This window comes from Eptesicus fuscus, chromosome 22, assembly GCF_027574615.1.
Source record: "Eptesicus fuscus isolate TK198812 chromosome 22, DD_ASM_mEF_20220401, whole genome shotgun sequence".
NCBI lineage: Eukaryota > Metazoa > Chordata > Mammalia > Chiroptera > Vespertilionidae > Eptesicus > Eptesicus fuscus.
The window spans coordinates 43,455,245-43,526,940 of NC_072494.1; the positions used below are offsets into that span (position 1 = coordinate 43,455,245).

The 71,696-nt window shown below is 45.0% G+C and overlaps 2 protein-coding genes and 2 long non-coding RNA genes across 5 annotated transcripts in view; all 4 read left to right on the forward strand.

The window, feature by feature from the left end:
- The first annotated feature begins 8,675 nt into the window (after positions 1-8,675).
- On the forward strand, positions 8,676-21,416 carry LOC103296558 (complement decay-accelerating factor). 2 transcript variants are annotated; one of them, XM_054711884.1, is made up of 6 exons: positions 8,676-8,832; positions 9,533-9,718; positions 11,313-11,504; positions 12,138-12,237; positions 13,640-13,725; positions 21,023-21,416. In XM_054711884.1, the coding sequence occupies exons 1-6, from the start codon at positions 8,724-8,726 to the stop codon at positions 21,076-21,078; spliced, it is 729 nt and encodes a 242-aa protein (XP_054567859.1). In that variant the 5' UTR covers positions 8,676-8,723; the 3' UTR covers positions 21,079-21,416. The 2 variants fall into 2 exon arrangements, with proteins under 2 accessions (XP_054567859.1, XP_054567860.1); XM_054711885.1 differs by lacking the exon at positions 21,023-21,416 and adding an exon at positions 17,630-17,827.
- A 2,080-nt stretch (positions 21,417-23,496) lies between these two features.
- LOC129147926 (uncharacterized) lies at positions 23,497-28,087 on the forward strand. The gene is made up of 3 exons (XR_008555147.1): positions 23,497-23,538; positions 24,286-24,351; positions 26,919-28,087. It is a non-coding gene; the product is annotated as an uncharacterized LOC129147926 (long non-coding RNA).
- Positions 28,088-34,424: 6,337 nt separating this feature from the next.
- LOC129147927 (uncharacterized) lies at positions 34,425-38,577 on the forward strand. Its single transcript, XR_008555148.1, has 3 exons — positions 34,425-34,486; positions 36,633-36,676; positions 37,537-38,577. It is a non-coding gene; the product is annotated as an uncharacterized LOC129147927 (long non-coding RNA).
- A 31,642-nt stretch (positions 38,578-70,219) lies between these two features.
- CCDC190 (coiled-coil domain containing 190) overlaps positions 70,220-71,696 on the forward strand; it is a 5,047-nt gene continuing 3,570 nt past the window's right edge. The window contains exon 1 of the mRNA XM_054712270.1: positions 70,220-70,406. Coding sequence (XP_054568245.1) covers positions 70,220-70,406 — 187 coding nt within the window. The remainder of the gene's footprint in view (positions 70,407-71,696) is intronic.

The window sequence follows — 71,696 nt, forward strand, 5'->3', positions numbered from 1 at the left end:
CGCAATTCTAATGAGCTCAGATTGTAAGTCTGCTTCTTCATTGGCAAGATCATAAATCAAGGCAAACAAAATGCAGATGGGATTACAGTGGAGCTAGGGGAAAAGGCCAAGGTTTAAAAATACTGAATCTTTATAAATGACCTAATTTTTGCCAAAAAACAAACAAAACAAAAAACCATACAACCAAATTCTAATGGGTGGGGAAAGAATACTGAATTACCTCAACACTATTAGCATCTCCTTTGGACACTTTGTATTTGTTTTATAGATTTTTTTCTGATTCCATGTCATGGCATGTCCTCTTTTATAGATGACATGAAAAGTAGGCAAGTCCTGGTATATGAACGATTCATTCATGTCAGTCATTACCATCAATTATTTCTAATACTAGAGGCGGGGGATGTGGGGGTGTTCCTCAGTCCGGCCTGCACCCTTTCCAATCTGGGACCCCTCGGGGGATGTCCAACTGACCAGCAGTCAGACATCCCTCTTGCAATCCAGGACCACTGGCTCCTAACCACTCACCTGCCTGCCTGCCTAATGCCCCCAACTGCCCTCCCTGACAGCCCGGTTGCCCCCAACAGCCCTCCCCTGCTGGCCTGATCTCACCCCCAACTGCCCTTCCCTTGCTGGCCTGGTTGCCCCCAACTGCCCTCCCCTGCCAGCCTGATCGCCTACAATGGCCCTCCCCTGCCAGCCTGATCTCACCCTTAACCCCCTGCCAGCCTGATCTTGCCCCTAACTGCTCTCCCCTGCCAACCTGATCTTGCCCCTAATTGTCTCAGCCCCCACCACCATGGCTTTGTCTGGAAGGAAGTCAGACATCCGGAAGATGGCTGGGTGACCTGGTCTAATTAGCTATTACCCTTATATTAGTATAGATTTTTTTAAACTAGAGGCCCAGTGCACAAAATTCATGCATGGGTGGGGTCCCTAGGCCTGGCCGGTGATCAGGCCTGATCAGGACCAGGCTGATCAGGACTGGGCTGGAAAGGATGGGATGGTTGCCAGGCTGGGTGCAGAAGGAACAGATGCCAGATGCTGACGGCACCATCATCAGTGCCCTGCCACCACAGGGTTCCCAACCTCCCGCCCTCTTCCTTCCCTTGCTGCTGAGCCGCCACTGCGGCAGGGCCTGCCATTGCGGGGGAGAGACAGGGCATGGAAGGTTGGCCACTGGCCCTGAGGAGGGAGCCAGCCCTCGGACCCCTTGGAAAGGGGCCACATCCGCTGCCACCCACCCCCGGTTCCCCGTTCCCCGTCCCAGCCCGGGGCCTGTCCCTGATTGGCTGATCAGGGCCTGCCGGCTGGGGGGAAGAACTGTGGGAAGTTGGCCGGCTAGTGGGGGAGGGACTACGGGAGGTTGGCTGGTGGGGGAAGGTTGGCTGTGGGAGCACACTGACCACCAGGGAACAGGTCCTGCATTGAGTGTCTGCCCCTGGTGGTCAGTGAGCATCATAGCGACCAGTCATTCTGGTCACTTAGGCTTTTATATATAGAGATATTTGCTGTGGGTCAAGCAACATACCAAATGCTTTACATGCATTATTTTATATATCCTTCACCAAACTCTGTGAGGTAGGTAATATGATCAGACTTGTTTTACCAGTGTAAATGTGAAATTAATGGCACAGAGCAGTTGACGATCAAGCTGCACAGAAAGGGAGCAATGGAAAAGCATGTGAACTTAAGTCAGTTTGACTTCCAAACCCTCCCACTGTCCCTGTGCTATGCTGTCACCCATCTCTCTCTCTTTCTCACTCTCTTTGTCTCTCTCACTCATACACACACACACACATACAGCACTCACGTACACAGACTCACACAGTCACACACTAATATACACATACATATACACACTCACATATACTCATACACAGTCACATACTCACACACACATATATTCATATATATAGCACTCACATACTAGTACACACTCAGTCACACACTAATATACACATACATATACACTCATATATTACATATACTCACACACACAGTCACACTCACACACACATATATTCATACATATACCACCCATATACAGCACTCACATACATACTCACACAATCACTCACTAATATACACATACATATACACACCCACATATACATATACTCACACACACAGTCACACACACACATATATATTCACACACACACACCACAACTTTCCTGGCCCCTGCCTCTACCTCTGCTTAGGTGAAAATGCACTGTCGTCTCAGAATATTCGGGTTTGGCAAAGAAATGCTCGTTCACTTGAGTCAAACATGAGACTTCCATGTGGCTGCTGAGCCTTGCCTTCCGAACACAGGGCAGCTACAGGCAGGGCAGGAGCCACCATGTCAGGTTCCACCGTCACGTGGTGCTAGGCCACGTTTACTAGGCACTGCTAACCGTTCATCTAGTGACAAAAAGAAAGACATACCATACTCGGTGTATGCCTTGATTAGTGAGCTCCTGGAGAATAAACTTCCTTTATATGAAATAGGAGATCGCTTTGCCAATCACATAAATGTCTAACCACTACGCTGTACAACTGAAACTAATATAATATAGGATGTCAACTGTAATTGAAAAGAGAAATAGGAGTCTGCTCATTTGTTTTCCTTTATTTTTAGAAAACAAGCCACTTATTCTGCAAAACACAATTGCTCTCCTTTGCAGCTGCATGAAAAATACCTCAATAAAACACTTTTGCTTTTCCTGGCCACTTAAAGGTTCCCTGAGAACGATGTTTGACTGAGTGATGATGGAAAATACGAACTAGACTGATTCCTTAGAGTCTAAGGCTTAGACTGAGGAACTGACAGGCACACACAGGCCTTGGTAAGCGTAGAGGAAGGTTCTGGGTCTGATGTGGGCGGAGGTGATGTCAGTGTAACAGAGGTTACGATCCAAGCCCCAGCTCACCCCTCAAAGCCATGTGGGGGGGGGCTGGGTGCACAGTTTTCCTAAACGCCAGTCCCCTCACCTTCACAGTTTTGTATCCACGGACTTACAGGAACTCACATTACCCTCTTCTCTTTCCACTGCCTTCTCCTTCCCTTTCATTGTACTCTAATTTGGGGGTCCCCAGGGCTCACCCCTTGGGCCTCTTGGAGTTTCTGTTTCACTCTCTCCCTTGGTTACCTCGCTTTCAGCCATGTCTCCTCCAACATTTCCACCTCATGCTGAGCATCTCCACACAGACACCCTGCTCAGCCACTTTAAACCAACAACCACCACGCAGCCACGTCTGTTATTTCTTCCCTACATTTCAAAATAGGGCCCCTAGTCTCACACACCCCAAAACTCTGAGTCATCTTTACCGCTGTTTTTCCTGTTCCTTATCTAATCAGTCACCAAATTCTGTAGGTTCCTCCATCCAAATGTCTTTGATAAGAACAGGCCTGGAAACCAAATGGCTATAACAGTTGTGTCTGACCAGGCTGTTTTCTTAATACAGATTTATTCATTTTAAAACTAAAATTAAAGGCATTTCTGGGTCTCTGCTTGCAGGGCCTCTCCCTATGCAGCGTCTTGCACTCAACTCCCCAAATAATCTCTTACTTTCTGCTAAAACCTTCATCAGCCCTCCAGTGCTTCTAAGTAATGGAAACTGCCTTGTGTGGCAGGCTCTGTCAGCCTCCCTGTCTGTCAGCCTCCCTGTCAGCCTCCCTGTCAGCCTCTCTGTCAGCCTCCCTGTCAGCCTCCCTCTCAGCCTCTCTCTCAGCCTCCCTCTCAGCCTCCCTGTCAGCCTCTCTGTCAGCCTCCCTGTCAGCCTCTCTCTCAGCCTCCCTGTCAGCCTCCCTGTCAGCCTCCCTGTCAGCCTCCCTGTCAGCCTCTCTGTCAGCCTCCCTGTCAGCCTCCCTCTCAGCCTCCCTCTCAGCCTCCCTGTCAGCCTCCCTGTCAGCCTCTCTGTCAGCCTCTCTCTCAGCCTCCCTGTCAGCCTCCCTGTCAGCCTCCCCGTCACCCTCCCCGTCAGCCTCTCTGTCAGCCTCCCTGTCAGCCTCCCTGTCAGCCTCCCTGTCAGCCTCTCTGTCAGCCTCCCTGTCAGCCTCCCTGTCAGCCTCTCTGTCAGCCTCCCTGTCAGCCTCCCTGTCAGCCTCTCTGTCAGTCTCCCTCTCAGCCTCCCTCTCAGCCTCCCTGTCAGCCTCCCTGTCAGCCTCCCTCTCAGCCTCCCTGTCAGCCTCCCTGTCAGCCTCTCTGTCAGCCTCCCTCTCAGCCTCCCTCTCAGCCTCCCTGTCAGCCTCCCCGTCAGCCTCCCCGTCAGCCTCCCTGTCAGCCTCCCTGTCAGCCTCCCTCTCAGCCTCTCTGTCAGCCTCCCTCTCAGCCTCTCTGTCAGCCTCCCTCTCAGCCTCTCTGTCAGCCTCCCTCTCAGCCTCTCTCTCAGCCTCCCTCTCAGCCTCCCTCTCAGCCTCCCTCTCAGCCTCCCTGTCAGCCTCTCTGTCAGCCTCCCTCTCAGCCTCCCTCTCAGCCTCCCTGTCAGCCTCTCTGTCAGCCTCCCTGTCAGCCTCCCTGTCAGCCTCTCTGTCAGCCTCCCTCTCAGCCTCTCTCTCAGCCTCCCTCTCAGCCTCCCTGTCAGCCTCTTCTTCCATCACTCCTGTGAAGTGCCCCATGCTCAGCCTAACGTAATCCCTTCCCTTTCTTGAAATCAACTGACATTTTCCTGACCCCAAACCTTTGCCATACCATTCTCATTTCTTTTCCTATTGTCCCTATTGCATTGACATATTTGTCATTATTTAGCCAAGCCACTAGACCATGAATTAGCCTCTTCCACGCTTATTGGCCAGGTTTCTTTCTCTCTTTTCTGAACACCCACACTACATTGGTGGAGGCATTTCCATAACATTTATCCCATTTATTCTACCTCCCTGGTAGAATTTATTAAAGTAAATTCCCTGACCCAATTTTTACATGGGGGCTTGGGGGGGAGGTGGTGTTACATCAACACCAATAAATAATTCTCAGCACTCTGACACTATTTACCCGATATAGCATGGTATCACACAGGTTAAGAATTTAGTCCTATAAGAACGCCTCCCCCCGCCCCCCCACATACTAACAATTTTGCACACCAGCAGGGTGTCCAAGAAGTCACTTCCATTCGGACACCATCTACCTAGAGACAAAGATAGCATCGAAATCCACCGGTTCAGGATTCAGTCCTACAAGACTGGCCTTCCCTCCAAACACACACACTTCAGATGACAGCAGCAAGCCCGGGCTTCTGTGCTTCCGACCAACTGGCTACAGATTGGAGGTTCCAGCAAACCCCTCCACTTGAGAATGCCACTTGCAGGTTGTTACCTGTGCTTCTAATCAACTGGCTGTAAGTCAGAGGTTCCCACAACTCCGTCTGTGGGTTCTATTCATTTGCTAGATCGGGTCACAGAACTCAGAGAAACCTGTTAGTTATTAGATCACTGGTTGATGGTAAGAGGATGTAACTCAGCAACAGCCAGAAGGCAGAGATGCATAAAGTATGGGGTAGAGGGGGCCGAGGGGGTAAGCTCCCAGGCCCTCTCCAGGTGCACGCTCTCCTGGCACCAACACGTGTTCACCAACCCTGAACCTTCCTGAACCCAATCTTGAGTTTCTATGTTGGCTTCGTTGCACTTCTGACTGATTAACTAATTGCCATTGGTAATTAATTTAACCTCTAACCTCTCTTTCCTGGAGGTCCAGGTGGGACTTAAAATTCTAACCCTCTATTGACATGGTTGGTTCCATTGCCAACCAGCCTCCATTCCTTTATGAAGTCCAACAGTCACTTCATTTAACATAACAAAAAACAACCTTTTCAGGCCTGGCTGGCATGGCTCAGTGGTTGAGTGTTGAACTATGAACCAGGAGGTCATGGTTTGATTCCCGGTCAGGGCACATGCCCGGGTGGTAAGCTCAATCCCCAGTGTGCAGTATGCAGGAAGCAGCTGATCCATGATCCTCTCTCATCATTGATGCTTCTCTCTCTTTCTCCCTCTCTGAAATAAATAAAAATATATTTAAAATATTTTTTTAAGAAAACAACTTTTTCAGTTTCAATGCTTAGAAAATTCCAAGCGTTCTTGAGAGCTGTGAACCAGGAATTGTGGACAAAAACCAAATATATCTAAGAAATATATTTAGATTGTCTGAATGACTCAATATACATTTCTTAAAAATCACAATTTCTTATATATCACAATTAGAGATTCCTGAATGCAAGTATTGGCCCCTTCCTTGCTATGCTTTTAAACACTAGATGATCTCCAATTTACTAAAAGCCTTTGATGTGGTCCCTGTATGGCTCCTGAGACAGGGGTGAAAGCTGTGTTAACTCTTTTCTGCCAAAAGCATAGACCTATTTTCTATTAACTTTTTTAACCTAAATTTATCATTTTGGAATTGGAAAGCTCTACAGAGATTATTTCAGTTCTAAATTCTTTCTTAACCAATGTGGAAATGAAATCCTGAGGGATAGGGTGACTGGGCTTAGAACGCAAGGTAGCTTTTGGTAGATTAAGTATGAAGACTCAGGTCTATATACTGTTGACACCAGAAGGAGCTTGCTTCCCAAATCAACCTCCCAAAATACCTAATTCCGTGTCCTCCGGGTGGAAGATACCTTTGCTGACTGACTGCAGTAAAAAGAATGCAGTGTGGTAGAGTTAAAGAGGTAAGTATAGGTTTGGAATCAAACAAATTGGATTTAGATTCTGGCCTGGTCACTTAATGAGCCGCTCAGATTTTGGTTAATTAACTTCTGAGCTTGTTTCCTCATCAATGAAATGTGAGCAATTATTCCCAGTTCATGAAGTTGTGTGGTGAAAAGGTAAAACGTATTATATGAAATGATTGAAACCACAGCAATTTGAGGTCATTATTTAAAATAATCCTTAGCAAGTTACACATTTGTATATTCAATGTTTCTTAATAATGCATACATTTTCATCCTAGAAGCTTTTCCTGAATTGAGTAAATGAATAGTGGATTTCTCTTTTTCCTTTTGCCCTCAGAATGTTGAAATTTTGGGAGTGGCCAGAAGTGTTACTAAGAGTCCACCCAGTTATTTCTCCTAAAAGTTCCTTTTTTTTTTTTTCAATGTATTATCAAGAACTATGTGTTTTGGAAAGTGAATGCTTAGAGCATTCAGTGTTGCTGGGTAACAGAGATAATTTTTTTGACACTTTGCACGAAAGTTAAGTCTTCTGACAGCTCCATGACTGATCTTGACCTTCAGCTCCTTGTCATGATGTTACCTTGCCTTTCACACCAATTCTATGAGCTCAAGCAGAAACAAAGACATAATGGCCTGGCAGAAGGGTGTGGTGGGCAGGGTCCTGGGGGGCTCTTAGGGAGAATAAAGGAAGCCCTGGTATCACTTCTAAAACACAGCTGGGCCCTGATAAACTTAGTGTTTTTATATCAAACTAGAGGCCCAGTGCACGAAATATGTGCACGGGTAGGGTCCCTAGTGGCTGCCGGATGCCAGCTGGGGTCTCCCTCACCGAGGTTGGCCGGCCAGCCCCACCCTCTGGTCGAATTCCTGGTCAAGGGGGCAATTTTCATATTAGGCTTTTATTATATAGTTTATGAAAGTAAAAGTACGGTGGTTTAATATGAAATGTGAGAGTCACACTAGATGATTTTAAAAGCCCAACTTCTTATACTCTAGCATGTTTTAATACGGACAGGTTTTTATGAACGATTACAGGAGTTCCTTTCCTGGAATCCCTAAAGGATAGTTCCAGCACCGGTGACCTGGGGTTCTGTTCAGTGTGAGTAAGCATGACTCACAGAAAAACGCTCCTGTTGGAAAGTGCTGTTCTCCTCTTTATAAGGCTCCCCCTAACCCACAAGGAACGATCAAGAAGCATCCCAGGAGGAGTATCATGACGGGATGCAACCATGAGCCCCACGGCTGGCCCAGGGACTAAGGCATAATTCCAAGCCTGGGACTTTCCTTCCCCGGGTAAGGGGTGTGAGCACCGACGGGGAAGCTAGGCTAGGCCTCGGCTAACCAGACTCCGGTAAGTTACAGGGAAACACGCCCTGAGGTCACTGCCAGGCCTGTGGGCACCTGGCCCGCCTCTGGTGTCCTTTAGTGCTTGGCCGGCCCAGTGCTGGGGGGGCTCTGCCTGGGCCAGTGCCGTCTATGTCTATCGGGGTCCTCCCCCCGGTGCCCGGCGGGTTACTTCCCAGAGGCCCTTTCACTAGTGCGGATGCCCGGCCTCCCGGTAGCCCAGCGGCGGTGGCGGGGCCTCTGGGTTTTAAGGGCTCTGCTCCTCAGCTCCGAGCCTCGGATCCACTGCTCTCCGCTCACTTACAACCCTCCTCCCCAATGTCCCCCAGTGTTTTTGTTTACTTTTCCAGACGGCTGCTCATCGCAGGCCCCACCCCGGCGAAGAGAAAAAATGTCCCAGCGCCCAGCTCCAGAGAGCAGGTCCCCGGTCCAGGACAGGGTCCCCGGGGCCGGTGAGCCCGCGCCCCGCCCTTACTCCGCCCAGAGCCTGGCGCGAGCACCCCGGCTCCAGCCGCTCCGGCCGCACCCTGGTGACTCCCCTAAACTGACTCGCAGGACAGCCACGCTCCGGGCCGCCGACAGCCGAGGCCGGGCCCGCGGGTCTTCCTGTGCGGGTCTTCCTGTGCGGGCTCCGGGCTCTGGGTCCGGGCCCGGGCGGGCGGGCTCCGGGCTCCGGGCTCCGGGCTCCGGGCTCCGGGCTCCGGGCTCTGGGCGCGGGGCCCCCTCGCCGCGCCATGCGCCCCGCCGGGAGGGGCGCCCCCGCGGCGCTGCGCCTCCCCGGCCGGCTGGCCCCTCCGCTGCTGCTGCTGCTGCGGGTGCTGTGGTGCCCGCACGCCGCGCGGGGTGAGTGGGGGCCGGACCCAGCCCGGCGGGGTGAACCCTCAGCCTGGGGGGCTCAGGGGCCGGGGGTTCGGTCGGTCTCCGTGACAGCCGAGAAGCTGGGGCCCGGGAAGGCGGGGATGCGGCTTCGGTGGTGGTTGGCGCGGTCCTCCGCCTTAAAGACCAGCGCTCCCCCGGCCTTGCCCGCGGGCAGGAAGGGGGCCCCGACCCGCTGCCCAGCTCCGAGGGGTCCGGCTGCGGGGGGGTGGGGGGCCCCGGCCTGGCTTCCGGAGGGAGGCGGCTGCTGAGACCGCGGAGCCGCCGGACCGGGGAAGCAGGAGGGCGGTGCTGGGCCGGGGGCCGGGGGCCGTCAGCCCCCAACACCGCTTCAGGGCGGGGCCCACAGCCCGCCCCGCTGGCCCTCCCGAGGCCGGGCGCCCGTCACGCACGTCCCGGCGCGGCTCCGGCGGGGCTCGTCCTCCCGGTGTGCGGAGCGGAGCGGCCGGGAGGGCGGAGGGAAGCGAAGCGGCTCCCACAGCAACGGGAGCGGCGTGCGCTCCGCGGGTTCAGCCCGGACGCACCCTCGGGGCGGCGGCCCGCTGTTGGCTGTCGGTGGATGGGACCGTGCATCCAAGGGCAGGGCGGCCGCCCTCTCGCTCGGACCGGACTGTTGCCCTCGATGGAAACCTGGTCTTTTCTTTGGTTTCATTTCTTGCATCTCCAGGTGACTGCGGCCTCCCCCCAGCCGTGCCGAACGCCACAGCGGATTTGGAAGGTCGCACCGCCTTCCCTGTGGGGTTCGCAGTAGGTTACTATTGCGATGTCGGCTTCGCCAAGATTAGCGGGAAGGTGAACGCGGCGCACTGTCTGCAGAACGGTGAATGGACACAGCCGCCCGTATTCTGTCAACGTGAGTTCTTCCCTTCTCTTTGGAAAGTGAGGGGCCCTGGCCGGTGGGCCCCATGGTTTGCGCCTCCTCCCAGGCACCAAGAGGTAGCCGGTTGGGTTCACGGTGGGGGCACATACCAGGGTTGCAGGCTCAATTCCAGTAGGGCATGCGCAGGAAGCAGCTCTCTCATTGGTGTCCCTCTCCCTTCTCCTCTCCCTAAAAATATTTTTAAAATCAATAAAAGCATATATTTTTTAAGTTATGGGAATGGAATGTGTCCTGTTAAAATGCATCCCTCTTCCCAGTGACTGGCAATTGGTACTTTTCTGGCATTGTCACACCCAGGACATACGTGTTAGCACGTCACACTCCAGCTAGGTGATGGCATTACTTCCAGGAATAAGTCCTGCTTCTCCATCAACAGCCCCCTCCCGCTCCCCACGCTGCATCTCCTGACCTGACTGACAGAAAATAACCGGTAGTTACTGTTGTCGTTTAGGGAATAAATCGAATATGAGCATGTTGGGTAGTTACATTGAGACACATGGCATGGCTGCTGTGATGGAAACTTGATTTCCTAAAGAAGGACTTACCAAGGACAACACTGGGGTGGCATTTTTAAAATGTCTCTTATCTGTACCTCAAAACCTATGCATGGCCCAATAGCAGTTTTGACATCTACAAGACGGTGTAAAGATGAGATTTGATTCCTGCTTTTGAACAAGTTTGGAGCATCGGAAGCCACAGCATACATAGAAACTGCCACCACACGTTTTGTGGGGGTTTTTTAAAATGGGCTTTAACTTTTTTTTTAAACTTATCTGTGATAGAAGGCAGTAGGTTGAAGTACATAAGCCTTTGCCCATGTATCCTGTTACAGAGTTTATAACTCTACCACCTATATTACTTTCTTTAATCCTCCAGACAATTCCATCATTTTACAGTTGAGAAAACAGATCCTGAAAAATTAACTCCCTTGCGATCCGCAGCTCTTACGCAGAGCAGCCCAGGTTCAAACTGGAGTGTTCTGACAATAAATCCAACTGTCCCGTGCCTCCATGAATTCATGTTTGCCCAGATGGCTCAAGTTGGTAAATACGTGAATGTACACATTGGCTCCTCGGAGCCTTGCCCCAGTAGGTTGCGGTGGGATTGAATGAGTTCGCTTGCAGAAAACGTTTAGAAACATCCTATAAATATTAGCTATTATTGTTACTATAGTTGTCATTGTCCCCGACATTAGCCCAGGGGTGTGGGAATATCTACCGCTGTGCGACATGGGGCAGGCAGGGCAAGGGAACCTGCATGTATTGAGTCAGTGCCAGAACGCGCCAGGCAACTTAAACGGGTTATTTTCTTCGAATTGTGGGCCTAGTGACACCTATGTACCCAATCTACTTCACAGGCCTCTAGTCATTAGGAAACAAAAGCACATATTTGAGTATGCTTGATACCCTATAAATGCCCTATTGATATTCATAGAGCTAAGTGCCAAATATGTACAAAGAAGTACGCAAAGGAGGGGATGTGAAGACAGATGGTTCCAATAATTAAATGTAGATGATGAAATAAAGTGTTTTGCTCTTGGTTGTTGTTGGTTTGGTGCTACGTTTAGGTAGCTGTGGGAGTACACCCAGGTTACGTTACGGACATAAGCAAGATATTTATATCCCAGTGAGTTACCACCCAGCGGGTTTCACTGTGGAATATGAGTGTAATCTGGGCTTCGCACGGAACCATTCCGTATCAGCAAACATAACTTGCCTTCAGAATTATACGTGGAGCAAACCAGAAGTATTTTGCTACAGTGAGTATAATTTTAAAGAATATTCTTAAATGTATGGTATTTGGGGAAATAGTATTTAATCCTTTATTCATACTGGAAGTCTGTGTGTACATATTATTACTTGGAATGATTTTTTTAAAAAGAATGATTAGAGTTGTCTATATATATAAAAGGCTAATACGCAAAGTGTCCCCACGGGAGTTTGACTGGGAGTTCACTCGCTCGCTATAACATGCACTGACCACCAGGGGGTGGCACAGAATGAAGGAAGGCCCCAACCAGCAGCCGGAAAGCCCTGATCACCAGCCAGGCCTAGGGACCCTACTCGTGCACTATCTTCGTGCACCTGGCCTCTAGTTTTATTATCATTAGGCAAACTAAATACTTGAGAGAGATAGGAATAGTAATTGATGCACAGATTTCACATTTAATTAGTTTAAGATTACTTTAAATGAAATGAAAGAAGTATATATTCCTAAATACGCTGCTTCTTTGAAACTTATAAAATGACTGTAGGATTTAAACAGTCTGTAGGATTAAAAATGACTGTAGGATTTAAACAGCCTCAGGATAAGAGATTACCAGTGGTTCAGATGATGAATTTGCCTAGATGTGCCTAATAACTTAATTAAATAAATTTCTACTGTCTTCTAGAAAGATCATGTCCTGATCCTGGACAAATAGAAAATGGTCATATCAGTATACCAACTGACATATTATTTGCCTCATACATCTACTTCTCATGTAACCCAGGGTAAGTTTTTGCGAACTAACCACTCTATATTTAACAAGCGGAAAAACAAATTAGAATTTAAGATGGAGATTTTTAGAAGTGTGGATAGTGTTCACAAGCTAGTAGCAATAAAGCAATCCCTCTGCTCAAAGGTTTTCCTCATGAGCTTATCAAAGTTAAATGTAGTAAAATGGGCTAAGAAAGGAAGATGTTTTATACCACCAAATCCTCTAAATTCTTAGGTTTGAGTACATATGGTTCATTATAGAAATTTAAATGTCATTAGTAAAGGAAATTACTTGCAGAAATTAAATCCAAGAGTTAAAGGAAACCAGTCTTTAATTTACCTAAATAATAAATTTGCATACGTTTTTAGCATGTATTTATTTATTTTTCTTTATTGATTAAGGTATTACACATGTGTCCTTATCTCCCCATTGCCCCCCACCTTCACCCCCCCAACTCATGCCCTCACTCCCCTGGTGTCTGTGTCCATTGGTTAGGCTTATATGCATGCATACAAGTCCTTTGATTGATCTCTTCCCCTTACCCCCACCCTCCCCTATCTTCCCTCTGACGTCTGATCAATGCTTCTCTGTCTCTGGATCTGTTTTTGTTCATCAGTTTATGTTGTTCATTATATTCCACAAATGAGTGAGATCATGTTAGTATGTTTTTATATGCAAACAATCTGTTATAAAATATCTTAGGTTAAAAACATGTAGTCCTAGTGTTACAATATCTTCTGACCTAAGGTCTTTTGTAAGTTCTCTATGTAGAGAAAAGGGCCTCACTCATTGAGTATTATCAGTGTCTCAGATACTGCTGAAACTTTATATTCATTTTCTCATTTAATATCTGCAAATTGAATTATGATATTTTACTGTGTGTTTGTCCATTTTTTATAAAATAATATCAGTATCACTTATCTCCTGTACTAAACACAGATATTTAGATCATTAATATCAAATCTGGGAGTACTTTGAACCCTTTAAGTGTAAGTGTATTCTATTATTCTATGAAGCCTGTATTGATCTTTGAGAACTCAAAAATAGAATATATTCAAGCATCAATATAATTTTAAAATCTTTTAAAACACTTTCATATTTTCTAAAATGTGACCCACCCAAATAAGAAATGTTTTGCATGTCTTATAATTGTTTATCCTTTGGATGTCACTTTTTTTAATTTAATTTTTTCTTTTTCTTTAAACTACCATAGGAACTTTTATCAACTATTGTTTTGTCTCCAACTACTGATATAGTGAATATTTTAACCCTTTGCACTCGCTTGCTTTTTTCTCGATTCCTTTATTCTAATGCTAACTGTGTCGAGTCACACTCGACATCCGAGTGCAAAAGGTTAAGATGATATTCTGGAGAATTTAAGAGAACTCAACTTTTCTTGTCCTATCATTGTTTAGGTACAAATTAGTTGGTACGAATTCTACTTACTGTTATTATGAAGGAAATGATATGATTTGGAATGATCCATTTCCAGAGTGCCAAGGTAAGACTGAAAGAACCTAAGCACTCACATTGTGGGGCTAATTGTCAATGACAAATTACTTTCTGTGCGTTAAGAATTATTCAGTGTATATTTGTAGTACCCTTACCTCCTAATGTGTGTCTGAGCTAATTTAAAGACTTTTATTTGTAACTAGTGACCCGGTGCATTAAATTCGTGCACATTAAAAGGGGATTAATTAGAAGAAATAATTAAATATTGCTATTTGCCCTTTCTCTATAATAGAAGTGTCAGAGATGAAAGAAAATTAGTAAAATGTATATGAAAACCTTCCTCCTATCAGAGTCTGGGGCACACCATGGGACCCAGAGTCAAGTCCTCGCACACCCACATGCACCTCAAAATCGCATGAGACCCAGACCCGGCTTCCCTTCTCCCCCCCCCCCCCCCCGAATTGGGCTAGATCCAGACCTGGCCAGTCCCACCCTTGTCAAGCCCTGCTAGGCAGGGGGTGTACCCTCAGGTCCCCTGGCCCAGTGCCAGGACGGAGAGCATGGCCTGAGGTCCCCAAGCCCAGACTGGGGTGGAGTGTGCCTTGAGGGCCTCCATCAAGCCCTGCCAGGTGGGGACACGGCCTGAAATCCCCTGTCAAGCCCTGCTGGGTGGGGGGCATGGCCTCAGGTCCCCTGCTCTGGCACTGGGGCAGGGGGTGCAGTCTGAGCTCCCCCAGCCTGACACCAGGGTGGGGGGCGTAACCTGAGTCCCCTGTCAAGCCCCACAGGGGGTGGGGGAGGGCATAGCCTCAGGTCTCTGCTGATTGCTTGTTAAGGCTCCTTATGGGAACTTGGCCTCAGCTGTGGGTACAGCCATCTTTGTGATGGAGTGATGGTCAATTAGCATATTCCCTCTTTATTAGATAGGATTCTCCTTAATTTATTACCTTTGGAGATAAAGCATTAAAAACAAACTAAATTTGTGTTGTGGTTGGTCATTTATTATCTTGCCATTTCTCCTACCAGTCAGACAAATAGGGTGGGGGAGGAGCCCTCAATGGACTCATCCTTCAGCCCTGAAAATGCCCATCTAGTGGAGAGAGGCACCCCAGAGGAGGGCCGAGCATCGCCTTTTAAAGTGTGGGAGCTAGGGCAGGAGTTCCACTTGCCTGAGTTCAAAGGTTATACTGATTGCAATGGCCTCCAGCCTTCGTTCTTGTCTCTATTACTGTTTCATCCATACTCTACCCAGAGTTATCCATCTGAAACACCAGCATGACTTGTCTTCCTTCGGATAGCTTGTTGGGGCTGGCCAGCAGACCCAGAGCGATGAATGAATGATTGCTCTGACAGGATGGCTGTGAAAGAGAGGGCTAAGGGACTGCCTGGCCAAAGGAACCAGACAGCCTCCATCGCCTGCCTCTTCAGGCTTTTATTGTAGCAGCAGTTGAGATAAAGTTTATCTTTTAGAAACCATCAGTAGGTAAGTGATCTTGGGAGGACACATGTGTCTGCAGTGTCCTTTAAGCAAGGACACCCAAAGATTATGCATAAAGATTGCGGTAAACACCCAGGGGTTCGCACGTACACAGACTTGTTTGGAAAGGTCAAGGAATAATTAGGGGTGCCATAAACAGGCCGCCTTCAGCACACTTCCCTTTTCTCAAATGTCCTCCTTACAAACTTTCCAACCAAGTCTCATGTGCTCCTCAACATAGCTTATTAGTGTCTCCTCATCACTTACAAAGTCCAAACTTCTTGGTATAATGTACAGGCTGGACATGGTCTACCCACTTCTCCTCGCTCATGTTGGGCCCTCGAACTTTATGCTCTACCCACACAGACTACAGTATTTTTCTGTGTACCTCATGCTCTTCATGTCCCCACATCATTCCTTATACTGCTAACTCTGCCTGATCTGTCCCTTCTTTGCTTGAGTGATTGGGTGTGTATGTTCCTTCTTAGTATAGGTCTGCTCTGATTGTGTTCCTAGAAGCTTTGTCTGACCTTCCAAGCTGGTTAACTGTCCTTCTCTCTTTCCACACCACTGTGCATGCTTTTGTGTTAAACCTCACCATTTTGTATTGAAATTATATCTTTAAATCTCTTTCCCTACTATATTTGAAGACATAGGAATGATATCTTATTCTGTTTTGTACTTCTATATGCAGGACAATGCCTGGTGTGTATTAGGTGCTCAGAAAATGTGTGAACTGAACTGATGGTGATATGGTAGTCATCACATACCTTAGCTTAGTGTAAATCAGATTACTCCTGATTTGCTCCTTGCGTTGATTAATGGCCTAAAAGGAATTTATAAAGTTGTTAGTATTCTCTGGGTACATAAGGACATTTGGTGTAATATAATTTGATGTACTCATGGGATCACATTACTTTCCTGCTTAAATAAAAGAGAGGAACAACATCATGGCTCTACAGAATGTGGAATCATTGAAACTTTTATTGGGGTGTCTGCTAGGGGCAGGCCACTGTTTATAATAGAACTAGAGTAATTCTGCTTATATATGTTTTACAAACTCAGCTGCTCGATAAGGTTTGCTTTAAATAAAAGGCTGTGAGTCAGTACATGCTTCAAGATTTATATCCTAAATGTCAAAATCAAAGTGGGACATTTAAGATCTTTTGGTCTATTTCAATGATCTATTTCTATTTCTCAAGTATGCTACTTGAATGTGCAGTGTCTTTCATTTGATACCATTTCCCCAGGGAATGGACAGCAATGCCCTTTTCTCAGTTCTGTCTTAGAATAAGGGTACATCTTAGATTTAAACTCAAGTTCCATTTACTCCCTAAAGTCTCTGTCCTATTTTTTGGCCCCTGAACTCCTTTACATTTTCCAGAACCTGTTTGATAGATAACGCACGCAAACTTAATTGTAATTTTTGTTTTACGTGTGTGTCCTAAATCTTATTGCAGTCCTGTGCTGCTAATGACATTCCAGTCAATGATGGACTGCACTTACGATGATGGTTTCATAGGGTTATAATGGAGCTTAGGTGTGCAGTAGGCTCTCCCGTCTACGTTTGTGTAAGTGCACTCTATGATGTTCCCACCATGACGAAACTGCTTAACAATGCTTTTCTCAGATCATATCTCCATTGTTAATCTACACATGACTATCTCTATAATTTGGTCTTAAAGTTAGCATTCATGTTTTACAGCATTTGTATCGCAAACTCTAAATATACTACCTATTACTTAATAGGTATGTATAAGCATCCCTCACTGATAATGCTAAATTTAGAAAAATGGTAGATTTTAATCTTTTTAAATAAAATATTTTGATCTTACGTTAAGATCACAAAAATATAGCTAAGTTTTATTAATTTAAAATATGTGGAAATTTTTCCAAATAATTTCTGTCCAGAGTCACCAGAAATTAGCAATGGAATAATTAAGTCAACAGAGCTCATGCATATAGACTTTCCATAACAGATAAGGTGCTACAAAGGCTTCTTCCTAATTGGAGACAACCCTATTTATTGCATTGCAAAGTAAACATGGCCAAGGAAAACGGCGTGGCCTGAATGCAAAGCTAATCAGTTCACACAGCTATATGTTTACTGTCAGGTCCACATATGGGCTTCAGAGATTCTATTCCCTCCCTGAGAAAGAACTGTACATAAGCATATTTGCATTTTTCTGGGGAGCACAATTTTTCATCAGACTTTCAGAGGGTTCTAAAAAGGAAGTTTTATATACTTACATACATGAAAGTATATACACATATACATTTATATACATACATATATGCCCCATGTTTTTAGTGAATTAGCTTAAATTTGCTATCTCTATTTTTTTTAATTTAAATTTTTTTAAAATTATTTCCATCCCTACGCCCTTTCTTTTGGCAACCATCGTTTTGTTCTCTATATCTATTGGTTTGTTTCTGTTTTGTTTTCTCATTTGTTTTGTTTTGTTTTGTCTTTCAGATTCCACATATAAGTGAAATCATATGGCATTTGTCTTTCTCTGTCTGACTGACTTTACTTAGCATAATGCCCTCTAGGTCCATCCATGCTGTGGCAAATGGCAAGATTTTTTTTTTTCTTAGTATTGGTTTTATTTTATTTTTTAAAATAAATCTTTATTGTTCAGATTATTACAGATGTTCCTCTTTTTCCCCCTCAGAGCTCCCCTCCACCCAATCCCCCGCCCCCCGCAACCCCATACCTTTACCCGCCACCACTGTCTTCGTCCATAGGTGTAAGATTTTTGTCCAATCTCTTCCCGCACCTCTCACACTCCCTTCCCCCCGAGAATTCTCAGTCCACTCCCTTTCTATGCCCTTGATTCTATTATATTCACCAGTTTGTTCTGTTCATCAGATTTTTTATTCACTTGATTTTTAGATTCACTTGTTGATAGATATGTATTTGTTGTCACTTTGTTGTTCATAATTTTTATCTTTACCTTTTTCTTCTTCTTCCTCTTCTTAAAGAATACCTTTCAGCATTTCATATAATCCTGGTTTGGTGGTGATGGACTCCTTTAGCTTTTTCTTGTCTGTGAAGCTCTTTAACTGACCTTCAATTCTAAATGATAGCTTTGCTGGATAGAGTAATCTTGGTTGTAGGTTCTTACTGTTCATCACTTTGAATATTTCTTGCCACTCCCTTCTGGCCTGCATAGTTTCTGTTGAGAAATCAGCTGACAGTCGTATGGGGGATGTTGAGCATCATTTTACATGTATGTTGGCGATCTGTATGTCCGCTTTGGAGAGGTTTCTATCTAGGTCCTTTGCCTATTATTCAATTGGATTGTTTGTTTTTTTGGTGTTAAGTTGTATGAGTTTATACTGTATTTTGAATATTAAGCCCTCATTGGATGTATCAATTGCTGGTATCTTCTCCCATTCACTGGGTTGTCTTTTCATTTTGTCGACGGTTTCCTTTGCTGTGCAACAATGTTTTAGTTTGATGTCGTCATATTTGCTTTATTGTTTTGTTTTGTTTCCCTTGCCTAAGGAGACATATCCAAAAGGTATTGTTAAGAACAGTGTCAAAGAGTTCGTTGCTTATGTTTTGTTCTATAAGTCTTGTAGTTTCAAGTCTTATACATAAGTCTTAATCCATCTTGAGTTTATTTTTGTATATGTTGTAAGCAAGTGGCCCAGTTTTACTATTATTTTTTGCATGTATCTGTTTATGTTTCCCTATAGCACTGTTGAACAGACTGCCTTTATTTTTATTTAGTTTTAATCTTTATTGTTGAAAGCATTACACATGTCCCATTTTTTTCCTATTGACCTTTTCTAGTCACCCCTTGTCCCCTCCCCCCAGGCCTTCACCACCCTATTGTCTGTCCATGGGTTAGGCATATATGCATACAAGTTCTTTGGTTGACTTTTCCCATCCACCTGCCCACCACTGCCTTCCCTCTGAGATTTAACAGTCTGTTCCATGCCTCTATGTCTCTGGACCTATACAAAATGAACATACTGTGTTTAACCAATTGTATATCCTTGCCTCCCTTTTGTAAATTAATTCACTGTATTAATGAGGATTTACTTTTGGGCTCTCCATTTTATTCCATCACTCTATATATCTGTTTTTAGGCCAGAACATATTGTTTGGTTATTATAGCTTAGATGCCTGGTGCACAAAATTCATGCACTCAGGGGTGTTCCCTCAGCCCTCGGGGGATGTCTGACTGACGGCTTAGGCCTGTTTCCTGCAGGAGTGGGCCTAAGCTGTCAGTCAGACATCCTTAGTGCTGTCTCAGAGGCGGGTGAGGCTCCTGACACCACCGCTGTGCTCGCCAGCTGTGAGCCCAGCTTCTGGCCAAGCGGTGCTCCCCCTGTGGGAGTGCACTGACCACCGGAGGGCAGCTCCTGCATTAAGAGTTTGCCCCCTTGCCAAAACCGGTTTGGCTCAGTGGACAGAGCGTCGGCCTGCAGACTGAAAGGTCCCAGGTTCGATTCCGGTCAAGGGCATGTACCTTGGTTGCGGGCACATCCCCAGTAGGGGGTGTGCAGGAGGCAGCTGGTCGATGTTTCTCTCTCATCGATATTTCTAACTCTCTATCCCTCTCTCTTCCTCACTGTAATAAATAAAAAAAAAAAAAAAAAAGAGTTTGCCCCCTTATGGTTAGTGCGTGTCATAGCGATGGGCTGTTCCGCAGTTCAGTCTATTTGCATATTAGCCTTTATTATATAGGATTTATAGTATAGTTTTATATCAGAGAGTGTGATACCTCCCACCTTGTTCTTTCTCAAAATTTCTCTGGTTATTTGGGGTCTTTTGTGATGCCATATACATTTTAAGATTAGTTGGAAACTCAAACAAATAATAAAAGCACGGAGTCGCAAAAAATGTAAAACATGAAAATACAAGAGAATATGAAGAACACTGACAAGGGTAAATGAATACTGAACGAATAAATGCAGCATCTTGTGGGGTTTGAATTGAATGTAGAATACAGACATACAATAGCAATAAACCAAAAGACAAGAAGGGGTAACTTCAATTTAATGGTTCCCAGGTTCCAGCAGTACTAAAAAGTGGTAAAACAGTTCATCTGTCTAATTGACTTATATTCTAATACTTTAATCTCTAGGGTTGTCTTGAAAATAATAATAAAAGAATATAAAAATTACAAACTAACAAAGGAATTATAAGGAATATTTAATCCAAAAAGCAACAAGAATGAAGGAGTGACAAAAAGAAACATAAAATAAGTCCTGGCCAGGGAGCTCAGTTGATTAGAGCATCATCCAGATACACCAAGGTTTCAGGTTTGATCCCCAGTCAGGGGACATACTCTGATCAACCAATGAATGAATTAATAAGTACAACAACAAATCCATGTTTCTCTCTCTCTCTCTCTCTCTCTTTCTCTCTCTCTCTCCTTCTCTTTCTCTCTAAAATATCAATTCAAAAAGGGAAACAAACAAAAAATGGATGGAGTAGAATACTGATAGTAATGTGTTTGACCCAAACCTAATTGTATCAGTTAATTACATTGTGATTTGACTAATATTGTCAGACTAGATTAATAAAGTAAAAGTTAACTATTTGCTATTTATAAGAGCCACAGTTTAATGATTATAATACTGAATAGGTGAAAGTTAAGGATGGAAAAAATATGCTATGCAAACAATTACCAGAAAATAGAAAGCTGGTGCAACTCTATTAGTATCCAAGTATACTTTAAGATAAAAGTGAATTGTCATAAAGAGGTCAGTTCAACAGGAGTATATCACAATCTGAAATCTATGTGCCCTTGAAAAATAGCTTCAGTCTATATATAGCAGAGATGGGCAGAAAGAAAAATAGACAAATCCACAATTATAGTTTGACAATTCCACATCTTTCTCTCAATAGGTAACCAAAAATCAGAATATAGAAGACACGACCAACAATTAAACTTTAAAAAATAACAGATAAGAGTATCGAACCCTAAAAGTGTTGTTCTTAAATATACCTGGAATATTGGCAATATGCTGGGCTCTAAAACACCACGCACTTAAGAAGATTGAAATTACTCAGCGCATGCTTTCTGGCCGCTGTGGAATGAAAGTAGACATCCAATAAAAAGATAACTAGAAAAGCAACTTCCAGGAGATTTAAACTGCAGTGTTACAAAGTCCGTTGGATCAAAAATGAGAACTTGGAAGAACAAAACAAATTGTATACATGACGGCCTTAGATGAAAAGTCCATGTGAAAACTTTATTTAGCCTAATAATAAAACCTATCATTTTCTGAGTGCCTGCTAAGAGCCGTGTTACCTGCTGTGTATTTTACTTGTTATCCCTAGCAGGGTGGGGAACCTTTTACTGCCAAGGGTCGTTTGAATATTTACAACATCATTCATGGGCCTCACAAAATTACCAACTTTAAAATTGGCCAAACCTTTAACTCACCCCTGATGCCTTGGCAGGGCCAGACCGAATCATTTCCTGGGCCTTATAGGGCCTGCAGGCAGGCGGTCCCCGCCCTGAAATAGCATCCTATGAGGTAGGTAAGGGACGTGGCAATACACGACACAACATCTGAGCGCCTGGAGCAGGATGTGTGCCGATGCTGTTGGCAGTGGTAGTGCTGGATGATGTAACATGTGGCTTCAGGCACCGACTGCGTGAAATAACTTACCCAAATATTTCCCTAATCCCTCACAGTAAGGTAACACAGCCTGCTCTGTTTTTACTCTCATTTTATATGCGAGGAAACCGAAGTCCAGAGGGATTAGGGAACTTGGTCTCTAGGATGCGGTGAAACAGGCCTGAGCACTATTCAGTACCACCTTAAGAGGGCGTTAGCATACGCAATCTGGAAGATATTATGCTAAGTGAAATAAGCCGAAGGGAGAAAGGCAAATATCATATGAGCTCACTTATTTGTGAAATCTAATGAACAAAAGGAATTGTCCAGCAAAATAAGTCCGGGAGCAGGGAAGCATGGGACAGACTGACAGACCTCTATGTGGGATTGGGGGACAAGAAGAGATAAACCACAAACGTATATACTTGTATGCATAGCCCATGGACACAGGCAATAGAGTGGTAAAGACCTGGGGAGATGGAGGCGTTGGGAGGAGGGGGAAAAAGGAGGAGAAAATAGGAGATATCTGTAATACTATCAAAAAATATATTTACAAAACAAACAAACAGTTAAATGGCCTTGAAGACCTAAAATTTTACTACGTTGTTATTTGTGATTCTCAGAATAAGATCTTAACTGAAGTTGTGCTTCAGACAATAGTTAGCTCACCTAAAATCCAAAGAGGAACCAATCTAATGTGTGTAAAGTTGGTAACCAGCACAAGAGAAAAAAGGGGAGTTGTTTTATTCTGACTTTTTACTTTAAAAAAGGAGTGAAACAAGGCGTTTCAAGGTCACTAACATGTCCTGAGAGCTGCAGAAAACAGAACTCTGTGAGGATCTCTGTTGTGATTACTCTATTGGTCCAGTGTTTGCATCCTGCTGTTCTTTGTCTTGGCATGAGCAAAGGAAGACGATGTAAGAGAGAAAATATCTTTATTTGGGGTGTGTCACAGAATGAGGTCACTGCCAACTGGACTTCGGTTTCCTTTCTTCACGCAGAGAACAGTTTAAGTATCTCAAATCACTTTGGTGTATTTAGTTGCCTATAGGTATAACTTATGTTGAAGCAAAAACAGTGTAGCATTTTAGATCCTTGGGAAATACACAAGGCTTGGATTACTAAATGTCATATATAGGTGTTTGTGAGGTGAGAAAGAGAAGAGTCATTGAGTTAGCAATTGGTTCCTAAGTGTTAAGAGCATTACTTTGCTAATGTTTTAAAAACATTTTTCCTCCACAGAAATTCCTACAACTACTCAGAAACCCACCACAGTAGATGTTCCAGCTACAAAGTCCCCGTCAGCTCCTCCAAAACCCTCCACAGTAGATGTTCCAGCTACAAAGTCCCCGTCAGCTCCTCCGAAACCCTCCACAGTAGATGTTCCAGGTACAGAGTCCCCGTCAACTCCTCCGAAACCCTCCACAGTAGATGTTCCAGGTACAGAGTCCCCGTCAGCTCCTCCGAAACCCTCCACAGTAGATGTTCCAGGTACAGAGTCCCCGTCAGCTCCTCCAAAACCCTCCACAGTAGATGTTCCAGGTACAGAGTCCCCGTCAGCTCCTCCGAAACCCTCCACAGTAGATGTTCCAGCCACAAAATCCCCGTCAGCTCCTCCGAAACCCTCCACAGTAGATGTTCCAGCCACAAAATCCCCGTCAGCTCCTCCGAAACCCTCCACAGTAGATGTTCCAGCCACAAAATCCCCGTCAGCTCCTCCGAAACCCTCCACAGTAGATGTTCCAGGTACAGAGTCCCCGTCAGCTCCTCCGAAACCCTCCACAGTAGATGTTCCAGGTACAGAGTCCCCATCAGCTCCTCCGAAACCCTCCACAGTAGATGTTCCAGCTACAAAGTCCCCGTCAGCTCCTCCGAAACCCTCCACAGTAGATGTTCCAGCTACAAAGTCCCCGTCAGCTCCTCCGAAACCCTCCACAGTAGATGTTCCAGCTACAAAGTCCCTGTCAGCTCCTCCGAAACCCTCCACAGTAGATGTTCCAGCTACAAAGTCCCTGTCAGCTCCTCCGAAACCCTCCACAGTAGATGTTCCAGCTACAAAGTCCCTGTCAGCTCCTCCGAAACCCTCCACAGTAGATGTTCCAGCTACAAAGTCCCTGTCAGCTCCTCCGAAACCCACCACAGTAGATGTTCCAGCTACAAAGTCCCTGTCAGCTCCTCAGAATCTCACTACAAGAAGTTCTTCAACTACAAAAGCCCTACTAATTCCTCAGAAAGCCACTTTACCTCTTCTAGCTATGGATGCCCCACCAACTTCTCAGAAACCTATCACAGCCAGGGATTCAGCCACAATGGCCAAAACATCTGTCTCAAAGGCTCTATCTACAGAGAGCCAACTAACAGTCCAGACTCTCCTCATGACAAATTCTTCTGCTACACGAGCCACACCAAAACCCCAGAGCTTCACAACAGCAAAAGCTTCATATGCACAGAGCCTTCCAGTAACACAAACATTCTCTGCTGTGCACGCCCCAGTGACTAAGGGTCTCCATTCAACCCAAAGATTGACCTCTGCTCACATTGCAGCAACACAGAATCAAGCTGTTTCCACAACACACAGCCCCTCTAAAGGAAGTGGACTCCTTACAGCAGGTGAGCTGACTGCTCAGGTTCCAGAGTATGCGTCGATCTAATGTGCAATGGTGGAAAATGTCAACTTGACCAGGATTATGTAATTAAACAATCTGGGATTTGCTGTAGTCAGAGTTGTTTGCATACTAATGTTTTGGACTTTCTTCAGAGGCAGAGTTGGATTGTGGTAGGGCAAATCTTTAAAAAAGGAAACATTTTGTAATAATATAGGAAAAGGTGTGGCCCCATAAAAAAACAATGCTAACTTAAGGTTGGTGAAAAAATTCTGTTTTCTATATTAGCTTTAGGGAGTTGTTGAATTTTTCAAGACTCTTCAAAGAACCAAATATATGCCATCCTTGAAGTTGATTTCTGGGTCTGGTTCATTGACAGAGACCCATCCCTCAAGCATGCTAAAAGATCTCTCCAGATTCCCTAGAATTGCTAATTTGGTAAAGCACCTCAGTATCTTCTAAGTAATTGAAAACATAGTTATTTGAAATAGTTCATATTAATGCAGGGCTCCTTAAGTAAAGGCACTGGAAGTAGAATGTGCTATAGATTTTAGAACTACCTGTTGAGTGACTACATGAAACCCATCTTCCTAATTAATGCTGCTTCGGACCACTGGGATGTCTTCTTGTCCCACATCTTGCCTAATAGACAGCCATTTTTATACACATTCTTCTCCAATAGGAATACCTATTTAGTTTTATTTTATTTTTATATTATTCCTTGGAAAATCTCAATAGAACTGAACCAGGAGATACGTTTACAAAACATTATTTTAACATTTTTATTAAAGTAACGGCCCATGCAGAAAACATACATGTGTGGTTTAATAGCTTCTTTAAAAAATTAAATTTATTGAGGTGACATTGTTTAATAGGATCATATAGGTTTCAGGTGTGGATTTCTGTTACATGATCTGTGTATTTCACTGTGTGCCCACCACCCAAAGTCAAATCACATACCATCATCATATATTAGGCTCCCTTCACTCCACCCCACACCCTTTGATCTGGCAACCACCACACTGCTGTTTGTGTGCATGAGTATCAGATTTATATCCCACATATGAGTGAAATCATATGGTACTTAGTTTTTTCTGCCTGACTTATTTCACTTAGCACAGTATTCTCAAGATTCATGCATGTCATCATAAATGGCAGTATTTCATTTTTTTTTTATGGCTTAGTAGTGTTCCATTGTGTATATGTAACACATCTTCTTTATTCAGTCCGCTATCACAGGACACAATGGCTATCTCTATGACTTGCCCACTGTGAATAATGTTGCAATGAATATAGGGGTGCATACATGTTTTCGAGTTTTGGGGGTATATACCCAGGAGAAGGATTGCTGGGTCATATGGCAGCTCTAGTCTTAATTTTTTGAGGAACTGCCATTCTGTTTTCCATAGTGTCTGTACCATCTACATTCCCACCAGCAGTGGATGAGGGTTCCCTTTTCCCACAGCCTCTCCAGCACTTGTTGTTACTTGTCTTGTTGGTAATGGCCACTCTAACAGGTGTGAGGTGGCATCGCATTGTAGTTGTGATTTGCGTTTCTCTCATGGCCAGTGAGGTGGGACACATTTTCACACATCTGTTGGCTGTTTGTAGATTTTCTTACAAGAGGTGTCCGTTCAGATCCTCTGCCCATTTTTTAATTGTTTGTTTGTTTGTTTGTTTGGTGTTGAGTTTTATGGGTTTTTTCTACATCTCATATATTAAGCCTTGATTGGAGTTACTGTTTGCAAATACCTCCCATCTGGTTGGCTGCCTCTTTGTTTTGCTGTCTTTTTTTGTTTGTTTCTTGGTTTTTGTTTTTGTTTTTGTTTTTTTGCTGTGCAGAAGCTTTTTAGTTTAATGTAGTCCCATTCATTTATTTTTACATTTACTTCCATAGTCTTTGGGGTCAAGTTCATAAAATGTTCTCTGCGACCAAGGTCCATAAGTTTGGTACCTATGTTTTCTTCTATGTAATTTATTGCTTCAGATCTTATATTTAGTTATGTGATCCATTTTAAATTAATTTTTTAACATGGGGACAAACTATAATCCAGTTTCACTCTTTTGCATGTGCCTTCCAATTTTCCCAGGCCATTTATTGAAGAGAGCAATGTATTAATCATTACCAATATATTTATTTGAAAGTAATTTTTGCAGTGCCTCACTTGTATTCATTGAAAGGTTTAAATAAGGTGATATAGTAATTCAAGTTTTGATAACATCTGCTGAAAAAACTTCATAGGATCAGATCAGTAGTTACTATTTAAGCTTTTGAACTTGTTTCTTGTCATCAAATCATATGACCAAATTAACATGGTGTTTGTTTCGATATTCAGTAACTCTTTATCATGTTTACTGTTCATAATGTTAACTTGCTGAATAGATATAGGGACTGGTGTGTATTTTATTTGATTGTTCATAATGTGTAATTGTTTTCATAAATTTATTTATAATTATTTATTTTAGTTATGGAAATCTGAGTTACTTTTGGACTTTCAAGTACAGTTTATATATATTAAAATTTGTAGCAAATAAATGACGTTAGTAATCTTTTTTAATTTTCTTCTTCTTTAGGGGTGACCATCATTGCATCTGGTAAGTCTGACTCCTTGGCACTTAAAAGAAATTGTCATCACTGTAGTAGGTACAGTCCATGTTACTGGGAGAGAATATTGTCATATAACTGTCTTAGGCATACTGTTAAAAGGCTGTGTACAAGGATGCCAAAGAGAAAACAGGTAAATGTATTTTATTATCATGTTTTGTGGACACCATTATGTACTTGGTATGTTTCTAAGTACTATTTCCAACCATGTCCTTGTTCCAAAGTAATATTAGGACACTTCAAATCATTGGGCCAAGCAATCAAGTATTATTACATGCCTGTTGTTTTAAGGCATCATTCTAGGGGCCGAAGAATGACAAGAAAAGATAGTTAATAATACAGTTTCTATCCTCAAGTATTTTACAGTTAATCAGAAAGGACTTCTTGGGGTTTTTTTCATCTTTATGGTTGAAAGTATTACATATGTTCCCCTCCCCCCCGCACCTCTTCAAGAAATTACTTCTTGACCATTTCTAGCTTTCTGTCCTACCCTCAAATAAAACGAAGAGTGCTACCTTTGATTACATGCTCTTTTTTTCCCCTTCCCTATCAGTGATTGAAAGCAAAATTATTTTTAAAATATTCTGTTGCTTTAGGCATGAGGCCAAAAACATCTATCTGTGTTGCAATTTATTTTTGCATTTGGTCCATTCCTTTATATATTAACAATAAGATTAATAACTTCCAAAGAAGATGCTAAGAGAAATGTTGATTAAGAAGCAATACAGTTAAACTTGCATATTGATAGGTAACATTCAATAGAAAATACACTTGTAAAAAAGTGTATATTTTAAAATTATGTCCTTATTATCTGGAGTCTTCTGTCTTATGTATGTATGAATTAGCCAAGGGACTATAAAGCTGAAAAGAGGTATTGTGAAATTATTTTTTTTAATTATTTATGATAGTTCTTTTATATTTTGAATAAATGTATCCTAAAGTTTAAAACTAAAAGATTTGTTTTGAAAGATTCTGTCAGAATTCAATTTGTTTATTTTATATTTTAAATAGAAATAAAATGTATTATAAATGAATATGTCATGATTTCATGATTTAATGTTGACAAACAGTGATGTGTTTAATAGATGAGGTGTTTTTCACCTGCTCAGTGTTGTTCAATAAAGATTTGAAATGCTTATTATTTTCTTTTGAAATTCCTCAAATATATATTATGTGATTTCCCAGAAAGCTTTTTATAAGGTTAGTTGTAATTCTAAATTATCCTCAAAAACAAAGAGGCATTTCTTCTCTTTTAAATCAGACATATAGTAATATTTTTATTTTGATCCTATATTTGTAAAATATAAACCTGAAAAAAATTTATTTAGAGTGACATTTTTTTTAAATCCTGTTTTTCTTACTTTTCATTTGCAGTTGACATATAATATTATATTAGTTTCAGGTATTCAACCAGTAATTAGACATTATATAACTTACTAAGTGATCACCTTGATAAATCTAGTACTCATCTGACAACCTACATAGTTATTACAGTATTATTGACTTTATTGACTATTCTGTAACTACCAATTTATACTTTTCAATCACATCACCTTTTTATCCATTTCTTCAAACACCCCTCCTCCCATCTGGCAACTATCAAAATGTTCTCTGTATCTATGAGTCTGTTTCTGTTCTGCTTGTTCATTTGTTTAGTTTTTTAGATTCTATATATAAGTGAAATCATATGGCATCCGTCTTCCTTTGACTCATTTCACTCAGCACAATGGCAAGATCTCATTCTTTTATATGGCTGAGTCATATTCCACTTCTTTAGTTATTCATCTATTGATCAACACTTAGTTTGCTTGCACATCTTGGCTATCTAATCTAATAATAGACAAATATGCAAATTGACCATACCTCCGACACACTCACAAGCCACGCCCACAAGCCACGCCCACCATCCAATCAGAGCGAGTATGCAAATTAACCCAAACCAAGATGGCTACAGCCACAGAGAGCAAGGTTTCCTAGGTAACAGAGGAAGCCAAGCTTTCTGCCAGCTGTTGCAGGCCTAAGCCCCCACTCAAGCTACAAAGTTTCAATTATAGAAGGTAAACAAATTCAAACAAATGGCGGCAGAATGGAGCTTGAGAGAGCAGGTCAGGTTTGTCGTCGGCAACAGGGGAAGCAAAGCTTTCCGCACACCCTGGCTAGGCCCACCCGCTTAAGGCAACAAAGTTTCAATTATAACCCCAACAAAATGGCTTCGGGCCTCGGAGGGAGCCCCAGGCTTGGCTCTGCTCCAGGCTACAAAGTTTCAATTATAGAAGGAAAATAAATTCCAGATACCAGGGCCTCCGCTTGCGTTGCCAGGGGGCGTGGCCAGCCTGAAAACCACCACAGGCCCCTAGCTCAGGCCGCCCCACACCCCAAGGGGAACCCCACCTGATCCGGGACGCCCTTCAGGGCAAACCAGCTGGCCCCCACCCCTGTACCAGGCCTCTATCCTATCTAATAAAAGTAATATGCAGATTGATCATCACTGTAACACACAATATAGCTGCCCCCATGTGGTCAAAGATCCTGCCCCCATGTGGACACAAGATGGCCACCACAAGATGGCCAGCAGGAGAGGGCAGTTGGGAGGCACCGGCCTGCAAGGGAGGGCAGTTGAGAGGGACCAAGCCTGCAAGGGAGGGCAGTTGGAGGTGATCAACCCTTCAGGAGAGGGCAGTTAGGGGTGACCGGGCCGGCAGAAGAGGGAAGTTGGGGGCAAACAGGCTGGCAGCAGAGTGGTTAGGGGATGATCAGGCTGGCAGGCAGAAGCGGTTAGGGGCAATCAGGAAGGCAGGCAGGCAAGCAGTTGGGAGCCAGCAGTCCTGGATTGTGAGAGGGCAGTCAGACATCCCTTGAGGGGTCCCAGATTGGAGAGGGTATAGGCTGGGCTGAGGGACAACCCCCCTCCGTGCACGAATTTCGTGCACCGGGCCTCTAGTTGTAAATAATACTGTAATGAACAGATGGATGTATATGTCTTTTTTACTTAGTGTTTTGGGTTTCTTCGGATAAATATCCAGACATGGAATTACTGGGTCTTTCTTTGTTTATTTTTTGTTATATAACCTATGTTTTAAAATCTATTTTGCCTAGTATAATTATTGTTACCCCAGCTTTTTTGTTTGTTTGTTTCCATTTTTATAAAATATATTTTTTCTATCCCTTTACTTTCAGTCTGTCTACATCGTAAAGATCTTGTTTTGTTATCCATTCAGGCTTCATATGTCTTTTGATTGGGGCACTTAATCCATTTGCATTTAAAGTAATTGTTGATGGATATGTATTTATTGCCATTTTATTCTTTATATTTTTTTTATCTTTTTTCTTCTTAAAGAAAACCCTTTAAGAGTTCTTGTAATACGGGTTTGGTGGTGGGGAACTTCTTTAGCTTTTCTTGTTTGGGAAACTCATTATATATCCTTTGATTCTAAATGGTTGCTTTGCTGAGTAATCTTGTTGGTAGGTCCTTGCTTTTCATCACTTTGAACATTTCTTGCCAATATCTTCTGGCCTCGAAGTTTCTGCTGAGTAATCAGCTGACAGTATCATAGGAGTGACCTTGTAGATAACTAACTGCTTTTCTCTCTTTTTTAAAAAATATATTTTATTGATTTTTTACAGAGAGGAAGGGAGAGAGATAGAGAGTTAGAAACATCGATCAGCTGCCTCCTGTACACCCCCTACTGGGGATGTGCCCGCAACCAAGGTATATGCCCTTGACTGGAATCAAAACTGGGACCCTTGAGTCCACAGGCCGATGCTCTAACCACTGAGCTAAACCGGTTTCGGCTGCTTTTCTCTTGCTGCTTTTAAATTCTCTCTTTGTCCCTAACCTTTTGCATTTTATAGCTGTACTAGAGGCCCAGTGTACGAGATCGTGCACTGGTGGGGGGGAGGGGTCCCTCAGTCTGACCTGCACCCACTCGCAGTTCAGGAACCCTTGGGGGATGTCCGCCTGACGGCTTAGGCCTGCTTCCCCGAGGAGTCCTTAGCACTGCCTCTGCGCTCACCAGCCGTGAGCCCAGCTTCTGGCTGAGTGGAGCTCCCCCTGTGGGAGCACACTGACCACTAGGGGGCAGCTCCTGCATTAAGCACCTGCCCCCTGGTGGTCAGTGCGCATCATAGCAACTGGTCGTTCCGCTGTTTGGTCGATTTGCATATTAGGGTTTTATTATATAGGATAGTATTCCATTGTGTAAATGTACCACAGTTTTTTTTTATCCACTCATCTACTGATGGGCACTTGGGCTGTTTCCAGATATTAGCTATTGTAAGTTGTACTGCTATGAACATAGGGGTATATATAGTCTTTCTGATTGGTGTTTCAGGATTCTTAGGGTATATTCCTAGGAGTGGGATCACTGGGTCAGAGGGGAGTTCCATTTTGAATTTTCTGAGAAAACTCCATACTGTTTTCCACAGTGGCTGCACCAGTCTGCATTCCCACCAGCAGTGCACTAGGGTTCCCTTTTTATTGTGTCTTAACACCTGTCTACACATGACAAACTTAAATCCCATTATAAAGTGACTTCAATTATCTACTTGTCATTCAAAGTTAAGAAGTCAGATAATCATATAACTTTTCAGTGATCTTTTTGGTCTGGAAAGGAAAGTGTGTGGATTTTTCGTAACATTTTTTAAGAAATACAGAGGCACAGAAAATCCAGTGCTAATAGTAAGATCCTGTAGATGTTGCTGAGGAAGGTGTGTTGAAACCTGACTTATAAACCTGAAAATTGAAGGTTTACTCAAGCATATTCTTTTCTCTTTGGCAAAAGTCTCTTTCCAGTGTGACTTCACTTTTCCACAATTTCAATCCCTTTATTCTGCTACGTTACATGAGATTATAAGCAAGAACTGAATCTATCCACAACTTTCTTATATTTTGGAGCATAAGGAATACGTTTCTACTTTATTAGACGTAAGTGGGACCTCTTGAAGTGACTGGGTGAACCCATATTTCTTCAGAAAAGGAGACCAGTACCATTTCATTAACACAAGATCTCGTAGGTAGAATTCTGATTTGGATTTTTCAAAAATGAAGACAATACTCTGTTTATTGCTTCCGTTTGCTCATCTGCAAAAAATAATATCATTCGATATAATTTAATAAATATTTATAAGCACTTTCTACTCTTTTCCAAGCACTGTGCTAGTTATTGGAGCTGATCAAATGAGGTAACAGGTGGCAAACTGCTTTGCAACATTTTAACAGTGTAAAATGTTTACATCCAGGGACATTACTAAAACACTACTTTTTCTTGGAGAAAATCATTTTTAAAGTTAGGTAATTCTCAGAGCTCTTCAATTAATGACTAGGAACACTGGAATCACAATCATAATTTTATTAATAATCCATAGTTTCATTTATCCCAAGTTGCATAAATATTAAATTGATTCTGATTCACCTTTGGGATAGTTTTCTGTAGGTACCAAGTGGATTTTAACATCATAAATTATTGACATTATACCTTAAATTCTTTTCCTTCTTTCTAATTTGTGAGAGAATACTCCATTGTCAATTTATGAAGCAATCATTTATGTAGATTTGTTTCTCAAATTTCTGTATTTTGCTCTGGTATTTTGCTCATAGTTTCTTCTAGAATTACATATATGTACTAATTCAAGTTCTAGAAATAGGCTTTTACTTCCATCATCTAGCTATTTTGGATCGCTCTACATTTCTATATTCATTTATCATTCAAATTGAAAATGGAGGTTTTTGCTACATTTGAAAATAATGGGATTAATAAAATGTGGTGAAGGTGGAAAAAAAAACTCAAAAAATGTTGAGGAGCCATGATTTATTTTATGAAAATGATATGGTGCTAGGGCATAAGTTAAAGAAATTGGGTGAAGTACTATAAAAACTTACCTGTTTTGGAAATAGCTGTTTTGGTTTTTTTTTTTAAATCATTTGTCCACATGGTAGTGCAATTGTGTGATATTTATATATTGCTGATTTGGAACCAGATACACTTATTAGACACATTAACTTCAGTTTGCTTTTCGAGTATCATCGCTACTTTCCTTTGTAGTACAGGTCAGAAGAGTAGAGTTCAAGGACATTGGAGGATGGAGTGGGGAGGAAATGTATATATGAAAGATCAATGGTCAAATCATTTAAAATTAAGCATGATGAGGTTGAAATCCTATCTAATAAATGAATAATATGCAAATTAACCATCACTCCGCTACATCCACAAGCCAATCAGGAGCAAATATGCAAATATACCCAACCAAGCTGGCTACGGCTACAGAGAGCAGGAGGGAGGCTTGGGTTTCTCCCGCAATGGAGGAAGCCAAGCTTTCCACACACCCTGGCGGGCCCAGGCCTCCACTCAAGGGTACAAAGTTTCAATTATAGAAGATAAATAAATTCCAACAGAAATGGCTGCAGCCATGGAGCAAGCAGAAGGCTTGGCTCCACTCCAGGCTACAAAGTTTCAATTGTAGAAGATAAATAAACCCCAGATACTAGGGCCTCCACTTGGGTCACCGGGGGGTATGGCTGGCCTGCAAACCACCATAGGCCCCTCGCTCAGGCTGCTCCACGCCCCAAGGTAACCCCCACCCTGATCTAGGACACCCTTCAGGGCAAACCAGCTGGCCCCCACCCATGCACCAGGCCTCTATCCTATCTAATAAAAAAGTGATATAAGATGGCTGCCCCCATGTGGTCAAAGATCCTGCCCCCATGTGGACACAAGATGGCCACCACAAGATAGTCATCAGGGGAGGGCAGTTGGGAGGGACCAGGCCTACAAGGGAAGGCAGTTGTGGGTGATCAGGCCAGCAGGGAAGGGCAGTTGGGAGGGACAAGGCCTGCAGGGGAGAGCAGGTGGGGGGGGGGGGGGAAGGACCAGGCCTGGAGGGGAGGGCAGTTAGGGGCAAACAGGTTGGCAGGGGGGCAGTTAGGCATCCATCAGGCTGGCAGGGGAGTGGTTAGGGGGTGATCAGGCTGGCAGGCAGAAGCGGTTAGGGGCAATCAGGAAGGCAGGCAGGCGAACAGTTGGGAGTCAGCAGTCCTGGATTGTGGGAGGGATGTCCCAGATTGGAGAGGGTGCAGGCTGAGCTGAGGGACACCCCCCCCGCCCCCCCCCCCCGCCCCGTGCACAAATTTTGTACACTTGGCCTGTAGTACTTAATAATCTTCTCAAACCTATCAAACTTTATTTCATCATTATAATATTTTATTTTAATATATTTTATTTCATCATTATAATATTTTATTTTTAATATATTATTTCATTTTTCTTTGAAATAAAACAGAACAAAGGGTAAATTATATGCAATTTTTACTCTCAAACTTGTAACATATAGAAGCCATATGCAAAAACATAATTCCTGTCTTCTATATTTTGTTTAATTTGCCTCATACTATTGCCTCACAATGTCCTTATGAAATTACACTGTATATGTAATTGGTTATGTGTCTATTAACTGTGTTACCATATTTTTTCCCCTCTCAAGGACTTACTGTTGGTGCTATTATAATTCTAACCAAAGTTTTCAGGAACTATGGAAGATCAGGGTAAGCAGAAATTCTGATGACTTAAAACATTTGCTTTTAGTTTCTTTCTGGGAAAACTTGATATTTTATCATGAATAGATCATTTTCCTCACTTAATTGTCTTTTTAGACATGCTATCTCTTTATTCCTTTTGTCTATAATGTCTCCCTTGCATAAACAGACTTTGTGTCTTTTTTTTAAATTTCTCAATATATTTAAAAACATTAGCAACATTTCAAAGGAAAATGATTTGAAAGCCGAAGTCTCACTTTGCAGTCTATTAATCGATTTGCCTTTCCCTTAGTAGAATTTATGGTAGCATACGAGCATGTGTGCGGCACAAAACCAAAGAAATCTCGGGGGGGAAACACCAGCCTCTAACACAGTATTAAATCTCCTGAAATTAGGCCTGTCTTCGAGTTGCCTTTATTGGTGCGTGCCAGTCTAGCCAAAGGTGACAGACTCTGGCATCTGACTGCATGGTTCCATCCTGTGTCTGCTGTCCATGTGCCATGTCACTGTAAGCAACTTGACCTCTCTGTGCCTCAGCTTTCTCATCTGTAAAATGGGGGAAATCAAGAACCTACCTTATGGGATTGTAGTAAGGATCAAATGAGTTTCCACTTGTAAAGAAGTTAGAACATCACGTGGCATATAGGAGGCCTTCGGATGGTAAAATAGTAACACATGGGGGGAAAAACCACAGTCTGATCTGAAACATCTGACCTGCCTTGAGCATTCATATAGTAAGTACATTGTCATGGTTGGCTCTGGCATTATCTGCAGACAGAGAATTACTTAAATTGACCCTCTTCTGGCCCTCTGGGCAGAGGAAACAGCATGTGCAAAGGCCTGTCTGAGAAACAGAGGGTTTTTATCTCATTAAGCCTTAAAAACATAAAAACAAATAAATAAATAGACCCTCTTCTGTTATCTTGTAGATTTTATTGTTCAGAAAACTAATTATGGAGTTCATATAAACTCTTGAGTCATTTCTGTACTTCCCTAATGCCTCCATTTTCATTCACTAATTAAGAAAATTATATTTATGCTGTTACTAAATTGGCTGTCTTAATTCTTTGACAGATGTGAGCTATCTACTTTTTGCCCCATTTAACGCTTTCCTTTCTCCTTAAATTAACAAATATTGCTAAGTAGTATAGTTAAGCCTATTATAAGCTAAAGTAAAAGTATGAATGTTCTTTAAATCACTAAATGGTTCAGTATTTTAGCCAAACATTAGACCATTAGGTCCTGGATTTTTAAAATAGGTTTTCCTGTACATAAAGTAGTCTTGAGGCTATAATACTAAATGTAGTAAAATATAACTTTTTCTTCAAAATTTTCAGGAACTTTTAAGAATGGGCTTTAAAGCCCAGCCAAAAACAAGTCTAAGTCATTAAAATGAGTTGATACAGATGCCCCAGCACAACTGCTCTGGGAAAAAAGTAAACCAGCCACCTCATGCTCTGCCTTCCATTTGTTCCATCTCCAGCGTTATCCAAAGCCAGTGCTTTGGGACTCGGCAGACGAGATAGGTGGAAAGTGGTGAGCGTACAGGTTGCTCTAGCTCTTAGCTGTCATCAGTTTCTTTACTTTGGCAAAGTAATTGGCCATGATATTTTTGATAGGACGAAAAGTGTTGAACCATAGAAGGAGGGACTATTTGTTTCCCTAATTCCTCTATTTCCAAATAAGAGGAAATTCAGGCAAAAACCCCTAAGAAAGAATTTGCCTTTATTTTTTTTATGTGCCATTTAATAACACTCCACTTGCCTTAATTGAGAAGTAAAAGCTGTTGAGAGTAAGAGCTAACTTTATTCATTCCCGGTTATTCTCTTAATTCATATCACTTTTAACACTTTCGTGTCAATGTAATTAAAAATTTTATCTTAATGAGGACAGGGCGAAGAGTTCATGAGTCTGAAGGTGATAGTGTACTTCACCTGACGATCCTGTGTTTGCCATGAAAGGATTCACTTCTTTTCGAAGTGTTGGGTTTGTACGGTACCTTTGAGCTCATAAAGAGGATGTGGTTGCAAGCAACTGCTGGTACTACTTTTTAATACAGGTTAATTCAATTAGTGTTTTCCCTCTCTACTATTCAGCTCTTATTACCTCCATGAGAACAGCAAAGCACTCAATGTTATGTTTCATAATTTAACAGAGACTGATGATGCCTCAGAAGTATGACCTCGTAAATGACAAAAGGTATATAGTTCTGTAAAATCGCATTTCTTGCAAAATGTCCATCAATGCCGTTGGCTCAGGGTTTGTCTGGTACTAATCAAAGATAATAGAGGCTTCAGCCTCTGTTATCGTCAGAACTCTTCCTCTTTTTCCCATGATTGACTCGCATTGAGTCTCTCATTGGTATGACATGTCAGCAGTTCTTAACACGTCAGCAGTATGCTCATCCTCTCATTCTGTGCTTTGCACTCAGTTTATTGTAATGATTCGATGCTGGCAATGACATAAATATTTTGGGGGGAAAAACAAAAGGTTGATACATTAGGGCTACAAATAAGAATGCCTTTATTCTATTTGCATCATGAGATGATGGGCTTATATTGTATTTGTTTCTCTTTTTTGCTTGGTGGCTTTCAGAGTTTCCAGTGTTTAGGAAATATTAAAATTTGGTGTACAGTATATTTTATAAGTCCTGTTTATGGATCTTATAAGATAGCTCTTTTATGTTGTCACAGGAAATTGTTACACAAAAATAACTTCATGTTAACGTATCTGTGAAACTTTCTAGGTGTCTTCTTCTTGGACAAAACTTTCCTCTATTTCACGTGTAGTAGTCAAGGGGTTCTCATTGACTTTTAATCTGAAAGTATCTTAATTGATTCTACCTCGACCACTTAATCTCAAAAACTATTTTAGTTGGTGTTGGCCATAGTTACTATACTCTAGCTCCACAGTGGCTGTCTATACTGTATAACTTACTAATTTTCCATTGTTTGACATCCCAAATTCTTCATTGTTTATCATATCATAAATTAACATTTCATGTTTATCACCAATAAGTAAAATTACTTTGATTTTAACTTTTTATTTTTAACTTTCAGGACACACATTTATGACATTGACAGTTTTGCTTATGATGCTGGTAGCCACTGGCTACCTGACTTAGCCAAAGAAGAGGTAAGAAGAAAGTGCATACAAGTACACAGAATATCCTAGCTTTTGTAAGTTTCTGGAAGCACGGACACAATACATGCAGTAGTGCTCTTCATCTTGCACGTTATCAGTGTCGTTAAGGTGCGCACGAATGTCAATAAAGCGAGAAGAAACTAATCTGTCCTGGAATCGCATTCTCAACGTTTCTAAGCCTCTGGAAAATAGAACAACTCACAAGACTGAGAGTGATTATGTGTCTAAAAGTGTAGATATTTGTGAGCATGAAGAAAAGGAAATAAGTTATTTTTTCCCCATTAGATTTGTAACGGTATTTTTACTTACAAAAGAAATAAAAATTAAAAACATTAACTGGATATTGAAAACAAATGAAAAAAACATTGCCCAGTCTCTTCTGAGGAAAATTGCCAAAGAGAGATGAACCACATTATAAAATAACCCTTTTGACCCTCAGGCATTTTTATCTTTCCTTATTCCACTCAACTGAGCTTGAATGGGTTGGCAAATGTTTTAAATGAAAAACATGTTAATGACTCAGAGTGTCAAGTTTCTTGGATTAGTTGGTGGGAAAGGAGAAGTATAGAAGGAAGAAATAATTATTTCTTTCCCGTATAAGTACAGGTAATTAACAAGAATTTAGCTCCTTTTAAGGTGGATCAGTGACAATTTTAATTTTATTCTTAGGACAGTCTTTTTTTTTTTTTGTAAAAGGATCCTGTGAAAGGATGAAAGGATGGAAGGTGTCTTTTTATTAACTTAATGTCTTTAAAAGTATCCAGAGATATTATAATATTAACATGAAAAAGATTCTATATTTCTGAAGTGATTCTAAATTATACATCTTATTTTTTGTGATAGTAAGATTATTTATATTAGTGAACACACTGATTTTACATGTATAACAAAAAAAGTTCAAGAAGATATGTAAAGAAAAATTTATTTTCCCTAAATGAAATAAATAATTGATCACATTTTTTTTTGGTCTCATGTAGTATTTGAAATTTACTTTCTTAAATATAAATAATGTATCTCTAAATAAGATATTCCCTTTCTGCCTCCCATATGTAGTTTACAATGATATCCTTTTGGTTATCCTAAATGTTTGGTGAAACATTTTTGGTTACTTTTAAATTATACTATATTGTACTTTCTTAAGCATGTCATAATCCTCTCAGAGTATTATACCACTTGTTACTGATTTACCTAAAGGCAATCGCATTAATTTCTAGATTTTTAATGTATTCTTATCATCTTACATTTTAAGTTATAGAATAGACTAGAATATACCCATAACTAAATTTAACAATAATTATCTGTCACATTACATCATCTGCTTTGTTGTTGAAGTATTTTAAACTAACTTCCATATGCACCATGGCATTTCACTGTAAATACTTCAATATGTGTTTCTAACAATACGGATTTTTTTTTAACCTAACCACAATCAGTACAAGTAACAAGACTTAACAATAATTGGCTAATAGTTTCTAATATTGGGTAATTCATTTAACTCTCCTAAAAGTACCGTGAATCGGTACATATCCACCTACTAATTCATGTGTTTGTTAACTAGGAGGGCCTGCTCTGCCTACTGACAATCTGGTGTTGTCTGCGGTAGTAGCAAGGACACTGATTCAGTTATTCAGGAACATACCTGTGAGCCTACTGTGTGCAAGTTACCATGTGCTACTGGCTGGCGTTACCAAGATGACAATGACAGTGTCTGTACTCAAGTTGCTTATATTCTACCACAGAAAGACCAAAATGATATACTTATTGAGAGAAAGAATGTGGAGTTATAAGTGCTATGGTAGTCACCTGTACAGAATACAGAGGATGCCTCAGCTGTCTTTGCTAAGTGGATGAATGTTGGGCGGGGAGATATTCAAGACTGGATGTGAACTAAGAAAGGACAAATAGAGGAGGGTCACATGGCAGGATTGGCGACTGCAAAGAGCATCACATGCTCGAGGTAGAAAAGGCTTGGAGAGAGTACAACAGTGTGTCATTGGCTTAGTGTAGAAATAAAAACTATAAATATTTTATTGCAGCTTGATCAAATTAAAAGTTAGAAACAATGGACACAGGTTCATAATAGCAGGAATTTTAAATATTAGGAAATATTGAACTTTGACAATACAGTACATTGAGTTAACCTTTATATTTTAATATCACTTAGGTAAGGGTAAAAGCTAAAAAAAAAATATTTAACAGTTTTCTTAAAATAATAATAATGGGGCTTTCTTATATGATTTATAATTACTTTGTATACTGTTATCATGAAATTGAATAATATTTTCCCAAGGTAAGTTTTATAAGACTGTACTTTGGGTGCAAAGATTATCTTGTCTTTACACTTGAGATCAATGCTTACTTGTTGTAAAAAATTATACTTGCTTAAGCACAGAAATCTGTGCTTTATATTATTTAACTCCCTATGTTATGGCATTTAGAAATGGGGCCAGTGGGAAATAATTAAGGTTAGATGAGTTCACAAGGGTGGGGCCCTGATGATGGTATTAGTGCCCTTATAAGAAGAGACACCAGAAAGCTCTCTCTCTCTCTCTCTCTCTCTCTCTCTCTCTCTCTCTCTCTCTCTCCTCTCTCTCTCTCTCTCTCTCTCCTCTCTCTCTCTCTCCTCTCTCAGTCCCCCTTCTGTTTCCCTCTCTTTCCTTCTCCTCTCCCTCTCTCCCTCTCTACCACGTGAGGACACAGTGAGAAGGCAGCCATCTACAAGCCGGAGAGCTCTCACAAGAAGCTGACCATACTGGTTGGGGCTTCTGATTTCTGTTGTTGAAGCCACTCAGTCTGTGGTATTCTGTTTTGGCAGTTTTGAGTTAATACTATGGCCAAATATAGTACTACTGTACTGTTAGTTTATAGAATTATTGGTAAATTCACTTTACATTTTAAAGGTACACTTTATATATTAATTTTTAAACTGAAAGTATACTGAGATCTTTAGCACTGTGATTTTGTGCAAGATATTTAACCTCTGTGTTTCTTAGTCTACAAAAATTATAGTAGAGTGTCAATATTTGTAGAATGCTTAGAATAGTGTCTGTCACATAATACACTATGTGTTCATTAAATGAAATATAAGTAAACAAAATAAGGCATGTTTCTAAAGTTATTTATCTGCATTTATGTTTTTATTTTTTTTAACATAGGGAATTTGTATTGGCTTCTTGTACTTAGCATAATGTTTTAGAGGTTCATCTAATTTGGGGCCTGTATTAGTACTGTATTCGTTTTTATGGCTTAGTAATAGTCTCTTGTATGGATATACCACATCTTGTTTATCCATTCACCATCTAATGTTGAGGGACATTTGAGTTGCTTCCACATTTTGGCTGTTATGAATAATGCTGCTATGGACATTCATGTACAAGTTTTTCTGTGAGCGTTTATATGTTTTAACTAGAGGCCCGGTGCACGAAATTCATGCACGGTGAGGAGGGGGAGGTAAAAAAAAACCCTAGATCACCTTCTTGGATTCTTATAATCCAAATTACCAAGAACACTGCAATTGGTGGCCTACAGGGAGCTTAGCCAATGAGCTGTCAGAAAAGGTATTTACTCTCAAACTGGTTTGGCTCAGTGGATAGACCGTGCGCCTGCAGACTGAAGGGTCCCAGGTTTGATTCCTGTTAAGGGCATGTACCTTGGTTGGAGGCACATCCCCAGTGGGGAGTGTGCAGGAGGCAGCTAATGGATGTTTCTCTCTCATTGATATTTCAGACTGTCTATCCCTCTCCCCTCTTCTCTGTAAAAAAAAAAAAAAATCAATAAAAATTTTTTTAAAAAAGGTGTATCCTCTGCAGCTCATGCAGCCCCTGGGTTGTGTCCACTGGGCTAGGGGCGTGTCCCTGCCACCCGGTGGTGGCTGCCGGTGTCTCCGCACACCCCAGAGGCCAGCAGCCATCCCCCTGTGGAGGGCGCTAGGCTGGGGGCATGGACACAATCTGCCACTTGGTGTTGGAGCTTGTAAAGCCTCTGGGGCAGGGCAGGAACATCCCCGTCTCCAAACGCCCCAAGGCCAGCAGCCAGCCCCACCATGGGCCCCAGGCTCGAGGCTTGCAGGGACCCTGGGCAGCACGCAGCAGTGGCCGCCAGGGTCTCAGCAAACCCAGGAGGCCAGCGGCAGCCCTCGGTCCTGGGCGCCTGGCTGGGGGCGTGGCCCCAAACCACCGCTTTGTGCAGGAGCCTTTGCAAGTGGCTTGGGGAGGCCAGCAGCCAGCCTAACCATGGGCCTCAGGCTCGGGGCTTGCAGGGACCCCGGGCAGCACACAGCAGTGGCTGCCAGGGTCTCAGCACACCCCAGAGGCCAGCGGCAGCCCCCGAGCCTGGGCTCCTGGCTGGGGGCGTGGCCCCAAACTGCTTGCAAAGGCTCCTGCACAAAGCAGCGGTTTGGGGCCACGCCCCCAGCCAGGCGCTCAGGCTCGGGGCTTGCAGGGACCCTGGGCAGCACACAGCAGTGGCTGCCAGGGTCTCGGCACACCCCAGAGGCCAGCAGCAGCCCCTGGTCCTGGGCGCCTGGCTGGGGGCGTGGCCCCAAACCGCTGCTTTGTGCAGGAGCCTTTGCAAGCCGCTGGGGGCGGGGCGGAACATCCCCGCCCGCCAGGTTGCTTGGCGCCTACACCCATAGGCTCTGAGTGTCCAGGGGGCGTTCTGGGACCCCTGCCGCTCAGGACCTAAGCACAGGCCTACAGGCTAGGAGCGGCCTGGGTCTGGAGGATGTTTCCTGGATCCAGGCCGCTCAGCGCCCGCATATTCAAATTAACTGCCATCTTGTTTGCTCTGATTGGCTGTGGGCGTAGCAGAGGTGCAGTCAATTTGCATGTTTCTCTATTATAAGGTAGGATGTTTTCTTTTCACTACAGAAAACAGTTCAGGCCCCATGCCTCCTGTGTTTGTTTTTCTCCTTGGGCCTTTTCATGACTATTAATTATTAGGCTGTTGCTATTTAACATATTCTGTTCCTCTATGTTGTAATTCAACAGGGATGCTGAGGACTTTAAATCACAGATTTCGATTTTCCTCATCCAAAATGTCTTAAAGGATAGAAAGTTTTTAGACTAGAAAAACATTTTCATTAATAATTTAGATTTTTCTTTTCAGGCATGTGTATGTATTTTATTTCTCCCCTTATTAGAGTGCACTATTAGCTTTAGCCAATGATGCTATAACACAATTTAATAAGTCAGTATTTTTCTTTGGAAAGCAACACTTCAAATAGAGAAACATGTTCAGACTTGGTCCTCTGACATTAATGCCTTTATCCTGTATAAATAATGGTTGCCTTTGTAAACATAATGACTGTGAGACATGTTCCTCCATTTTATTTCCATTTTAATATGTTTTTATTGATTTGAGAGAGAGAGAGAGAGAAAGGGACAGGGAGAGAGAGAGAAACATCGATGTGACAGAGAACCATCCATCCGTTGCCTCCTGTTACACACCCCAACCAGGATGGAACCTGCAACCTAGGCATGTGCCCTGACCATGTGTCAGCTACTATTTCATGTATGAGACGATGCTCAACAAACTGAGCCACACCAGCCAGGGTTGTACTTCCATTTCCTTTGAATCTAGGGAGGTTTTATTTAGTGCTGCTTTACTGTTTTTATTTCAGAGATAGCACATTTAAAATATTAGGGATGCTCTCTTGATAGCTTAACTTTTTTTTTTGGAGTATCTTAGAGACTCCTCCCAGATGTATGTTGCAGTTGGTAGTCTTTTTATATTAATACTGTGGGAATTCCATTGCACACTAAAGACATTATTATCTTTCTAGCAAAGAATTAGGTACATAAACTTGTCTTGATCAAATTGCCGTCCACTTGGTGCCCAAGTGCTTGGCGAAGATGGGACCTTGCAGGAGGGAGGGCCGGTCCATTATTATCAGCCCTTTATCACCAGTGACATCCTGAACTGGAAGCATCACACCCCAGCTTATTCTGGAAAACCTCAGGCCATAGTAGACCTCCTAGAAACGATCTTCCAGACCCAGAAGCCCACCTGGGTGGACTGCAAGCAGCTCCTTTTCATGTTCTTTAACACTGAGGAGCGCATGAGAGTAGTAACAGAGGCTCGGAAGTGGCTCCAGACCGAGGCCCCGGCAGGAATATTAGATACAGACAGATGGGCCAGGGCGGCCTTCCCAGATGAGGAACCTGATTAGAGCCCGAACTCAGAAGACGGAAGGACCGGGCTAGAAAGATATCAGCTGGCCTTCCTCCAGGGGGTCAGGGCCGGAGCCAAGAAGCCCACCAACATGGCTAAAATCTCTGAGGTTTTCCAGAAGCCTGAGGAAAGTCCAGCAGCTTTCTATGAGAGACTATGTGAGGCATACCGGATCTATACCCCCTTTAGAACTGAGGCCCTGGAAAATCAGACCATGGTAAATGCCGCTTTTGTAGGCCAAGCCCAGCCTGACATCAGGAGAAAATTACAGAAGCTGGAAGGGTTTGCGGGAAAGAATGCCACCGAACTGCTGGAGATAGCCAGCAAGGTTTTCATCAACCGAGACAGTGTGGCAAGGAGGGAGGAAGAAAAGAGAATACAAAGAAGGGCCAATATAATAGCAGCGGCTTTCAGAGGCTCAGGCTCCCAGACAGATCAGAAAGGGAAGCAAGAATACAGACCAGGGGGAAAAGGAAAACCGAGCCTGAGACGAGACCAGTGTGCCTATTGTAAGGAGACAGGACACTGGAAGAATGAATGTCCCAAACGGCAAAGTAAGAAAACTGGACCCCCTTCCACCCAGTCGCTATGAACCAGAGCCACCTGAAGCAGATATCATCGGGCTGCAATGGCTGATTCCGACTAGGACAGACCGGGCTCTTTTCAGCTGGGCCCCCATGAGCCCATGGTCAGAATGAAAATTGGGGGCCAGACTGTGGACTTTATGGTTGATACGGGAGCGGAGCACTCAGTAGTCACTCAGAAAGTAGCGCCTCTCGGGAAAGGAGGTCACCATTACTGGAGCTACTGGGGACCAGACCCGTAGACCATTCTGCCGCCCTCGCCGATGCCAACTTGGTGGTCATCACGTAATTCATGAATTCCTGTACTTGCCAGGCTGCCCAGTGCCTCTAATGGGTAGAGACCTTTTAGCCAAAATGGGGGCAGAAATCACTTTTGTCCCAGATGGCTCAGCACAGCTTCGCCTAAGTGAGGAGGCCTCCCCAGTGATCCTGTCCTTAGCAGTGCCGAGGGAGGAAGAATGGAGACTTTATACCCCCCAGTCAAAGGCCTCACCATTAGACCCTTGGCTACATCTGCCCTGCAGGAATAGCCATAATACTGCTCTTTGTCCTAGCGGTTCACTGTTGTGGACCCCACTGAACAGAAATAGAGGGAATAACATGCTCCCACTGATAATGTTAGCTGGCACATACTTGTCTCCCATAGGGGCCACTGCCACGTGTCCTTGCTTAGAAACTCGCTACCCAAATATGCTAGACCGGGCAGCCTATGGGAGAGCCCCATCAGCCAGATGTTTGCTAGCTATACTTATCAGCCTGCGGCGTGATACAGCTCCACTACCAAATGCACGTGGAGGGGGGGGGGCGGGGGGGAGAATTGTATTGGATGGAAAAAATGATAGGACCTGTCACGGCCAATGTGCAGCTAATTTATGTTGCTCCTATTTGTTTCAGCAGTACCCAGGGCCAACATCCACCAGGTCGCCTCCCAGATGAACTATGCAACTCTACCCTCAAGGCTGAAAACACCACCTACCCCTGGTGCTCCCCTGCAGGAACAATCTACGTGTGTGGGACCGCTGCTTACCTCTGCCTGCCTGCAGACTGGACAGGAATGCCTTTAAACTTCAGAATTCCCTGCAAACCCCTCACGGGATGCTAACCCCTTCCCATCGCCCCTTCCAGCTGGAAGCAGTTAAGAGCGGTTGTCGTCCATGCTCACCATAACATCTCGTAGTTGTTGTACCACAGGCTAAGAGAAGCTTGTGGGACAAGGGGGGTGGAGGGGTGGGAATGAGAAGGCTAAAAAGGGCTAATTCCAATGGAACCCTGATATTTGGGGCTAGTGATCTGAATCCCAGCCAGCAAGCTCAGTGTGCATTCCTGATGACCTGTAATGAAGAGACAGTGACCGGAAGCACTAAGGCTGATGTGTGAGTAAAGTATGTAGCTTTTAGTAGCATTGCTTCCGTTTTCCATGCGGGAATCCCTCCACATAAGTCCCTCTCTCCTTCCCAGATCCTGGTCCTGCAGAACCTGTGACTGTGGACAGTGCACTGCCAGGAGGGAGGGTTAATAACGCTGGCGCCAGGCCAGACCATCAGATGTGGCCTGGAGACCCCCAGCACCCGGGGGCCTTCTTGCAAGGCTCACGAAAAGGACCGGAAGCATAATCCATGTTTGTGGGACAAAGACCACAGGGAGGGAGGTATAAGGGAGGGCCCCATGTGTGTTCCCTCACTCAGATTGGAAGGCTGTTCCCCGAGTCCGCTGACGTACTAAACAGTGTCCCTCCTTTTTCTCAGAAGCGTCCTTGGTCCTCTGCAGCACTAAGAAGCCTATTTGTACTTTCTGTAAATTTCATAGCACAGAAGCTTGGCTCCCAGAGCAAGGACTTGACTCAGAGAGGAAGTAGCTGGAGGAGCCCCTCCCCCCCCCAAGGGGCAGCGTCACCGGCGGCTGACACACGGGCCACTCCATGGCCAGGGAGGCTCTGGGACACTGTCAGAGGAGGAGACCCGCTGAGAGATGAGTCTGCAGAGCGGGAGCCTCACAGCAACGGAAAAGCAGAACTAAAGGCAATGGGCCCCGAACAAAACCCCGTGGCCGGGGCTGCTCCCTTTTCTACGTGACTTTACAGCTACATCTGCAGGTACAGCCCGCACACAATGGCCGGGACAGGAGGCCGGTGCCAGGCAGGTCCCCGAGGCAGGAGGCGCCAGGGAGCAACGGGGTCTCTTCCCCGGAGGAGGTGACAGGCCAGGCCCCGATGAACAGAAGGGAGGCGCCGGCTGGCGCAGGGCCAAGGGACGGGAGGTGGCCCGGGAGGCAGGGCCGCTCCGAGGGCTGCTCTGCGGGCGGGCGGCCGAGACAGAGGCAGGAGCCTGGCCGAGGCCTCGGCAGAGGGAAGGCACCGCAGCCTCCGGCCAGGCGAGCCTCACAACAGAAGCATCCGGGTCACGCCTGAGCTGGGCACGGTCTGGTTTTTAAAAAGCCCTTCGCTCTGTAACCGATGGTGTGAGTTTCCCTGCAAAGCGGCTCCGTGGCTCTGAGGGCGGTTGGTGAGCCTTTGCTCCGGAACCTGTAGAAGTTCCTTTTCATTCGGACCCCGCGGCTCTGTGTCCCCGAACACGAAAAAAGAGGCGATGGAGCCATGCAGCCTAGTTTTATCCTCTGAAGATGTTTCCTAACTTTGACCTAAAAACACAGCTTCAGCTTAAGTGGCCGAAAAATAATGAAAACCGATGCAAGGACGCGGTCAAATGCAAGGAAAGCGCAGGGACGAGCTGCGCTCCCACGCCCAGCGGTCCTGGCTCAGCCGGCCGCGCGGTGTGCGGTTAGGAGCGCCCCCTCGTGTTTTACTCAGAAACGACAAGTCTTCACTTGAAGACCCCCAACTGGACAAGCCCAGCTGAGAGGCCACCACCACCTGCTTTCAGGCCCGGGCTCCTTCTGCGGCCCACGGACCTGAGCTCCAGCACAGGCCGAACGGTTCTCCATGCGGCTTCAGACAGACTCCTGCCCTGGCCAGCGGGCTCAGTCGGTGCGAGTGTCGTCCCGGACACTGACCGGTGGCGGGTTCAATTCCCAGCCAGGGCACATACCTAGGGTGCGGTTCAATCCCCTGTTGGGTTGCATATGGGAGGCAGCTGGTCGACGTCTCTCCTTCCTTCTCTCTCTCCCTTCCTCGCTCTCTAAGATCAATAAACATATCCTCGGGCGAGGATTAGAAAGCAAGGAGAGCCAGTGAGCTGGCCATCACTCTCACCCCCATCATCATCACATGACATCCTCCCTCAACCACACAGGTGGCCTGAAGGTCTGGGTGTTTTAGGGTGAGAGCCCCTCACTCACTATGTCACTGCCCTTCAACCTTGTCTTCAACCCCCGCCCCGTCACAGGACCTCTGCACATGTCCCTGTCATAGTTGAATCACGGTCCCAAAACTATATCCGTCCTCACCCCTGGTCCCTCGGAGTGTGGCCTTATTCATAAATGCAGTCTTTGCAGATGTGATGAGTTTAAGATGAGGTCATTCTGAAGGAGGGTGGGTGCTGAGCCAGTGTGACTGCTGTCCTTGGAAGGGGCGGAGAGGGGCAGAGACCGGCCTGATGCAGCCATAGCCACGGAGCGTCGGAACCACGGGAAGCTGCCAGAGGTGAGGAAGGGTCCCACCTGGAGGCTTAGGAGCGAGTGGGCCTGTCAGCGCCTTCACTTCATACTTCCAGGTCCAGAGCCACGAGAGGATACATTTCCGTCTTTTTAAACCACCCGGAGCGGTGTCAGAGGAGCGGCCTGTGAGAGCCGCCTTTCCCTCTCCCCCTGAATTGTCAACACGTTAACCAATACAATTAAACCAAGAGATCCCTGTCAACAAAGAAAACGTCTGGAGGGCGGAACCGAGAGTAAATGGGGACAAGAAGGGCGGGAAGCGTGGCACCGACTCAGCCCTGCAGCCGGGAGCTTGGCCTGGAGGGGAGAGCGGTGGTGGCGGCACTTCCTCTGGCCAGGAGGAACAGGGCGCTGTGGGGGCAGCCCAGCAGGGTGAGCGGCAAGAGAGCGAACAGAGTCTGAGTCAGCAGACACCTGACAGAGCACAGGTTCTGCCGTGAGGCTCCCCACTGGTGTTTCAGACAAAGAAACAGAACCACGGAGCTCTGCAGCTTGGACTCCGCAAGCTCAGCTCCCGTCGCCCGTGGAGTCGGGTCCAGGAGCATATCCTCTGTAAACCAAGAGCTGTGGGAGAGAGCCACTGTTTGCTCTGTAGCTGATCCCCAGGAAGGGGGCTTGGGTGGAACCCATGGAGGTCAGGGGTCGCCATTCCAGTGAGGGCACACAAACCCTACCCCCAAGCAGTGTGGCAGTTCTGTCTCACCGAAACCACAGAGGTTCAAGACTGGGAGACCACAGGTAAAGAATCTTGCAATTCAGTGCCATCTACTGGAAAACAGTAGAAAGCTCACCAGAGATAAATGTGTAAGCAAAGGAGGACAGCAAATACTATGAAGAATCAGTCATGAGAATGACCAGAAAGAAAATGAAAAATCCCTAGAAAGCAAGCTGGAACATATGGAAATGTGTGATATAAATGACAGAGATTTCAAGGTTGCAGTTCTGAAAATACTCAACAAGATGTGAGAAAATACCCACAGTGCCCTCAGAAAACAAGTCAATAAACAAAACAAGGAAATTTACTAAAGAGATTAAACTTTTAAAAAGAACCAATCCGTAATCCTGGAAATGAAGCATGCAATTAAGGAGATTAAGAGTGAACTACTGCCCTAACCAGTTTGGCTCAGTGGATAGAGCGTCGGCCTGCGGACTCAAGGGTCCCAGGTTCCATTCCAGTCAAAGGCATGTACCTTGGTTGTGGGTACATCCCCAGTGGGAGATGTGCAGGAGGCAGCCGATCGATGATTCTCTCTCATCATTGATGTTTCTATCTCTCTCTCCTTCTCCCTTCCTCTCTGAAATCAATAAAGAAATATATTTAAAAAAAAAAAAAAGAGTGAACTACTGCCCAGCCAGTTTGGCTCAGTGGTTGAGCATCAACCTATGAACCAGGAGGTCATGGTTCAGGGCAAATGCCCAGGTTGCAGGCTTGGTCTCCAGTAGGGGGCATGCAAGAAACAGCTGATCAATGATTCTTTCTCATCCTTGATGTAACTCTCTCTCCCTCTCTTTTCCTCTCCAAAATCAATAAAAATATATTTTTTTTAAAAGAATGAACTATTGAGCATAGAAAACAGAGCCAACCAGAGAGAGGAAAGAATCAGTGATATCAAAAATAGGAATCTAGGAATGATGCAGAGGGAAGCAGAGAGAGACTGAGCATAAAGAGAAAGGAAAGAACTCTATGAGACCTATCTGACTCCATCAGAAAAAAAGCCTATTAGAGTGACAGGTATTGAAGAGGAGGAAGAGAGGGGGCATGGGATGGAGAGTCTGTAAAACAAATAGTAGATGAGAACTTCCCAAATCTATGGAAAGAACCAGATACTCGAATTCAAGAAGCAAGCAGAACAACTAGTTAACTCAATCCAAAGAGGCCCTCTTCAAGGCACTTGGTATTAAAGCTGTCAAAAATTAATGACAAAGAAAAAATTCTCAAAGCAGCCAGAGAAAAGAAGGAAGTGACCTACGAAGGGAAACCCATCAGAATTTCACCTGACTTCTCAACAGAAACTCTACAAGCCAGAAGAGAATGGAACCAAGTATTTAAGCATCTGAAAGAAAGAAATTACCAGCCACGAGTAATATATCCAGCAAAATTTTCCTTTAAATATGAAGGAGAAATAAAGACATTCCCAGACATGCAGGAGCTAAGAGATTTTATCACCAGAAAACCTCAATTGCAGGAAATACTCAAAGGAGTAATTCTACCTAAAACAAAGAACACAAGGTCACAATACTACAAGTAAGATCACGAAAAAATTTATAGCATAAACAGGGATAATTTGTGACAACAAAAACATAAAAGGGGAGAGGGGAAAGGTCTAAACTGGCAAAGAAGATGAAGATCAGATGAACTCAAAAGAAAAACACTATGATATATATGTATGGGAACATATACCCCAGGATAGTCAGGCCAATGGGAGCACAGAGGCCTCATTGTCAATGCACCAGAATGGCCAAGAGCGCTCTGAGCATGAGTCTGATAGGGATGCCCAAGACTAAGATCCCATAAATAGCTGCAAGGCCACAGCGATCTCACAGCACTCTGTGCCCTCTGTAGCCAAAATGATTGATGTCACTGTTGCCAGCTAGCCTTCTGTCTCTGGAGTAACAAACAGATTACTGACTAGAGAGAGGAGAGGGAGCTAAGAGAAGCACAGGCAGTAGGTACAGAGAATGTAGCTCCTATGTGTGCAGGAGAGAGGAGAGCTCAGACAGAGCTGAGAGCTGCTGCTGATACGATAGAAGACTAAGACCTCATAGAGAGCTCAGAGGTAGCTACTATGTGAGGCTACAGAGACCAGCCAGTGTGCTGGACAGGGGAGACAGGAGCCGCTGCTGAGGCAGAGAGGCTGGAGAAGCTGCTGAGGCAGAGAGGCTGGGTATCACTATGATGTGAGGCGGTACGTCTAGGGGGCAGCGTGCAGCTGCTCAGATAATAGCTGTGAGCACAGAGATTGCTACGGCTTTGTGGGAAAGGGGTACATGCTAACCAACTGGTGTCCGGCTGCCTGCCTGTATGGACTTTGCTGTAAAGAACTATTTTTGTCTGATGGCTATATGGCCACTGGCTTCTGCAATTAAGGCTCATTCTTATACACCCACAACTTCTCGTGGCTTCTCTGACTGCCCCACCAATGAGAATTGACCTGTCCTTGACAATATGCAACTTAATTTTTCATAAACCTAATGTTAACCACACATAAAAATCCCCAACCCAGAACATACAGCTTTAAAAAAAAAGGAAACAGGAAAGATGTATGGAATACCACCAAAGAAAAACAACAGACAGAAACATAAAGGGAAAGAACCAATGGAGACAGAGCTACCAGGAAACAAAAGATAAAATGGCACAGGAAATCCTCATACATCAATAGTTACCCTAAATGTAAATGGTCTGAATTCACCAATAAAGAGGCACAGAGTAGCAGAGTGGATCAAAACCCCCAAACCCAACCATATGCTGCCTATGAGAGATACATCTAAGCTGCAAAGACAAAGGTAAATTTAAAATAAAAGGATGGAAAGTAATTCTCCAAGCAAATAACATCCACAGAAAACCAGGTGTAGCCATACTTATATCTGACAAAATAGATTTCAAGACAACAAAGATAACAAGAGACAAAGATGGATACTTTAGCCGAAACCGGTTTTGGCTCAGTGGATAGAGCGTCAGCCTGCGGACTCAAGGGTTCCAGGTTAGATTCCGGTCAAGGGCATGTACCTTGGTTGCGGGCACATCCCCAGTAGGGGGTGTGCAAGAGGCAGCTGATCGATGTTTCTCTCTCATCGATGTTTCTAATTCTCTATCCCTCTCTCTTCCTTTCTGTAAAAAATCAATAAAATATATTTAAAAAAAGATGGATACTTTATAATAACAAAGGGAACACTACCTTGAGAAAACGTAACATTTGCTAATATATATGCACCAATCAGGGAGCACTGAAGTATATAAAACTACTCCTCACAGAACTGAAAGGAGAAACAGATAAAAACACAGTCATAAAAAAAAAAAAAAACACAGTCATAATCAGGGACCTTAATACGCCATTGACAGCTCTAGATCAACCAAACAGAAAATCAATAAAGAAATATCGGCCTCAAATAAAACACCAGACCAAATGGACGTAATTGACAATTACAGAACCTTTCATCCCAGAACATCAGATTTCACATTCTTCTCCAGCGCACACGGAACATTCTCAAGGACAGACCATATGCTGGGTTACAGAACTAGCATCCACAAACTCAAGAAGATTGAAATGATACCAAGCATGTTCTCTGACCACGATGCCTTGAAATTAGGAATCAACTGCAAAGAGGAGGTAAAGAACGCCACAAATACTTGGAGATTAAACAAGATACTACAAAAAACGACTGGGTCAAAAGATTTATAGAGACAAATGAGACTGACAATACAACATGTCAAAACCTCTGGGATGCAGCGAAAGCAGTAATAAGAGGGACGTTTATGTCATCGCAGGCCTAGCTCAAGAAACAAGAGAAATCCAAAGTAAACAACCTGATATCATATCTTAAAGAACTAGAAAGAGAAGAACAAAGGCAACCCAAGTCAGCAGGAGAAAGGAAGTAATAAAAATTAGAGCAGAATTACATGAAATAGAGAACAAAAAGACTCTACAAAAAATCAACAAAAGAAAGCGCTGGTTCTTTGAAAAGATTAATAAAATTGACAAACCCCTAGCTAGGCTCACTAAGGAAAAAAGGGAAAATACCCATATAAACAAAATCAGAAATGAGAGAGAAGTCATCACAAGACATCACAGATATACAAAGGATGATATCAAAGACTATATGTCACCAAATTCAATAACCTAGAAGAAATGGATAAGTTCCAAAAATATGTAACCTTCCTAGACTAAATCAGCAAGAACTGGAAAATCTAAATAGACAGAACAGCAGTGAGGAAATTGAAACAACCATCAAAAACCTCCCCAAAAACAGAAGCCCAGGACCAGATGGCTTCACCAGTGAATTCCACCAAACATTCAAAAGAAGATTAAAGCCCATCCTTCTCAAACTCTTCCAACATCTGAACAAGAGAACACCTCCTAACACATTCTCTGAGGCCAATAAATCCTGACTCCAAACCTGGCAAATTAACACAAAAAAGAAAACTACAGACCAATGTCTCTGATGAAGACAGATGCAAAACTCCTAAGCAAAATACTAGCTCATCGAATACAAAAGTACATCCAAAAAGCAATACATCACGGTCAAGTGGGGTTCATTCCACAGGCACAAGGATGGTTCAACACATAAATTAATCAATGTAACAGGCCACATTAACAAAAGAAAGGATAAAATCACATGATCTTAATGGATGCAGAAAATCATTTGATAAAATACAGCATCCATTTATGATTAAGACACTCAGTAAAATGGGAATAGTGATAGATCCTCCTTTCCCCCAGCTGGTGGACGGAGTATGATGTAACCTGCACCTGCGGCCTGGACATTCTTGAGCACCTAACCAGGCACCCTATATGGACTGTACATTGAACCACCAATCAGCACCTGCCAAATACCCTAAGCCCTCGATTCCTAAGTACCTAAGTGCCTAATCATGTGCCTTATATGAAACCACCAATCAGCGCGTGCCGAGCACCCTAAGCTCCAATCCTTCCCATTCCTCCCCTCAAAAGGCGTGTTCACCTCTGCACATGCTGCTACTCTCCCCTTGTGAGACAGCCGGCAGGGTCCTTCTCCTCTAATGAAGCCTGTAATCCTGGTTTTCAGCCTCTGTCTCATCTTTCAATAGAAGGAAAGTACCTCAACATAATAAAGGCCATCTCTGATAAACCCTCAGCTCATACCATACTCAATGGTGAAACACTGAAAGCTTTTCCCCTAAGATCAGGAACAAGACAAAGATGTCCACTCCCACCATCTTATTCAACACAGTGCTGGAAGGCCTAGCCACAGCAACAAAGCAAGAGAAAGAAATAAAAGGTATTCAAATAGGAAAGGAAGAAGTCAAACTGTCACTTTTTACAGATACCATGATTCTGTACATAGAAAACCCTAAAGACTCTACCAAAAAACAAAACAAACAAGCAAACAAAAAAACGATAAACAAATATAGTCAATTTTCAGGATACAAAACTAATATGCAAAAATCCATTGCCTTCCTGTATATTAACAACAAAACTTCAGAAAAAAATTCTTTTTGCAATTGCAACCAAAATAATAAAATACCTAGGAATAAACTTAACAAAGAACGTGAAAGACCTATATACTGAAAATTACAAAGCATTGTTAAAAAAGATTGAAAAAGACACAACAAAATGGAAACGTAGCCCATGTTCATGGATTGGAAGAATCAACATAGTTTGTAGAGAGCACCTGGGAAGGCACATGGGCATCTCTTTAAATTGTCAGCTGAACCCAGGGAGGTCGGCAAAGCCACGCCCTGGGAACATGCTCTGCCAAAAGGCGGAAGTGTTGTCAGCTTGACCTTCATTTCTGCCCGGGTGCCCGGGAGTGGGCTTTATTATGTAAATCCACCCAAGCACCAGGAATGAATAGGACCTGGGCCCACCCAAGAATGCAAACAATCTCCTTTGTCTTGACTTTTAGTAAAACTTCCTGGTATTTGGCAGTCCCACCTGGTTACAGCTTTTTACTTCTATCTCTGTGTCTGTCTCTTTCTTTCATTTGCTCAATCCCAAGCCCCTCCTACTCAGGAACTGGACTGCTCTCTAGCTGCGCTGGACGCAGAAAAGAGAGAAATATTTACAATAGCTAAAATGGCCACATTATCCAAAGCAATATACAGATTCAATGTAATCTCCATCAAAATCCCAATGTCATTTTTTGAAGAAATAGAACGAGAATTCATCAGATTTGTATGGAAACACAAAAGAGCTTGTTAACGAAAAAAAAAAAAAAAACATTGAAACCTGTAAAGAATTTTAGTGAGTTTATTTGAGCCAAACTGTCGACATATGCCGGGAAGCAGAACCTCAATGAATTGAGATAATGCTCCGGAGAATGCAGGGTTACATCTATATTTATACATTGAAATCAAAGGAAAGGGACGTAGGTGAGTTACATGAAATCCATTGGTGACAGATTAGGGAGGTGGGACAAAGCAAAGCGGGGAAACCTCTGGGGTAGGGTGAAAAGTGAAATGATGAACATGTGCTTCTCTTACAGAGATGGATACAGGATACTTTAACGTAATTAACAGTTGACAATTAACTTGATAACAATAACAATGAGGGAATGTCCAGGTGCCATTTGTTGTGCCCTGAGGGGTCGGGGTAAAAAGGAAGTTAAAAGTTACCCAGACATCTCACAGATATGTTATCTTAGAGGCAAAAAGGCAAATGGGCTCAGTAAAGAAGATCTAAGTTGATCTTTGTTAGGGAAGATATCAGACTAGGACATGACTACCCACTATAACCTGTTTGTAGTTAAATATTTAATTTTCAGACCATCTTTTGTGGTTATTTTAGGTCTCTGAGTTTGCAAGACTGCCACACAGGCCTCCCCTGAGCTTGTCAGGTTAGCAGGTGGCTTCTTTCGTTCACACATCCCCCTTTTGGTCATAAATCGATCCAAAGGATGCATTGATGACCAACCTTTTGGTTGGATAATGGAGTCCCACGGTGCTAGGAAGGCTCATTCCTAGGATGTCTCAGTGTCAGCATGTCTTGCTGAACAGGTGGACCACTGGGGATGGGGCAAGACCATAACCTTAGATGGCATTTAAGGTCGAATTATATGTGTATTTTAAAAAGGCAGATAAATAGGAGGCAGTCAAATTCTATATGTCCTTGTTAAAAGGTATTCTGGATCATTTCTAATTTTTGAGCCACCATGATCCGAGTCTTTTTGCTGTTTGTCTTACATTTTGCTTTTCTGCATCTAATATAACATTTACATATTATGAACAAAAGTAACAATACTAAACTAATAACACTGATTAGGAACAGAAAATGTCTAATACTAGACAAGGAAAACTCTAAGGGGAACAAGCATCACAGCCAGCCGAAACACCCTTTACGTGTATTATCATAATCTTTTATTAAGCTAATTATGTTTTCCTCCTTCATCCACCGTCATTTGTACCTTATGATATGTTTGGCCAAATGAATTAAGACTCTACTATTTCATTATCTAGAAGCTCTAATTTTCTTCTGGCCAGTTAGTTCCCATAAAAATGGCTTCATGGGGAGGAGTTCAATTTCCCAATACATTGGTTTTTCAGTATCAATATTATCACAGATTTTATGAACTTCAGGCAAAGTCATTCTGCCTATAATTTCAGTATTACACCATATTCTAGTATTATTTAATGTAAACTTGGTGATATTAGAGTAAAGATTGCTTTTAACCCTTCCCAGCAAAACGCCCCTTTTCCATATACTATATTGTTATTTGTTGGGGTAGATACAATAAGCCAGGACTGGGTGAATTCAGTATTCCATATGGATTGAGGGCATAACCATTCACTTTTCCAATTTTCACAGACAGTGAGATGGGTTCACATTGTTTATTATTTTTAAATATGACCCATCTACTTCCCATTGGAAGTATTCTAGTATTATTGAGGATGGTCCTTACGCCAGCCAATTGAACTACTGGGAATTTTAAGCTTAGGATTTAACTGGCACCTGGGCTTTTAAAAACACAATGTCGTAGATCACATTTCCCATTTAAAATTTTCCAAATTCCTGGGGAACCATAGGAGTCCCATAAGTGTCTGGCCTGGGCTCCTGCAGCCATTATAGTTGGCCATTGTTGCATAGCCACTTCAGATTCCTTGCATTAGCATAGACAACAGGCCCAGTTGAGTTAGGGCACAGGCACGTTCCCATGGTTGGGTTTGGGCATGAGTTTTTATAGTCTGTCGAGCCTGTTCTATCCATGAAACTAAGGCTTTATTGTCTTTCCATGCTGCTTCCCACCCTTTTCCTTCTTCCTGAAACAGCATTCCCTCTAGATGACCTATTTAAGATAAAAATCTTTTTCTAATGAATGACATTCTTCATCAGCTACATACAAGTTCAGCTTGTCCCGGATACCAAGGCCAGCCCCTACTCCTCCAAGTATTCCCCTTTTTCTTCTTTTAGGGAGACCAATGTTGTTGGATCCACCAGAAATGTTGTTGCCATTGGGTAGCTATGGCTTGGGAGCAGTTAGGGTATACTGAGTGGAGCCAAAAATGTTGAGTTTCCCATGCCATAGTTAAATGGGTGAAGGAGACTCCCAAATGGGCTAGAGTTTGAGTATTCATAGGGCTCCTCAAACGTCCAGGACACAAGGACAGTGGGGTAATTATAAACATATCTACCCACCAAGTGATGTCAATAATTTCTGAAATGGGGACCCATTGATTTCTTTCTTGTTTCACAGACATCCAGCCATAAGAGCATGGCTGGTGAGTCCGAGGACATGATATGCTATGACAGATAGGACAGGCTGCTGCAAGCCTTTGGCCATCATATCCAGGTGTTTTTCTTAGTTATTCATCACCCATCTCTATAGCCATACAATATTCATCCAGATTACATCCATATACAATTCTACCAGTGGAATTCTCAGGGAGATATTCTTGGAGGTATTTGCCTAAGGTGGGTCCTTTATAATAGATAGAGCCAGAAAACAACCACAACCACCAAAGCTTATATTGATAGTATAAGAAGACCAATGTGTGGCTACCAAAGCATTAATTTCACTATCATACCTGATAACCAGAACATCATTGTGTAGTAGGTAGGAAAGGTTAGCAGGTATCTAAGTTAAATTTTTCATATCTAATAAAGGAAGAGGTCTGGGGAGGTAGATATTGTTTCCACTAGGGAACCATAAGGACAATAATAATATGAAAATCATTCTATGTACATTCAATCAATATCAATCAGATGATATAAAAACAAGCAATATCAGTTTGTGAGCATACAGGCCTTGTTGACGTCGTCTTGGGATAGCTGTCTGCCTCCGTGGTCAGCGACTTCTTGTCCTTGAAAAGTCTGTGATCTCCGCTGCAGACGGAGATGGTGTCGGAGATGGGAGTAGACGTCCATTCACAGTCAGATGCCTTTTTTAAATGAGAAATGTGAATCCATGAGCTAACTCCTTTAAGTTCAGCTGCACATGGGTTAGTTAGTAATATGTGGTAAGGTCCCCTCCAATGAGGTTGGAGAGTCTTTTATTTGGTGTCTTTTTCAAGACACCAAATCTCCTGGTTGTAAGCCATGATCTTTGAAACCTTCGTCTCCCGGGAGCGCACTGTGAAATGAATCTGTTACCAATTTGTTAGTTCCTATAATGCAGAATGTCTGCTCTTTACTTTTCCCTATGTTTGGGAAACAAAAGATTTAAGAGTCAACAATATTTTAAATAGAATAATAAGAATAATTATCCTCAATTCATTTAGTCCCATAGTTGTTTTTGTTTATTTATTCCTTGAAGTTCTATAAATCTTCATCCAGTTCAAAATATGACCTGCTTAGAAGCCTGCAAGTTAGAGTAAATCTGAGTCCTTTTCATGGATTTTTCTAGACATATATACCTACAAATGCATCAGAATAAAGCTGTCCACAAATGACAAAAATTTAAAAGTGGCATGGTTATAGATTTGATAAAAACTTTGCTTTTCTATAAAATATAACATTCCAAGACAACAACTTCTTGTTAAGTAATAATCCCTGTAAAATGACATAGAGAATAATATGAAATTTGTATACCTTTAGATTCAATTATAATTTCAACATATAAAGAATAATATGTAAGATTTTAAAATGAGGCACAAGGCTTATTGCAAGCAGTGTATTGAGCATTGAAAATAATACATAAACTCCCAATAAGTGAAACGCAAATACCCAGAGTATCACTGGCAGACGCCCCCACAGGGAATCATGACTCTTGGCTTGCCAGTGTCCCTGACTGGACACATGCTACCCTCCTAAAGTTTCCTGTTTGAACTTGGCTCTGAGAATCTTTGCAAGTTTCTTTCTGAAGCAGAGTGCCTTAACAACGCACGTGACCTGTCCTTGCTCTTGATTGGAGCTCAGGCACACGGTCTTTCCCGATTGGCTAATTCAAAGGGAGGGGTTGGCCCTTACTCTTTCAAGGGGAGCAGCAAACCATGCGGCCAACATGGCGGCTGCCAAGTCACAGTCCAAAATGGAGGCTGTCTAAACTATTCTTTGACAGAAAAGATGATTTGTTTATTCTCACAACAAAGGAAAGAGCAAACCGAAATCCCTAAGAGATAGACAGCCACAATTATATTTCAGACAAACAGACAGAAATCTCACTAGCTGTTTCTGGAGGCTGAACCCTGAGAGGGAGAGCAAGAAAAGCCCCCAAGATTAAGAATTCTTGGCAGCTGCTGGGACGTTCTTGCAATCTCTCTCACGCTTTCAACCCCACCACACACAACTAAGCTTCCTCAGAGCGGGACTTGCCTCTACTTTCAACAAATTAAACAACAAAGAGACACAAAAACATCAACACTGTTATACAGGCGCGCAGAAAACACACTAAGAGTTTACACCAGAGAACGTCTAGCATTAAAATTACCAAAGCAGTGTCTTTTGTCCCCGGTTCGGGAACTGCCCCTCTCTAGAATTTCAGTCCACTCCCAAAGGACTATTCAAAAATGGCTGTAGACATTTGTTAACTTCAGAATAGTTCTGAGACAGTCTCTAATTATTTTTTATTAATTTCCATCTTATTGGAAGAAAATTTTTTTCTTAGAAGCTTCTAGTTTCCAAATCAAGGTACGCTTCCCATATACTCATTCACTTTAATTTCAGAGTCGGCATTCTTTTTTTTTTTTAATTCCTGCATGCAAAATATTAACATAGATACCCCAAACAAACTGCATTTTTTTTTTCTGGCCATTCCTCAGTTAATATTTTCTAGTTAAATTTTCTCATTTCTGTAAAGTACTTGAAAGTAAAGGCTTCTTATCAGGAGTATTAAATGAGGGCTGGGGTCTTGGGAGCTTCTAGCCTTGGAGGCACAATTTCCCATGTTAAATTTTTTTATTTTTGGATATCTGTAGTCTGAGCAAACTTTAGATATGTTCTGTAGTGATAGATCCTCCCTTCCCCCCATCTGATGGACGGAGTATGATGTAAACTCACCTGCAGCCGGACATTCCTGAGCACCTTACATGGACTGTACATTGAACCAGCAGCCTTGTCCTGCCAGGCTTGGAGACTGAAGCCCCACTTTCTTGCTCAGAGTAACTTCTTTCTTTCTTTTTATCTTTCTTTCTCTTCTCCATCTCATCACATGCACAACCTTCACAAAAACCTTCACAATTTCAAATTAGCCTTCAAACCTTCTTTCTGTGTCCTTCAAAAAATGCATAACCATGCCTCAGACCTTCTATTAAGTATTTCTAAACATGTCTAGCAATCAATGTTTCAGAATTGTATGCTAGAAAAGGCAGCGGGGGAGGGAGCAGGCTCTGCAGCCCGTTCCCAGGCTAGCCAGGCCTCTAGCCGCTTCAGTCCCAAACCGGCGCATTCTTCCTAGAGATCATGATCATAGAGGAGATAAGGAGATAAGGCGTTTACTGTCCAAGGAATGGCTCGGCCTTTTGGGATAAGAGAATGAAACTGAGATAGGTGACTGTGGTTTGGGACAACGGGGTTTTAAGAGGGGATGCATGGTAGCCCTGGCCGGGCACCAAGGTAGAATGAGAAAAGAGTGAATGGGGGAATTTAGTAAGATGCAGTGTAGACATGAGGTGGTTAATGGCTGTGAGACTGATATGTCAACCCCCATAATAGAGACTGAGGAGGGGACAAGGGTCCCATCGAATTCAGAGAGGGCAGAATAAGTGGCTCCAGTGTCAATTAAAAAGGAGATCGGCTTACCTGCCACCACAGTTGTTACCCGAGACTCTGCCCTGGTGATGTAAGTCTGTGGGGCCCTGTTGGAGCCTGGGGCAGCTTCTTCGGTGGCCAGTCCCAGGAGGTCTGGGAGCTTCAAACTGGATCCAGAGGGTGGCCATGCTGGACTGGCTGAGGCCAGACCCGGAGGAGCCAGACTACAGTCTGATTTCCAGTGGCCTTCCTTCCGCACCTTGGGCAGGGCCCAGGTGGGGATCACGGGTTTGAGCAGGACTTGGCGCAGTGTCCTTCCTTGCTGCATTAGAAGCATGGGCCCGGAGGAGGCTTAGCCCCTGACTTACCTGCACTTGGAGGACCGGCACTCAGTTTGGGGTTCGTGAGAGTGGTGGCTAGGAGCTGGAAGGCCTCCTACTGGGCCTCCGCCTTGGCCTGATCTTGCTTGATTTTGGATTTGGGTCTCCTTGTCTCTATTATTAAAGACCTTAAAGGTCAGGTTAACAAGGTCTTTTTGAGGGGTTTGTGGACCTGCAGTTGCGGCGTATGTCGGGGAGTAAAGGTGGTCAGGTCAGTGGGAAAGGAAACCTGAGATGCCTCTCAATCTGTGAGGCTGGACATAGAGAATGGGACCTGGACCAGACTGTGCCCTAGTTCCTGCTGCCTCTCTCGGGGGTAGAGTGGACGTGAGAGTAGAAGAATCTGTTGAGGAAGGCCGTCTTTGGGCCTGAGAATGAGTGTTAGATGGAAAGGCTGTTTTAGAGCTCAGGTTCTCAGGATTTGGGCTCAGGGACTGGGGAGAAGGCGGCTGCTGGTTAAGAGGGTCTGAAGAGAAAGAGTCTAGACGTTTTTTCAATTTGAGAAAGGTCAGAGAGTGAGAAGGGGAATGGCCAGCCACCTGTGAATTTGTTTGCTGGAGGCCACAGGAGCGGAGATAGGAGAGCACAGGGGAAGGCGGGCGGGGGGGGGGGGGGGGGGGGGGGGCGGGCGGGGGGAGAGGGTTAGAATTCTCAGAGGTAGAAATGCCCCATCCTACCTCCCATAATGAGGGCGGGACCAGGAGGGGCTTTGCATGGAGACTCAGGAAGCGAACACCCTGAGGGAGAGGAAGGGCCTGTAAATGCAGCCGCTGCCGGTCAGTGGGCGGGACCAGTGTGTCTAAAGGAAAAAGAAAGCTAAAGGTACTCCCGGAGTCCTCCAAGGACTCCAGCACTCCACTCTGACGGCGTTGAGCTGGGAAAAAAAGTGCTTAGTCAGAGAGGGGCAGGTTTAGGATTGTAAGGAGGTGGCGAGATTGAGACACGTGGAGAGAAACGATCTGCTGGGTTGGAAGAGTCAGAAGACAGGGAAAGGGGTTTGAGAGGGCAAAGAGGACTTTGCAAGGAGGATCAAGTGAGGGGGGAGAGCGGGAGAGGGGGAGAGGGGGGAAGCTTGTTCGTAGGAATCTCAAACGCTTTCCAATCCGGTGGCAAAATTATCTACATCTCGGAGGATATTGGAATTTTCAGGCCACAGAGAGACATTGTTGAGTTTATATTGTGGCCAGGTAGAGCTTCTTTGAGGTTACGAGAGGGTTTGGATTGAGGGGTTCCCATGACCGGAGGGAAGGGCCACCGAGAAGTTGGGGAAGGAATAAGAAACGTCCTTCTTTTCCCTCTGCCAACCTGTAGAAAAAAGGACGAGAGAAGGTTGCAAGGTCATCACCCCGAACCTTTCCCGTGGAGTAGAGCAGAGTTTTCCCGGCCAGGTACCTGGACTTTCGTAGAAAGTAGAACGTAGAACATATAACGTAGAACGTAGAATGTAGAACGTGTAGCTCATAGTCGGGAAACTCTGAGGCCCTTCCAGGTCAAGGGAACCGGGAGTGGGGGGTGTTGGGAAAATCCCTGAAGCCTACCGGTTAGAAGGAAGCGACGAGATTCCCACGTGTCCTGGTACGGCAGGGTTTGAGGAGTGTTCTGAGCAGGCCATTCGACTCAGAACCATGCCGCCGAGCAGAGCCAGAGCAGGAGTCAGAAGCTCGGGGCTAGGTTCGAGGATAGTCCATGCTCACCCAGGTTCGGCACCATGATGAAAGATGAAACAGAGGGCCGGAGACCATGGGATACCAGGACACAGGCTTTATTGGCGATCACCCTGCCGCTGCCTTCCAGAGGAGGGGGAAAGGGAAGAGAGAAAGAGAAAGAGAGAGAGAGAGAGAGAGAGAGAGCTTGCCGGGGTGAGAGTGCCTTTTAAGGGGATGAAAAGAGGGGACGGGGCTTAGGGCACTCAGCACACGCTGATTGGTGGTTTCATGTGAGGTACATGGTTAGGGGCCTAGGGATTTAGGAATTGGGGGCTTAGGGTATATGGCAGGTGCTGATTGGTGGTTCAATGTATAGTCCATATAAGGTATTCAGGAATGTCTGGCTACAGGTGGAGTTTACATCATACTCTGTCCATCAGTTGGGGGAAGGGAGGATCTATCATGTAGTAGGTTAAATGTGGCCTCAGTTTCTCTCCCCGCTGTCTAAAACCACAAAAAAGTTTTGGGGCCCGGGCAGACCAAGCCTTTATGGTGGCCCCCTAGAAAAGCCATTTAATTAATTACAGTTGCGTTGGAACTTCCAGATGGGGCTCCTGCATTTCTGACACTTCCACAAAATTCTTAGTCACCTAAGAACACCTTAGAATCGGACTATTCTTTAAAAATAAAAAAAAATGTTGCCCCTTTATCTTCGGAGCTGAATGAGTTCAGCTCATTTATACGGCGAAGGTTATTTTTGCTCAGACTCTCAGCAATTACAATTGAAAAGCCAAAATCAAAACCAGCCACCCATTTTTTCCTCCAGTCCCGCCTTAGCCTAGGTTCTGCCAACCCTTAATCTGGGGTTCTGTCAACCCTGGTTCCACCTCGAGGATTTTAAAACACAGCTCAAATAAAGTCAGACCCGCTACCAAAGCAAGGGAAGGTCCTGGATCCAAGAGACAACTCACCCACGTTCACCCAATGGGCTGAGAACCGGTTGGCTCAACGGGCCCTTTGCTGGATCCTAGCTCCAAGTCCAAGTCTAAGGGATGATCCCGGGTGAGTTTTCTTTGGAATCCTGCTGACTACACCAAGTAATGTTAACGAAAAAAAACCATTGAAACCTGTAAAGAATTTTAGTGAGTTTATTTGAGCCAAACTGTCGACATATGCCGGGAAGCAGAACCTCAATGAATTAAGATAATGCTCCAGAGAATGCAGGGTTACATCTATATTTATACATTGAAATCAAAGGAAAGGGACGTAGGTGAGTTACATGAAATCCATTGGTGACAGATTAGGGAGGTGGGACAAAGCAAAGCGGGGAAACCTCTGGGGTAGGGTGAAAAGTGAAATGATGGACATGTGCTTCTCTTACAGAGATGGATACAGGATACTTTAACGTAATTAACAGTTGACAATTAACTTGATAACAATAACAATGAGGGAATGTCCAGGTGCCATTTGTTGTGCCCTGAGGGGTCCGGGGTAAAAAGGAAGTTACAAGTTACCCAGACATCTCACAGATATGTTATCTTAGAGGCAAAAAGGCAAATGGGCTCAGTAAAGAAGATCTAAGTTTATCTTTGTCAGGGAAGATATCGGACTAGGACATGACTACCCACTATAACCTGTTTGTAGTAAAATATTTAATTTTCAGACCATCTTTTGTGGTTATTTTAGGTCTCTGAGTTTGCAAGACTGCCACACAGGCCTCCCCTGAGCTTGTCAGGTTAGCAGGTGGCTTCTTTCGTTCACAAGCCCAAATAGCCAAAGTTGTCCTGAGAAAAAAAGAACGAAGCTGGAGGTATCACGCTACCTGACTTCAAATTATACTACAAAGCTACGATGATCAAAACAGTATGCTCCTGCAGAGAAACAGACACAAAGATCAGTGGAACAGAAAAGAGAGCCCAGCTATAAAACCATCTGTTTAGACAAAGAGAGAATTTTCAACAAAGGAGCCAGGAACACACAGCGAAGTAAAGATAGACTCGTCAGTAAATGGTGCTGGGAAAACTGGAGAGCCACATGCAAATGAATGAACCTGGATTGCAGTTTGTCCCCATGTACAACAATTAACTCAAAATGGATCAAAGACCTAAACATAAGACCTGAAACAATAGTTGCATAGAAAAAAATATAAGTACAAACTTATGGACCTTGGTCATAGAGAACATTTTATGAACTTGACCCCAAAGGCAAGGGAAGCAAAGGCAGAAATAAATGAATGGGGCTGTATCAAACTAAAAGGCTTCTGCACAGCAAAACAAACTGACAACAAAACACAGAGGCAGCCAACCAGATGGGAGATGATATTTGCAAACAGTAGCTCCAACAAAAGTTTAATTTCCAAAATACACAAAGAATTCGTAAAACTCAACACCAAACAACCCAATCAAAAAGTGGGCAGAGGACCTGAACATACACCTCTCCCAAGAAGACATATGAACAGCCAATAGATACATGAAAAGATGTTCAACCGCACTGGCCATTAGGGAAATGCAAATCAAAACTACAGTGAGATGCCACCTCACACCTGTTGGAGGGGCCATTATCAACAAGACAAGCACTGACAAGTGTTGGGGAGGCTGTGGAGAGAGGGAACCCTCACTCACTGCTGGTGTTGCATTGTACCACGAATCTTACAAAGGACGCCTCAAGAAGTCGAATTATGGAGTCATTTATTAAAGGCCAGGGGCATATGAGGGGCAAAAGAGCTCCAAATCTCGCAGCCCCGAAAAGCTCACCACATCTGGCTTATATTGGCAGAATATCACAAGGGTATCGATTACATCTTTGGGTTTGGAATGAGGAACCTGGTTTGCTCAAAGCAGTTACAGAAGCGAAATTGAGCAAGTTAGTTATCTATAAAGCTTAAGTATAGTTTTGGATCTACGGATCACTGAATCAACAGAAACACATTATCTGGGGCCACTGAGGCAATTTAGAATAATTGTGCTGTCCAGGTTCCGGGACCACTGAGTCAACGGGAATGCATTATCTGTAGCTACTGAGACAATTTAGGGGAATTGAGCTGTCCTGGTTCCCAGGTACAGAAGAATGTGCATCGATAACCAGTGAGATCACAATCAATGGGATATTCAAACCACCATCAATGGAGTATTCAATCGATTGGGATAGCATACATAAGTTCAGAAAATCAAAATAACTTTTCTATTGTTTTAGCAAGCAAATAAGTACAGAAGCCAAACAGCAGGGGTAAAGTTAAGGTTAAAAACTGCAGTTTCTACCTGAGATGATGGCTACCATACTTCCCTGGTGGGAATGCAGACGGTACAACCACTATGGAAGCAGCCTGGCGATTCCTCACAAAGTTAACAGAGCTCCCATACGGCCCAGTGATCCCTTTCCTGGCTACACACCCCAGAAACTTGAAACCATCCATTCGCAAAGATATATGCCCCTTACGTCATTGCAGCTTTATTCATGATGGCCAGAACACGGAAACAGCCAAAGTGCCCTGTGATAGGGGACTGAATAAAGAAGATGTGGTCCATACACACAGTGGATACTGCTCAGCCTAAGAAAGGATGAAATAGAGTCACTTACAGCAACATGGATGGACCTGGAGAACATTATGCTGAGTGAAAGAAGTCAGACAGAAAAAGCTAAGAACCACATGATTTCACTCATGTGTGGGGTATAAATCTGAAACTCATGAACACAAACAGCACTGAGGTAGTTGCGAGAGGGAGGGGGTGGGGGCAGAAGGGGTCCTAATATGAGGTGACAGGCGAAGATGTGACTCTGGGTGGTGGGCACACGGTGCAATATACAGGTTTTATAACTTAGAGATCCATGAAACCTGTATGCTCATGTTGACCAATGCCACCCAATCAATTTAACAAATATTAAAAAGTAAGTAAGTAAGATAAACTGCCCAGTGTGTGGGACTCTGTTTTGGTGGCCCAGGGACACTCGTGTCAGGGGAGGTGGCTGTTTAGCCTGTAGGTGGGGCAGACATGGGCCCCATGGAGACGGCATCCTGTGCAGCAGCCGTGAGGCGCAAGGTGGGGCGTGTGGTATGCAAAAACTGTGTACTTACCCGACTGCTGAGGGCGGGAGGCCGGGGGTGGGAGGCCGAGGTCGCCGTGGTGTTGTCCAAACACCATGTCCTGCCTGCGTCTTACCTGAGCGTGTTCATGACTGACCTGGGGACGACGCTGCCCCTGATTCTGGACATCCTGTGGCTGCCGGCCTGTGGCTGCCGGCCTGTGGCTGCCGGCCTGTGGCTGCCGTCGGTTTCCCCTCCACCTGGCTGCCTCACACGTGTGTAAGCACTAACTATAGAAAACCTAAAACATTTCCCAATTTAGAAAGAACCGTCTAATAAAGCCTTGGGTGCCCCTCGCAGACACTGTGCACGTGGAAGTGCGTCTCCGAGAGCAGACCCTCCCCTCCTGCACTCCTGATGAGGGTCTGCACTAACAGAGGCCGTTATCCCAACCACGAACCCGCAGAGCACTTAGTCTCCCAACACCCATTCTCCTCCCAAGTCCCACCTGTCCCGAAGGCGCCTTCCAGGCGGGCGGTGGAGCCAGGGCCTAGCAAGCCCGCTGCCGCTCTGGCGGGCCAGAGGCCCTTTCTTCACCCCTCCCCCCGCCCCCTTGCTATTGACTTGTCCGAGAAACCAGATCACTCTAGACAGACCCACGTTCAGACTTGCTTTCTCAGCTTGTCCATTAGCTCCCCCAGAATCCTGTGAGTTGGGGGCCAGACGTCAAGGTCTGATTAGACTCCGGTGAACAGTCTCAGGCGGTGCCTCTCCACGCGCTCATGCTGCTGGGCATTTGGTTTTCTCGCCTCGGTGACTCTGAGACCGAGTGGTGGCTGTGAGCGATGTCGGTGAGGCCACCGTGAGCCTCCCACCCCACCCCTGCTACTCCCCCGGGTTGAGGCCGGTTGCCTGGCCCTGTGGCCTCCTCAGAGGCTGAAAGTGACGGCTTTCCTCTGTCTGTCATTCATTCTGTCCTGGCCCTTGAGGACCGCAGGGCAGACCCTACACTCCTGGCCACGTGGTTCCACCAGAGTCCAGTTCGCACTGAGTCGGGTCCCATGTCATTTAATCCCTTCCTCCCTGGAGTCCCAGGAGGGAGAGGGAGGGTGACCTGCTCTGTCACTGCAGCCTCCAACCCTGGGGGGTCCTTGGTTCCTCCTCTCCCGTCTTCCCAGCACTGCGCCCTCTGAGCTTGAGGACAGGAGGGAGGGACGAGGCAGGTCCTTCCTGAGGAGCCGCACTCCTGGTCCTCCCCCAGCAGCCCTGGTTCATGCGTCCCGCTGTTTTCTGCTCTTAAACCCTAAGATGCTCCCCTGGAGGACGCTCGCCTGCAGTCCGCCCTCGGGCCCTGCCATTTCTGCGCCTAATCTGGGCGAAGTATGACCTCGATGGACCTGGAGTCTCCCAGGGCAAGGCCAAAGCCTCTGCTCCCTCCTCCAGCCCCGCTCCTGCAGGACCAGGAGCCGAGGCCCCTCTGCACCGTGGGGCTTGGCCCCATCCCCTCCCGAGTCACCACATTTGGGCTCCTTCTTGCCCCTCAAACTCGGGGCCCTTCTGCAAACCTGCCCTGGCAGCTTCCTCTAGGGTGGCACAGGCGGCAGGGAGTAACTCTCTCCTGAGCCCTCCTCGCTGTGCTCAGCTCCGGGCCACCAAGGTGGGCATGGGCTGCTCTGTGGTCCTGCCAGGTCCCCCAACGGGGCGAGGTGCCCTCTGGCTGGTGGTTCTCCTGGAACCCGCCCCGGCCCAGGCCTTGGCATTCTGGAGGAGAGAGGATGATGTCGTGGGCAGGGCAGAGGAGGGAGCACTCCCCACTGAGAGAGCAGCCCCCTCAGAGATCTCCTACTAAAGCCTGTGTGAGGGGCCGTGGGGAACAGGCCGGCCTGGCTGCCTCGGGAGCTTCTGGGAGATTGAGAAACCCCAAGGAACATTCAGGAACATTCTTGCTCTCGGATGACGCCCAAGGCAACAACCAGCAGGTGGCCTGGCCGCGCATTGTCCCTGAGACATCCCGAAGCCACCTGCAGTTTCCCTCTCCCGGCTCTGGGTCTGAGCTTGGGAAATCTTATTGGCACTAAAATGCGGGACACGGTAGGAGCGTGGGGGTGAGTGGGGCCAGGAAACGGTCCCTCCCGCCCCGCAGACAAGCACACACAGAAAACAGGCGTCTCCGGGGCCTGGCCTGGTTTCCCAGGAGCAGGAATGGGGAAGGAGGGGGTCGGGGCAACGCGGAGGAAGAAGGGGTGTGAGCAGACATGCCTGGCTTCCACTCTGGGCTCCATGGACACGGGGACAGGAAGGGGCGGGACCCTCGGGGGGAGGGGGCGGACGCTGGCACTTAGAGCCTGGGGCGAGCCTGCCAGGCAGCCAGCATTCCTGCCCAGGCGGCTCTGCCGGCTCTGAAGCATATTCCGCGCTCGCTCCCGCTGGCCTGGCTCCCCACACCAGACCCCCGTACCCAAGAAGCGCAGCTCGGCTCCTTCCCCCGCGCAGGGCAGGGAGCAGCACCCTCCGTGGGAGCCGGGCTTGCAGGTAAGCGCTGCTCACCGCCTGCGGCCCACAGCGGGCTGCCTGCGGCTCCGGGTCCCCACTCATCTTCCCTGGCCCTGACCACGTGTTATCGATGGAAGCCCACTCACCCCCGGCCCTGAGGGGAGACCTGCCCCTGCCTTAATGCAGGAGCCCCGAGGAGGGAGAAGCCGCCCTGGGCTTGGACCTCAGGGTCCAGAGGGAGGAGGGGGCGGTTCTGGGAAGACAGAGGCCGAGGGCGCCAGAGGGCTGTGTCAGGCCCAGCGGGGGGCGCCCTGCTCGGCAGCCTGCGCTCTGGACCGGCAGGTCCCACTCTGCACTTTTGAAAGGTTCATTGTTCCGATTTGGCTCCCAAGTCACCAACCTGAAATCCCCCTCCCATGGGAACCCCATCCTTCCAGAGCGGCTGGCACCGGCCCATTACCCCATTACCGGCTGCGGTGTGAATGAATGAAGGTGTGAATGAATGAAGGAAGGGAGCCCCTGAGCAGGACACCGAGGAGGCGGGAGGGACCCGGGGGGTGGCGATGCCTTCTCCACAGACAGCCTTGCTTTTCTTCCCCCAAAGTCCTGTGTGCTCCCCAATCTTACAGCAGGTCCTGGGGAGGGGGGAGGCGCTGCCATCTACCGAGGATTTCTGGGCAGAGGCGGGGCTCAGAGGAGCGACTGTCCCCTCCATCCTCTGGGTCCCTGGCATCTCATTCACCGCAGAGCAGACTCCCCACCAGGGCGACTCCACCCCACAGGCAGCCGTGGCTCGGACCCGCTGGCGAAGCCAGGCCAGGCGCCCACTCGCTGTGTTGGGGTCTCCGTGTCGCCTGGGAGAGCATGAAGGGGATGGAGGGGCACGCGGTCAGGGGGCCGCTGCACAGGCAGTGGGACTTGGAGAGGAAGCACGCCAAGCAGGCTGAGGCCAGGCTTAGCCAGCAGCTGCAGAGACTCGAGCGGACCTACCTGGGCCACCTGAGGCTGCTGGCCTGGGAGCAGCGGCAGCTGCAGAAGCAGCTGCAGAGGCTGCAGCAAGGTAACCCGGGACGGGGGGGGGGGGGGGGGGGGGGGGGGCTGGGCACAACAGCTCAGGGCCAGGCCCTCCAGCTCCTGGAATACCCCCACCCTGACCTCCTGCTGAGGCCAGCCCCCCCCCCACCCATTTCAATTTGCTCCCGCTCGAACCCTTGTTTCCTACTTTCTCGCTTTGTTTTTCATTCTGCTCTCCTTTCACGCCTCAGGTTGAGGGGGTTTCACCTCTTTTAATGCCTGGTCTGTACCACTCAGCGCAGCGGTGAGCATGAGGGCACCTTAGGGAAGGGGGTCAAACCTGAGGCCCGGGTTCTGGGTTCTGCCCGACTGAGCAGACAGGGGCGTGAGCTTTCCCAGCTCTGCCCACCGCCTGGCCTCCCAGCGGCCTCCTGCCCGCACAGCTGCCGAGGCTGGGACGCTTCAGACGCCCTCACTGCGTCCATGCTGGGCTTTCTCACTCTTCTTGAGCCAAAGGCAGTGTTTCTGTCATCCCCCCCCCCCCCGGCTCTTCCCGTAGATGCACACCCAGATCTCTAGCCCTCCTCCCACAGGCCGGTCTGCCAGGCACTGGCCTTCCCAGGCGCACACTGAGGACCCGGCCAGCCCCACTGCGTGGGTAAGAGTCACAACGAGAACAGCCTTAACTAGTCCTAGTTAGCGGTCACTGGTCATCACGGGGCGGGGGAGGGGGGCACCGTGTGCACAGAGCCCAGGCCTCGTCCATGGACCCAGCCCAGCCTCAGGGCGAAGCCTCACTGTCACTCACTCCCTGTGAGGCTCGAGCGGCTACTGCACCTGCCAGCGCTCCGCTTCCTCGCATGTGAAATGGGGGTGACGGGACCTCCCTGGGGGAGTGACTCAGATTCGGCGAGCACTTGGCACAGCGCCTGATGCAAAGTAAGACCTGGCACGAGGTGGCTAGTGCCAGTCAGCCAGGAAAGGGCCGGACAGGGGGATCCATCCGGGAACGGCTGGGTTTTAAGATCATTCCATAATTCAGCAGAGTCTCACCTCTTCGAAGCTACACGCGTTCTGCCAGGCAGGTGCCAGCCCAGCCCGAGAACCATGCCTTCAGGGTGCCAGGTGTCCCACCGGTCAGCTCCTTAGGCCTCACAGCCGAGGGGGGACACGGACACAAGGGCTCCCACACGTCGGCCTGGAGTCACTTCTAACCTGCAGCGCAGGTGAGGGTGACTCTGAACGGGCGCCAGCCTCCTCTGCTCCCCGCTTCCTATCTGTGACAAGCAGGCTGCGCCCTGGGAGGGGGTGAGGCCCTCGCTGAGTCCACGGGCCT

Excerpts from the sequence above, each read along its gene's own strand:
- LOC103296558 (XM_054711884.1), top strand. The coding sequence starts at position 8,724 with ATGCGCCCCGCCGGGAGGGGCGCCCCCGCGGCGCTGCGCCTCCCCGGC. Across the intron at positions 9,719-11,312 it reads GCCGCCCGTATTCTGTCAAC|GTAGCTGTGGGAGTACACCC; the intron begins GTGAGTTCTTCC and ends TGCTACGTTTAG. Across the intron at positions 13,726-21,022 it reads TCCATTTCCAGAGTGCCAAG|GTAACCAAAAATCAGAATAT; the intron begins GTAAGACTGAAA and ends TTCTCTCAATAG.